This window comes from Pezoporus occidentalis, unplaced genomic scaffold (assembly GCF_034315485.1).
Source record: "Pezoporus occidentalis ecotype Australia unplaced genomic scaffold, CSIRO_AGI_Poc_V1 ctg4, whole genome shotgun sequence".
NCBI lineage: Eukaryota > Metazoa > Chordata > Aves > Psittaciformes > Psittacidae > Pezoporus > Pezoporus occidentalis.
The window spans coordinates 8447574-8519662 of record NW_026915724.1 but is presented as its reverse complement, the minus strand read 5'-3'; the positions used below and the strand labels follow the sequence as shown (position 1 = coordinate 8519662).

Sequence of the window (72089 nt, the reverse complement as noted above, 5' to 3'; positions counted from 1 at the left end):
TTTGAATCCCTAGAATTGCAACCCACTGCATCCATGTTTTGGTTTCTCTATGAAAGTCAGAACGCAATGTTTCAACAGTACCCAGGTTCATACCGATGTTACAGCTGAAGCTGAGACACAGGCAGCCCAAGCTCCTTTCTCTGATCCTTTGACACCAATGACAGATTAACATCCAAAACTGGAAACAACAGAATAACATCTTCAAGGGACATATAGCCATCCTGGGATTTTTCAAGAGCAGCACTGTGTGAGGGTTACAAAAGCCTCCTCCCACAAGCATCCTCCATAAATCTTTTTATGAGTCTAGTTATGAAGCTATAAAGATGATCTATGGTTGTTCCCTAATTGTTAGTATATTGAACTATTCTGTCTAGCAATACGAAAGTGAAACAATTTCTAAGACTGACATAACATAGGTGCCAGAAGAGCTATGGGTTTCTTCTTCACTCCACTGGAAACAGAAAGAGGATATGATGGTCCAATTGCATTTCAGGAGCCATGGGCACAAAGCAACAGGGGGTCACAGTCACACAGGCAATTTTGTCCAAGCAAGAGCAATTCAGCAGCTGCCTCCTGCATCCTCTTTCCAAGTGGCTGCCCAGCCCTCACCTGAAACATTTCCCTATTCTTTGTCAGGTGAGTTGTTGTGTTGCCTTAGAGAGCTTAAACAGCTCTGCACAGGGTCAGGTGAGTGCTCGAGGCAGCAAGAAGGGCAGGGCAGCAGCAGCAGCAGATTGGACCGGTCTGCTGCAGCAGAGCAGTGCCTAATGCCAAGGCTAGGATAAGGGATAGAGGGAAGGAGATGTAGCAAGTGAAAGGAAAAGGAGAGGTCTGAAGCCATCCTTTCTTCTAAGCATAGGTAGGAGTTGACCTGAAGCCTTTGGGGCTTTTTAGAGTATTTCTGAGGGCATTTTCCTGAAGATTTTCTCTGTTACACCTGCCTCATAGAAATGGAGAAAGAATAAACAAAGCAAATACCTCAATGAAAGTTAGCCTCTTAAGTGCAGGGATAAGCCACATTTTCCTTTGTAAGCCTGTACCTGAACTGGAGCTATTCTGGTGGGGACATATGTTCTGCATAACACAAAAAGGAACTCTTTAAGCTTAATCTCACATGTTTATGAAATTTTGGGAGGAAGGGATTGCTAAAGCTCACTAGTCCAACATCCTAGGAGGTTGCTCAATCACAACTGCCACCAGCTCTAGTTATTGCTCATGGCCTTGTCTAGACAGATCTTGAAACCTTTCAAGTCTTGAGACTCCACAACCTCTCCCAACACACACTAACCTCATAGTGAAGAAGTTTTTGTGAATGCCCTTTGTTGCACCATCTGCCATTGCCAAGAGTGTAACCCTGATATCTTTGTAGCTATGTCTCAAGCTGCCATAAAACTGCTTCTCAGCCTTCCCTTCTCCATGCCAAATGAGCCCACCCTGCTCCTCAAAATTCCCTGGTACATTTTGTACTGCAGGACCCTGACCTTCTTAGCAGTCTCCTGCTGGAGACTGTCCAGTGTCTCCACAGCTCTCTTGCAGGAATGTGGGGGCCTATCCCAGGCAAAGTGTTTGGGTATGGTCTCACTGTCACCAAGGGCAGTAATGATTTCTCTTGATCTACTGGCCATGATACACTGGGCATGTGCTTTGCCTTTTTTTTGCAATGAGACACTGCTACTGCCTCTTAATATGGTGTCCACTACTAGCTTACTTTCCTATTAAAAGGGTCACTCCTTCACCTCACAAGAAAAAAAAAAAGGGCTGGAACATCATTTTTGTGGCACTACTCTTTAGCACTTAACTGAGACAGTGTGATGCCTTAGCACTCTCAGAAAGAGTAAATTGCAACAGTAAAAATGTAGGTAAAGCTTAACCTCATTGCCAGGACACAGCAATGAACTTAGCAAGATCAGCACAGGTAAAAATTCATGCTCATTTTTAAAGTTGCCATTACACTGTGCTCTAATTTCTAAATTTAATTCAAAATTTTCTACATCAAAATGCAGGCAGGCAAGAACCCATCTCTTTCTGAGCACACAGCCCATGCCAGTCCCAGACACCAAGCATATGCCTGCAAAGAGGAAGAGATGATAATTCCTTGCGATTTAGCTCTTTCAGTACAAAGTGGAGGACATGCTGTACTTCTAGATGAATGCACTCCTGCCTCTGCTTCTACTCTCTATAGCACAGGGGTAAGGAACTGAGACTGTTCAAGTTCACCTACCATCAGCCCAGTGCTTCCCCACCTAATCCTCTCCCAGCAAAACTTCCTGCTTGCTTGGATGCAGGCATGGATCATGAACTTAGAATAAAAGAGAAGAAGCGGCAATTTGGAAAGGTTTTGATTTTTACCTCAGATGTAAATCATGTAATGCCTCGCAACAAGACAGAAATTGAAAACAGGATTTGTCTTCAAATTTACTTTCACCATCATAGAAATTATTCCATGGACTTGTTCTCTTTTTATGTGCAAAGTATTTGCAATCCCCAAGGACTGTAAGAGAAAATAGAAAAGCAGCATTATTTCCGACAGCTTTATTGACAAAAATGCTCAGAAATATACCCACTCTACTATCCACACAAAGAAGGGAAACTCAAAATTCACTCTTACCAAAACCACAGTCATAGCTCTCAGACAAAATCTGGAACTTTATGATTTAGTGTTCCTTTAAATTCCCATCCTGAATTGTCTTTTGAGAGACTCCTGTGGGCATTTACTCTGGAAGGGTTTTCAAAGGGCTCAAGTATCTGCAGTTCTCAATAAAGACTCACAAAGCCTTCCACTATAGCAATCAGCTGAATGTCACAGTCTAGATTTATATCAGACCCTATCATAAAATACTCTGGGGAGTCTCCAAGACATGAAAAAATCCTGAGACAAAACTACACATACAGCAGAGGTTTCCAATTAGGTGAACAAGGAGGAAATAGGGTCTGAGCCCAACTTATGTCCTTATGTGGAGGATGACCTGAATTTCCACCTAATCCAATACAGTTACGGTCTTTGGCTAGTGCTTAAGTTTTGCTTATTATTTTTTAGGGAAAATAGTTGTACTGAGGTAGTAGGAAATGGATATAATCCATCATCTAAAGTGCCTCAGATATTGCATCCGCTCCTGAATTAAGTGCACCATAACGGTGACATAGAAGCTGAAGTCTCTCTGTCCTTACTGTCTGGCAGAAGAAGATCAACCAACACCAAGACACGAATTCTCTAAATTTTTAATTATTTATTGGCCATTTAAAGGATTACTGCCACTTAAACCAAGAAGCAGACAATTGCATTGACCTCAGGTAGTCCTTTGCCATTTTTATTCCACACATCTTGAAGTCAGAGACATTAAGAAAAGGCACAGAGTACGATATTTGTAATATTGTTCAGATCTTTGCCTTTGAAATAGTAAAGCAAGCCCCCAGCCCCTTGGCAACTGAAAAAGGGAAGACATGGAAATAGTCTGTTATTGTCAAGAATTTTAATATTTAATACAGTGAAATATGTTTTCCATGAAGAGAACATTTCTGGAGTTGCTGTGAAGACCACACTGCTGATCCTGGAAATCTTTCTTTTATATTGTTTGTCCCATTTTTCTTATAGGGTCAATCACAAACTAGGGCAGGGCTTACAAATATGCCCTCCAACACTGAAAACACCCTTGAAACATTAATTGTTCATTATTATTTCAAGCAAACTCTCTTTGTTTTGTCTATTATATATTCACAACATGATGCTGAAATATTGAAGCATATAAGAATGAACTTTGTGTTTTAAATGTCTGCGTTAACGGTTGTCAGTTCAAGTTAAAAATTCCCAGACTGAACCAAAACCTAAGTAACTTGGCCATGCAATTTTTCCACTTTAGCTTAAAAGTCAGTTTTATGAAATACTGCTGATAGACATTTTCTTCTTCACTGTGAATGTGTCATCATCATGATATGAGATTTGCAGTCTAAATATTTGAGTCATCTATGATAGAGTGACTACATCGGTGGACAAAAAAAGGGCTGTGGATGTTATCTACCTGGACTTATGGAATGCATTTGATATGGTCTCCAACAACATCTTGGAAATAGATTGATTTCATGGATGGACTGTTTGGCAAATGATGAATTGGTTGGATGGTCACATCCAGAGGGTAGTCATCAGTAGCTCAATGGGAGGAAGGTCAGTGATGAGCGGTGTCCCTCAGGGGGTCCATACAAGGACCAGTAAAGTTTAATATCTTCATCAATGACATAGTGGGATTGAGTGTACCCTCAGCAAGTTTGCAGATGACACGAAGCTGAGCTGTGTGGTTGACATACCTGAGGGATGGGATGTCATCCAAAGGGATCTGAAGAAGGGTGAGTAGGTCCATGTGAACCTCATGAGCTTCAACAAGGCCAATAGTGAACCTCATGAGCTTCAACAAGTCCTGCACCTGGGTCTGAGCAACCCCCCCTATATTGATACAGGCTAGGGCTAAAGGAATTGAAAGCAGCTGTGCACAGAAGGACTTGGTGTGGTAGCAGATTGAAAACTGGATTATTCATGTACTTTTTCCCCCTCAACTGCAATTTTAATAAGAAGTCTGAGTCTCAGCTGGGGAGTTTCAAGAATAGGTAGGAATGGTTCTTATTTTCCTTTTCAAGTGACTCAGCAGATGGGGACCGAGGAAAATTGTTCCTTTCTTTCCAACAGAAATGATGCCAAATGGGAAGCAGCAGCAGGCATCATCTCACCAGGCTTCTCACTGGGGAGAAAATTTCTGTAGACCTTTATTTGCCCTAATGCAGTTTCTGCAGGTAAAAGTGTCAGACAAGGAAACAGAAACCCAGAGAGTGCTACTCTCAGTAAGGATTTTTCTCTGCTGACTCCAATTAGCCCACAGAATGATGAACCGTCACCCCCAGCGCTCCCCTGCAGTTAGAAGACAGACACACAGAGAAGCTCAGATTAGTCCTGTTTCAGTCAGCACTGCAGAAAACGCCTGTGATGAACATGGACCAAGAACAATGCAGTGATTCAAAGGCTTCCAACCAAAAAAAAAAAAGCATTATTTTTTTCTTTTTATTATTTTCTTTAATATTAGCTTTCTTTTTTTAATTCCCTTTCATCTCCCAAAGTAGCTAAGGAACTTAGTTTTCATATTAAGTATTGTACTTATATATGTAGCTATATATAATTAACAGGAGTTACTTGCACACACAACTGACAACTCTGAAATTAGCATCGCATTAGGAGACAGATGTAAACCCATGAAAGTCCCAATCTGTTTTCTTCACTGTCAGCTCTCTCTTTAAAATTAGCATGCCTATTTTCTTCCAGCTCTTTTATCTGGTGGTGTTGTTAGACCTTCTGGTATCTGTACCATACCTCTGGCAGGCAAGGACCCATTTATGCTAGCTTCCACCATGGTAGTGCAATCTCTGCAGTTGGAGAGTGAAGTCTGGGTTGTAGCAAATGGATGTTCTTCAAAAGTCCCCTCTTTCATCTTGCCTCAGTGAGAGTCTTGACTAAGTGAGAGTCTGCAGAGTCAAAGAGCAGCACGCACTGCTTTGTCTGTGCAGCTGAAGCGTGGGGACATGGACCTTTTCCACAGGCAGGAAGGTGACAGTCCTAAAAGGCTACATGATGTGAATAAAAGGCAATGCAAAGAAAGCAGTAATATTATATTTTGATGTTGTTAATGCCTTACCGGAAGACAATTGTGGAGAGAAGCACCACAAGCTTTCTGGAAAAGGCTGAAAGAGAAAATGACGTTTTTTCTTTTCCTCCATGTGAGAAATGAACACAGAGCACAAAATGCCAGTGACAGACGTACCAAAAACCCCTCAAACAGCTTTTTCATCTGTTAAACTAAACTGATAAAAATTGTCTGTTGGGGAACACCTAGATTTTAAGAAAAAAGGGGAGGGGCCTTTATAGAGGGTTATCAAGTCATGCTTATGGTAGGTGAGAATGAAGATATTATTTCCATGAGACTGTAATGTAATCGTTGTCGAGCTGAGGGAAGTGGAGGAGTCACTCTTCTAATAGTATCAGACATGAGCAATTAAAGAGGCAGGTGGAGAGGTTATGTACCCAAGAGCACACAAGACTTAGATGTACAGTTGTCACAACTGACCTTGTTTTAACCACTTACAGAAGCAAAACTTCTTAGGAAATGAGAATGAACATTAGACATCTTCATGGGAATTTCACACTGCGACTTTCAAGCTCTAGTTACAGATGTCTGTGAATGCGTGGGATAAGTTTTAAGGATCCTGAAAAGAGCTACTTAACAGAAAGTATATTACCAGTACCTTAAAAGCACTGTACAAATTGTGCATTCGTACTGCAATATTAAATCAAATTAAAAATACAAGAGAAAATGTGCATTAGAAATAGCAAGTAGCTGTCAAAGTGTACCACAGCAATTCAGTACAGTCCTCTGGATCTGACTCTAGAATGTTGTGGGTGCCCGCCTGAGTAAAAACATGACACAACTGAGAAAGGTCAAAAGGATTAAATGGGCATGCAAATTCAAAAGATTTCTGGCTCTGCAAGGCATCCATGAAAGACAGAGCCCTCTACTGGCCTCTGTTGTGGCGCCCCCCCCCCCCCCCCCCCAAGTCCTTCAGTATTAGAGATCCAAGTGTCAGTGCTGAAAGCTATTTTAGCATATGCATTTTCTTAGCCTAAAGATATTAGGAAGGAGTGTAGTTTCGGTTCCAAAAGCCAACCTTACACCTGCACAAAACTATTTTGTAAAGAAGATCAGGATCGTACCAGAATAGCAAGCAGACCTGCGTCAGTACAGTCCTATAGTCCTGCAAATACAGACACCAGACCCACACAGCCTGGTTGGAGCTAAGATGACAGGAGTGCAAACTTGATGCATTCTGAACTGTACAGTAAATATATCCCTTTGGAAGAAAAATTGTTAGTTTTAAAATGTAAAAGCCAAACCTGTGTAGTTTCATGTCAGTCAATTGCCCTAACAGAATTACTCTAGATTAGCACAATGTTTATTGTGCTTTTCCTTTCAATCATACCGCTTAATTTGGCAGAAGTCCTGTAATTTGGAGTAATTTTACTAAAGATGTGTGACAAGTAAAGGGTCACCAAGTCTAGGCCCACAGCAGAGCTAATGGGCACTCACTCTAGTTCACCTGACCCAACTGCAAAGCACTGCCACAGCCCCCCCTCCCAGCTGCCTGACAAGCGCTTTCACCACTTCTGTACCCACTAGTGGTGCCAGGTTAAACTTTCATCCTCTGCAGTAGGAGTACAGAGTCTGGGGATGAGAAATTGTCCTCTTTTGGCAGAAACTCCTAGAATGCTTTTAAGCACTAGAGTTAAAAAGACCAAGTTAAAAACAGTACTGTGCAGTTACCCCAAAAGACAAAGTTTAATTATGGTAGCACTACAAGCGAACAGACATTTGGAGTCAAGAACCATGAGGCAGGATGCCTGTGCGCCAACAGATGAGAAGGCTACTAAGGACAGTCATTATTGCACAAAGAAAGAAACATACAAATGGTTCTTCGACATACATGATTTGAACTGAACTGACAGAGGTTTTAATGATTTTAGCTTGCATTTATGAATAGCATATGGACAACATGACCATCTGAAAGATGGAAAAGAAAACAAGAACATATCAAACGGTGTATGTGACGAACTGATTCAACAAACAAAAGGGAGACACAAATTTGGTTTATGCTGTTGAGGGAACAACTAGACCCATGCTATGCTTTCCTCAGACAAGCCTGCCACCTGGGCTGTCCAGGTTGCCACAGAGTGTTATTACAGGCAGTTGGGGAAATGTTATGTCACCAATAAATGCAAATGTCCATTTTCACGCACACACACTTCGCAAAATAGGAAGAATTCCTGCTCCTCTGGGTTGTTCCTACCCCAGAATGCTCTTCAGAGCATTATAACAGACACTTCTTGCTCCCAGTTACTGCCAAATACTCCACACTGATTGCCTGGTTAGATCACATACAATCAACAAGGGTTTTTAAATCATCCATGTAAGGCTCCTGTGGCATATATTGCCTGTGTCAATATAAGCTGAATATACTGTCCAGGATGATCCTGGATCCATAGCTCAACAGTCTGTACTATAGCATAATCACCATGTTTCTGGCCTAAGCAAACCAGCTCCATCTCAAACAATTTCCCAGGCACAGTTCAGTAGTCTGCACAATCCCAGGTCACCTAATGAGCAGTCTACATGCAGCGACTCTGTCCTGGAGTCTGAAGGTACTTAGTAGTATGTTCAATCAGTGTTAGTGCCAAAGTGCAACTTTAGACATGCTGAAGCATAGGTTTGTGAATAATGACTGGACTGTGCTGGCAGAGAGGCTGCCTGAGAATTCTGGTTCATAGCTGGGGAAAGATGGGAATCAGCAAAGCATCTGAAGGCCAGCATTGCCAGGATGACACACAATTCTGTTGCGCATCCAGTCTTGCTTATGCTGATAGAGGTGACAACAACCATATTTGAAGCTGCACCCAAAAGCAGCCCAAAATGTCATATTGATGTGGGACATTAAAGCATTTGTCAACTTATTCCAAGGTTTCACTTAAGAAGAGTGGCACACTATTAGAAAAAGAGCAAGTAATGGTAGATTTACTACTGTAGTACTACCATTCTCATGGAAGCAAGCCCCTCTTGCAGAATGAAGTAACATAATTAAGGAAGAGTCCTGGAGACAGTATTAGAAGGACAACTTCTTCAGATCCAAGGAACAGTACTATATAGGAGATCTCTAAGCACTCAGTTTCCATCACACAAGTCCACCAACTTTCACAATAGAACACACATATGAAAACAAAACCAGTGAAGATCTTCACTTTTACCATGAACTTGGCTGGACCTGTCAATAACAATACACCTTCAGACAGAAGGTCATGCACACACAATGGATGCAGTGCAGCTGCTGAGATGCGTTACAAGAAACAGTAAAGTCTTTGGTGCACAAAGAAACACTAAATACCCATCAGATAGACAAGACATAGGAAAACACCCTCACAGACCAGTATTTTCAGAGAGTTTATTTATAGAATTGTTATTTCAATTTGGCACACAATTGGAAAATGCTAATACAATTTGGTGGGACAACAAGAAAAGAAAGCCAGTGTTGCTGGTCCTTTGGGGAGAAAAAAAGAACTGTGAATTACAAGTAAGGAACAACTGGGGTTGAAAAGAGTATTATCTGAAAGTGGGTTCTCTGAGCTGTAAGCCATAAAAAAGCCTGAAAGTCTTCAAACTTTGAGACACTGGTATGATGTTTCCAAGCTCTCCAGTAACATAGACTGAAGCCACCAGAGGCGAGTTTAACACAACACACATTGTTTGCTCTATTGGCATGAAGCAGAGCTCTTCAGAGCTTAACTTAATTTACTGTTTGCGTTTTATCTGGCTTGCTTCTGCTCACATTGCATGCAGTGGGAATGCTACTACTGACCTCAACAAAATCAGGCCTTTCACAGAGGGCCAATGGAGCTTCATTCGTAAGCAACAGAGCTCTGCACCCAGAGGAACAGAAATACTGAATGCTTTTAAGATTACACAGAGCAGCTGTTTTCTTCTCTTACTTTTTCAGACAGTTTAAGTTCTCTTTAGCCCACTGTCAGCTTTTCTACATGTTCAGTATGACCAGCCATATGAACATCTTTCCAAGTTGCCTTTATTTTGTTGGCATCTATCACACTTCTGGTAGGATCAGCACCGTAGGCCTTGGTCCCAAACCATAACAGCTTTGGGATAAACTGGGTAGCTTACTGCTGTGGTCCTTTCACTCTGGGACAGCCTCTACCTGCAATCTCACATTTTTCTTGTCCACATGGACTAACAAAGAGGAAAGCATTGTGAAACCACAGAGATGAGGAACAGCAATGAAGGGAAAATGGCTAATTACTGGCTCCAGAGGAAATATTATGAGCACTTCTGAGCCTCTCTCAGAAGAACTGAAAGAGCTGGTATGGCATCTGAAAACCATGAAGTATAAGGCTTCAACAGCTTCTCGATACAACCTGAGAGGCATGACTTGCATCTGGGGTGAGAAGACACTGGCAGTGGGCTAGCACTTCATACTAGCTACGATACAGAAGGTGTGGTTCAAAAGTAAAGCAACCTTTTCAACCCTCAGAGTTGGCTACCACAGTCTCGTCTCAGCAAGTTATATTACAATGAAGTTGATATCATGCATTTTTTTATCACTGAGGACTGCAGGTCAGAAGGCAGACTATGAACGTTATTTTGGCAAAGCGTAATCTGTAATGGTTTGTGGGGAAGGGCCTAAATCTCTACAACAAAACACTGAAAAAAGGCTCAGTGTGAGTGTCCCGACAGAAAACCATCCATTCAGGCACTCCTTGGTTAGAGGCAGCAACCCCTGCCCTCATCCTGTTTGGGCTTAAAATCCCACAAGCCTTTATATGTGGTCCATTAAATCTTACCTGTATGGTCGCCTAACCCCAGAAGGACGAAAGAAGTGAAACTATCAATGTAATTTAAAAAAAAATAAAAAATAAAAAAATAAAAAAAAATTTGAGAAACAAAAATAATGTTCTTTGTTACAATTTTTGCAGCACAGCCATCTGCTGCTTTCCTCTCCACTTCCCTAGCTTACTTTAGAAAACAGTTCCACAAAGCAGTTGGGCACAACTGGGGAGCCTATAGCTTAGAAAAGCAGTTTTGCCATCAGAGAAACTACAATTGGAATGACATCCACAATACAATGAAACAGGAAGCCTCTGCTGGCATAACACAGAGGAGGCCCAGCACAACATTCAGTCACTTCTCATTGCGCTGCTCTTGGGGGATGCAGACTCCCTGCTTTACACTGTTAAGCCGACAGTATACAGTATTGTACAGCAGTTGTACAACTCCAGCAGATAACAGGATGCTACAAAGATTTTGGGATACATTTGCTTATAAACAAAAAGCAGATATGAGCTATAGTGCTGACTCCCTTCCATGCCCTTGATCTCCAACCACTGGCCATTAGAAAAAATAAATCTCTTCTCGCAGCTGAAATCTGTCTACTCTAATGACCATGCTGTAAAAGCAAATACATGAAACAACACCTCTAGATGACTTTGCAGCTTCACCTATTGGTTAATTCACCATCTGATTAAGCCGTCTCTGCTAAATATTTTCATAATATTAAGTGCTCTGCAGATCAGAACAAACAGCTCTTATATAAGTCCACCTGTAAAAGTCTGGCAAAAAGGCTAATCTTGAAACTAGGCAAGTACAATATTCAACCCTTTTACTTCTGTATCCATTTATTTAGAAAATATTCACTCAAGTTAGGACTCTCAGTACAGTATGAGGTATGATCTATCCTACCATCCACTCTTTTTAGCAGAATGAAACAGAGAAAACACATACGGCTTTAGAATAATTTCACCTGCAATTACCTTAACCATAATAGCCACTCAAAAAATTCACCATTGGAAAACCAATGCTAAAACAATATATTCTCTTAGTTCCCTTGTTTGGAGCTACTAAGATACCATGAATTCTTTTAATTGAAATTTGTAGAAAAGGCATACTTTCATAGGACCCACCTCCTCCATGCAACTGTTTTAATTAGCATCCCTAAAAATCATATTAGAGTTTTATGTGGAAAATGCTAAAATGTAAAGTACAGTGTTCTAGTCCAGCAGTGAGACATGAGTATGGTATGATTTCCCACCACTCTGGGCATAAGCTTAAGTCACATCCATGCAGCTAGGACCAAACAAATACTTAAGCCAGAGTAACAAAGTTTTAGAATGGAGTGTAAACATAGTCAAAGAAGTAAGACATACTGAGTGTTAACACTACACAAACAAGTATTGAAGTGCACTAGCACATGTGCACTAAGTACTTTTGAACAACTGCTGGTCTGCATCAAGAGTTGCATTTATTGTAAAATGACATCAGAAACCGATATTCACCAGGTTCTTACCTATTTTCACACCAAGCAACTCCTCTATTGAAATAGACTGGGAAACCCCAAGCACCACCTTAGGCCTCAGCTGTGGGAAAGCTGTACAAGCTCAGGCTGTCCTAGAAGTAATTAACTGGGCACCTCACTCTCACTTTTCTTTCATGTCACAAAAAACAGTATTGGGCCAGTAAGGGTCCCCATGAAAGGTACTAAACACTGATCCATTGCAACAAGCCAATTAAGGATACAAATGGGTCTAACCAAGCACACATCTTCCCAATGGAAGACCAGGTATTTTTGCCAGCATAGGGGAGGAAAGAAAGGAGGACTGAAGCTCTTCCCTGGACCTTCTCTTCCTAAGGAAGAATAATTCATGCAAATACTTGTTTACTGTTCTATACTTTCAACTAAGAGGTTGAAGTAAACCCTCACACAACATGTAACATCTTATTTTTCATTTCTCATATAGAAGCTAAGTCTGATCACAGCTTATGCAAGGATGTGATAGAATCGTACCTGAAAAAAAAGCACATTTTCACAAGGTAAGCTAACATATGATTTCAACCTGAATCTAAAACCACAATGTGCCACAGAGTTTGTTTTAATTGCCTATTTAAGTATTGTGCATTCAACCTCTGTGACACAATTAGGTTTTAATACTAGGCTAACTATGGCTATTTCTCATGTTTAAATTTTAATCAGTGTTCTTTAACTAATAAACAGAAAAGCTGCTCCATATTTATTTTTTTTTTATTATTTTTATTAGGCTTTAAGTCATTTAAATCAGCCTGAAGGAAAAAGAGCTGCAGTCTTCTTGTAAAATATTACTAAAGCCTGGATTTATTATTCTTTACTGAGGTTTGGAAGCTCAACAAGTTCTTCAAAATAGATCAGACCCTTTTTAAAAAGGGCTTGTTCAGTTATTTGTCACAGCATATAGTAATTTAAAAACTGGAAGTTCCTTTGTGTATTATCTACATGCATAAAAGCTATTTTCAAACAGCAGCAATAGTGTCAATTTTGGAAAAAGAGTTCTCTAAAAAAACTACCCGTACCAGAAGGCTAGTAGGACTAAGCTGCAGTCTACTTTGCCAGTAAGTTTACAAAATAAAAGTCTGTATCTGTTGTCATGCAATATCTGAGGAGGCTGTCTTTTGGAAATATGAGTATTAGCTAGAAGTTAAAAAACGCATCTAACATGCTCCACTACCAATATAAGGAGAAAAACCTCTTCTTAATCAGAACAGCAGTATGATAAAAAGAAGTTCAAATGAAAGTAATGCAAGGATTTGGTTTAAACAGCCTAAGCTTATACTGAATAAACTTTGAACAGTTTATTCAGTATAATAATCTATATTAATGAAGAATTTTAGCTTTCAAAGCGAGATGGGAAGCTTACCTACTGATAATTCAAATAACAGGTAAATTTTTAACCTTCTGAAACCCTTCAAAGTGATGCAGAGAACAATACAGATGGCTACATTTTTGCAGATAGAAGTCCATGTGTTTTTGAGGTGCAACAAACTCATTTGATATCAAAGGGCCCACGTTCTGTTCTGTATATACTGGATGGACAAAGAACATTTTTTAGTAATGTTTTGCAGACCCTGCTGTACTTTAAGCACATGTTCTTCAAAGACTTGCTTGAACAGATTCACATTCAAATTGTCTCTCTCTATATAAAGTATCACAAACCGAGTAACTGCAAGCTGCTTGGGATGGCTCAAGAGTTTTTTGCAGAAAAGAGTGCACCTTAACCTAAAAAGAAAGTTATTTTGGGGGTTGTAGAAAAACTGCTGGGTTTTATGTTATGTTGTAAACAAAACTAACCAATCAACTTACTATTTCTGTTAAACTCGTTTCATATGACTCTGTCCAGTGGAAAAACAGAAACAAAAAAAAACACCCCAGGTACTGAAGGAAGAGGCAGCTTCTATAGGCACAAACACCAAATGATGAACAAGTCCTGCATTAAAGTCCAGCATGCATCTTCAACACTCTAAGCAGAAATCAAGAACCAGAAGTAACTGTTAAAAATTATACACAGAAATGCTGCCTTCTTTAAAAAAAGGTATATGGAAATAAATACACTGATTAATAAACCACTGATATTCACAACCCATCTCAACTAAACTAGTTTACATCTACAGGAAAAAGTCAAAACAGTACAGAACATGTGGGGTTTTTTCTCTCTCTTAAAAAGGAGTGCCACACTGTCAAATATAAACTGTTGCTGCATATAAATGTGTCAACCTTCTTGTGCTTTCCATTCAGGGGATACAGAACACAGAATCATGTTTCCTGCTAAACTGTCCACAGTTATCAGATGCCTATATAAATCAACCTCTCCCTACCTAATTCATTATGCAGTTGCTACAACTACAGTAACAAGATGTAAAAGGTTCCAAGAAATTCCTGTGAGAACTACTTATGAATAATTTTGGATTTTTCTTTAGTTCACCTACATTCACCAATATATACTGTAAATGCACCTTCAGTGTAAGAACTGCATGAAAACAGTCTGAAAAAAATAAAACATGGAAACTGAGATGTGAGGCAGTCAGTCCCCTTCCTACTTCTGATTATCATTCTTTTTTAAATACCACCACTGAAAAAACCCAATGCATGATATAGTCCCCAAACCCCCACCAAACTGCTTTGCTGTGCATCTTTCCCAGCAGGTTTTCCACACCTGCTTCTTCAGACAGAGCATTTGGAGGTTACAAAAGCATGACTTGTACTTCTCCATCAGTCATGTTTATTTGTGTGATGTTTTTTCCAGATCTGGAAGTTTTTCAATTAGTGCTTTATGGTTCATGTTGATACTGGCTATAAGTCCTCCCTCATTGCCATCTGAGCCAGTGTAACTAATTTCTTCACCAGATAGGGTAGTCATATGGCCACCCAATGCTCTCAACACTGCATTTCCAGCACATATGTCCCACTTCTTAATGTAGGTGACATGGATATACACATCAGCTTCTTCTTGATTCTTTTCAGCCACATCAAGGAGGGCCAACACTTTATAGCCTAGAAGAAAGGGGAAGAGGTTAAAAGAAGTTAACCCAAGTTTTCCTGTTCTCCACAAAGGGCAAATGTAATAATATGCATACACAACATTTAGGAAAGTGATGTCATTGTATCATTTATATAATGTACTTTATCTGCCCTTTGACCTGTAGAGAAAGTTTGAAAAAGTAACACTCCCTCCCAACCCACAATTCCACTGCAACCCAATTAAAACCTTGGGTACTGGAGACAAATTATTTTTAGACAGCCTTTACCAATATGCTACATTGACTTGCCTAGAGATGCACTGAAAGACCACCAGAAACTCAAATACAGTTTTGCTCTTATGTTCACTTAGTTTTCAACCTCTGTATTATGCTAGTCTACCTTTTCGTTCCTGGCTTTTTATTAACAATGTAAGGAAGATGCATATACCACTCTTTAACAAAGCAACTCAGCCCAGGGTATTCTCTTTTATCATACATTACACAGTACACACTCATTGGTCAAAATGGTATTCTTCTATGGATTTTTTTCAATTTTTCAACTGTTCAACCAATATTCTTGTTTTATTAAGCTGCTCCTTTTTTATATTCTTATACAGAGTCAAGCCCCAGAGAAGATCAGCTATAATCACTTTCACTTTGTTGTAAGAAAACAAGTTTAGATCAATCATCAAGAACCTGTGCAAGATCTTCTTTACTAAACAATCTGTAGGGGAGCCCTAGCTTTCCATATTAAAGACACAGAAGATACATTTCCATAAAATTTGAATTTTTCATGGCTTTTCTGAGACTTTAGAACAGTTACTGCTTCATATTAGTGCATCGTATATTTGCATTCTGTCAATAACATGCACAAGTATCTTGTGTAGGGTCACAAAAAGTATGCTAAAACCTGTTTGGACTGAGTACGAGGCAGATAAAAATGGACTTTAATGCCATTAGTTTTCTCTTTTGACATAAATGCAAGAAATAGTACCAAACTTTAATGGCTTTTTCTTAAAAAAAATCCCAAGACATTTGTTACTACTATTTAACTAACAACCATCAGATTCTCTTCTATGATTCTGTATGTGGTTACACAACCCTTTTTCCTCCACAGAGTCATTGGTGATTTCAGTGAACACACATCAATGTGCTCAGTAAGAGGACCTCAGTAACACTGCTGGTCCAGGCTTAGATACACTAATATTAACTTGTGAACAGTCTAAAACCTGAACCAAATTTGCATGTAAGCTTCTATAGGCAAGAAAATAACCTGTGTCCCTATTGCCACGTGCTTGCTTATAGAGATGTGAAGAACAAAATATAAGAGGAAAAGAGGAGATTCCACAGTTATTTCCTTTTTTTTCCTAATAACGCTATCCCACTAAATCATTCAGAAGCAGTAAAATAGATAGGATGCTCAAGGAACCAAACCTGCTCCACCAGCTGGGATTATCACAGTTTTATTTCCAAATGTCTGTCGTGCAACCTGCTCAACTTTTCCTGCATGGGAGCGGGATACAATAATCCTTGGGGTTTTCTCATTGTAGGAAGAACGAGCTTTTATATTTGACCCACCATCCACCATTGCCCAGGCTACAAGAGAAAAAAAAACAAAACTGTTGAGATTTGCAAAAGGCAATCTCTCTTAAGTGTAAAGATAAAAGGATACTTATCTGAGAAAATGGAACTGATGCCTCTAATTTCTCTCCCTACTGTACAAGAGAAAGTTAGGGCTGACAGAAGGAAGGGTTACATGCCCACATATGCACACAAACAGAAGAGAAAGCAAAACAGCCCCATATACACGCCTTTCTGCATATGGCATTATCCCATACCAGACTATTCATGTGTGCTACTTCCAAAATATAGAGTAAGGGCAAAGAATCCCAAATAGTACTACTGAGAACTTGCAATTGGAAAGCCATAAAAGTTAAAAGGATGGCTCTGAGTCTGAAACAGACCCAGAATTTCCACAAACAAACTTTTTACAAGAAAAAGAAGCCCCACTACCCATCAAAGCAGATAGCAAAATGTTACTGAGGCATTTTACTCAGAAAGGTAGTAATGCTAAGCAAGGAAATAGCTCAGGAGGATAGTAATACTAAGGAAAACATTAGATGGTGCGTTTTGGAGGACTGGATTTAGAATACATAACCCCCTACTTGTTTCATTATGAGGTTCAAAGCCAAGCTTGGTAGGTGATATCCCCTAACCATTAATTTGATGTTTACGTAGCAGACTAACCAGAAATTTCATCTCAGTAGAGGGCCAGATTTCACGACAACAGACTGAGATATGTGTAATAACAATTCTGACTGCTCTTTATTTCTTTGTATTTGTTTGGTACTATTAGGAACAATCCTATTCACAACACACTGGCATTTCCAGCTTGAGAAATGAATACTCATTACACAGAATGACAGAATTCACTGTATCTCATCTGATGCCATGTCTGAATATTTCATGCTTTATTATTCCTGAAGGAGATAAATTCTCAAAATTACAGTGCTAAAAAAAAAAACAGAACAACACATTCCTTCATATAGATACTGATAGCAGAAAAATATCTTCCACAGCATAGATTCTTAGAGCATACTGGAATACAGCACATACTTAAACAACTGGAAATCAAGTTCATATTTAAAGGCAGTAAAATCTTTCACACAAAACATTGAGCATTTGGGGGGGGGGGGGAGAATGTGACACAACCCAAAAAACAAACAAAAAAAAACCAACAAAACCACCCAAACCAAACAAAAACAAAACAAAACCCACCCAAACCAAACCTCAAACAAACAAAAACCCCAAAAACCCCCACCAAAAAAAAAAAAACAAACATTTATTCAGACTTTATTTCTGTGCCAGAGCTACTGAATAACTTCACAACTCTAGAGGTCAGTATTGCCTAAGGGAAAACAAGAACAGAAGTTCTTCCAAATAGAGCAAGATGCAACTACTAAAACTACTTTGAAGCTTTGAGAAGTACATACACATTGCCAAACTTGCCATGCCCACGGACACATCATTAATACTAAAGAATTATTAGTTCACAGTTGTGGCATTAAAAGCATGTCAGATAATCGATAAGGTTATGCTAGACAGCCTTGCCTGTTACATACAAGTAGCTGCCACTAAGATCTTTAATCAATCTTTGTTATTCACATTAAATAAAAACCAGCTCCTGGGTATAATGGCATGGTTGCAAGTTCTGCTGAATAAGCAAAATACTCTTCTGCTAAAGACTAACAGCATACATAAGACTGGTCAGTATGTGTAGGTTTCATTTTCTTTGGGTTGCTAGAAGCACTTTGATTGAACGGATCTTAATTCTTAAACATATTTTCAGTTAATTTAAAGTGCATCGTTTTTATGCTGAGGCAGCATTTTGCTTTGTGGTTTTATAGCACATAACACAGCTGCAGCTCTAATTCTGAGGTCTGCAGCAGCACTCTTTTGCCCCAGGTACTATTTTCTCATTCATACCTACAGATGTTCTCTCAGACATCATTTAAATTTTTAATTTAACTAATTTAAATTAACATTCTAATTAACAGTATGACTGAAGATGCTGGAAAGATGTGAAGGCATATAAGTACCTGTATATGCCGAGAATGGCTTGTGTATCACTCCTATTACTGGTTTACCATTTACAGCCACGCAAACCATTGTCGTGACATACTGTCGGAGATTCTCTGTGGGCAAAACAAGAAAGTGAGCGATTTTACAGCAGGAACACAGAAAGAACACAGACTTAACATTACAGACATTTTGGTTTTGGAAGGCAAGTCTACATTCTGCCTCTTACAATTATGTAACTCTGTTGTATCTTCAAACAACTCTTGCAGTTTTCAAAACACTTCAAAGACTTTTTCAGCTTTCCAGCAATTTTTTCCTGTTCCGTAGATGTAACCTATACTACTACGAGATCTAATGCTAACAACTCTGTCTTATGTAGTATGTGTTTTCATGGAAAACTGTGTCCCTATATTCTCCCTTATCTGCCCCACCTCCTATCCTTTACTGGTTCAAAGCTAATAATTCAAATACCAAAGACCATTCCCCAGAAAGGGTGATTGTATCAATGGAATATTTGGAGAAAAAAGGAAAAAAAAAAGAAAATCCCCATTTTTTAGATTGCTCTTCCGTACTTATCATCAAGAATTTTACTTGGATCTTAAAACATTTGAGAAAAGGGGAAGATTTAATTATGCATGCTTTTTTAAAAAACTATAACATTTTTGTTTAATATCAAGTCGAATAGAATACGTACAGAGTATTCCCTTTAACTAAACAAGCAAAACACATTCCAAAAAATTTAGCATTGCCACAGTAATAACTGAAATACAGAAGCTTATAATTCCAGCAGAATCCATAAATGACAGTTATTTATTTTAGCAACTACTTAGTTGCAAGTTGCAAGGAATACGAAAGTAATTTTAGAGTTGGACTACACAAAAGTAAACCATGCAGTCTGATACGTATAGAGGTTTCATTATGCAATTTGAACAATAAATCACACTGCTTTGACATAATACACTTTAGCAAGAGATGTTGTTTTAAACATTTACGATTTTGACTCCAGTATAAAAGGCAGACATCAGAATTACACACATGATTTGTCAGCAAGAATCAGCTACCTGTGTATTCTTGTGTAGCATCTAATGGATCGATCCAGACAGTAACACTTTCTGCTGGAACCTCTTTAGGCTGTATTTTTTGTTTTATGTCTTCAGGAATACTGCGATTCCAAGAGACTGTCTCCTTATCAGCTGTATCAACACGTTCTTCAGAGTTTATCTATGATAAAATAACAAACGTAGTTGCATTAACTTATTAGATACAGTCACTGTGGGATTCAGGAAAGTTAGTTTTGCTCCCACCTTCTCTTTCTCCCTTCAACTCCAGCTCAAAGTATATGAATTAGTAACTTTTCAGCAACTCACAAGCTATTACCATCATGTAACAAGCAACAGAAAAGCACAATCCAGAATTTGATTGTGAACCATACAGCAGCTGGACACTTTCTTTGGCTGCAGTTTTTCCTCCTGAACATTCTTGCAATGTGAACTGCAATTTTTTTAGAAACAAAATTTACATGCAGCTGCTTCAAAGACTACAAACAGAACATTTTGGAGAATCATGCGGTACATATAGATACAACAGCAGTCTAATTACTCCATTCATGCATATCAGTAGATGCAGATTGAAATGCACAGGTATTTTATGAATATCAAGCTTATCCTGGACAAACTCAGACATAAAAAGGAATCCTACAGAGGACAGAAGCAAGGACAGGTAGCCTGGGAGGAATACAGAGAAACTGCCTAAGCAGCCAGGGATCAGGTTAGGAAAGCTAAAGCCCTGACAGAACTAAATCTGGACAAGGACGCCAAAGACAACAAAAGAAGTTTCTATAGGCTCGTGAGTGATAATAAGAAGAATAGGGAAAATGTGGGCCTTCTTCTGAAGGAAATGGAAGACCTAGTTACCTGGGATAGGGAGAAGGCTGAGGTACTCAGTGACCTTTTTTGCCTTGGTCTTCACTGGCTAGAGCTCCAGCCACACTGCCCACGTCACAGAAGGCAAAGGCAGGGGCCAGCAGAATGAAGAACTGCCTGCTGTAGGAGAAGACCAGGCTTGAGACCATCTAAGGGAGGTGCACAAGTCCATGCAATCTGATGGAACTGCTCCACAGGTCCCGAGGGAACTGGCAGATGAAGTTGCCAAGAAATTATCCACCATATTTGAGAAGTCGTGAAAGTCCGGTGAAGTTCCCACTGACTAGAAAGGAGGAAACATAACCCCCATTTTTAAAAAGGTAAAAAAGAAAACCCTATGGAACAACAGGCCAGTCAGTCTCACCTCAGTGCCTGGTCAGACCATGGAGCACATCCTCCTGGAAACTATGGAAAGTCATGGAAAATAAGGTGGTGCAGTCAATATGCTGGAGGGAAGGGATACCACCCAGAGGGATCTTGACAGGCTTGAGAGGTGGACCCATGCAAACCTCATAAGGTTCAAGAAAGCCAAGTGCAAGGTCCCTGGATCAGGGCAATCCCAAGCACAAATACAGGCTGGGTGGAGACTGGACTGAAAGCAGCCCTGAGGAGGAGGACTTGGAGGCATTGGTTGTTGAGAAGCTCAACATCACCCAGCAATATGTGTCTGCAGCCTGGAAAGCCAATCGTACCCTGGGCTGCATCAAAAGGATTGTGACCAGCAGGTCGAAGGATGTGATCCTGCCCCTCTATTCTGCTCATGTGAGAACCCCTACGGACTACTGCATTCAGCTCAGGGCCCCTGTCATAAGAAGGATGGGGACCTGTTGGAGCAAGTCAAAAGGAAGACTATGAAGATGATCAGAGGACTGCAGCACCCCTCCCATAAAGGAAGGCTGAAGAAGAAAAGACTCTAGGAAGACCTTAGAGCAGCCTTCCAGTATCTAAAGGGGCTTTACAGGAAAGCAGGAGGGGGACTTTTTATAAATGCATGTAGTGAACTTATAGGGGGAATGGTTTTAAACTGAAAGAGGGTAGAAAATTCATCCCATTTACTTTTAGCACCTCAGTTACATAAGGAGACTAGTATTTATATGCTCCTTCTACTGCTAATAAAATGGAAATCATTGCTACTGTGCCTTTCAAGTGTCAGCCTGTGTGAACCCTTCAGAAATGCCTAACTCCCCTAATTACTTAATAGGACAAAGATGTTTATGGCTTAGATACATGGGTTGAATGTCTTGAGTGTAGCCAAACTGGACTTTTAGGACATTTCAGAATATTAGGACCACAAGGTTTTTTATTCTTTCTATTTTTAAAGGTGGCTTCCTCTAATATAATTCTAAAGAGATGCCAAACTGACTAGCTCTAATGTCCAGTCAAGGCAAAATAGTAGCCACATGTGTGATGCAATGTGTCTACAACCCTAGAACCACTGATTTATCTTTATTTGCTACAGGTGGAGTCAAGACTGCGAGGTCAGATGCAGATACCTGCTAAGTCAAATAAATCCCCTCTGACTAAAACAATCTGTTATTACAGATGCTGCAGGCAAGTGACATTGAAAGACAATGAAAATAAAGAAACAATCAGAGTACATTTGAATGTTACAAACTTTGTATCAGCATGATTTTTACATCATTCACATCATGACAAGAGACATCACACACCTTGGCTGTAACAGATTATTAGCAGAGGGTTAAGAGCCATCTTCTCCAAGAGAATTCAAAAAAAAAAAAAGCAGAACTGCAGCGACTCCAGCCATACATCACAGCTGTCTTCTCATGTAAAAGCAGTATTTGAAGCATTGTATACCAAACACAGAGACCTTGAAGTTGCCGTGACATTTACAAATTAAACATCTGTCACTATACAATAAACCTGATGATTGTGTTTTCCCCTCAGGAAAACAGTCCTGCAAAGTCAAGATGCCTAGTCTCACAGACTTGGCAGCCCCAACAGAGCCCTCAGGCAGTTTAAGTTCCACTACAGCACATTATGCACCACCATTAAAAAAAAAAATTTTCCTCAACAGAAGGAAGAGACTTCCAAAAAGTTAAAGAGTTGGAACCAATCCTCAAAAGGAAGAATATCTTGTTAAACCTGTTGTTACAGTACACTGAAATTAAAAGACTGCAGCTATCTGAAAGGTATTGTTTTCAGAGAATGACCTACTAGCTCAAAATTTTGTAGTGGTGGCCATGATGCTTCAGCATTTATAATGCTTGTAGAAAGTCTCTCTCAACAGTCACGATGAGCCTGACAGAATAAAACAGAAGAGAAAAAGAGGAGTGGGGGGAGAGGAGAAGATAACAGCAACGAGGTTGCAGAACTATCTGAGGAAAATTCAGAAAAGCCCCACAACTGGGTCACTTGTTCTTCCTTCATTTATACGGCCATTTACTCTGTAGCCTTCACTAAATACTCCAAAAATTACAGTCCCAGTAGAAATTCACAGACATTTCACCACAATGCAGTTATTTTTTTTATTTTTTTTTTGTCAAGAAGCTACAGTATAGATTTTGCAAGCCAGAGTTGCCAGAGAGAGGACCACCAACCCTTAACACTGGGAACTTCTTTTTTGCCCTCCTGTTTTATTTTTAAGGCATGAAAATACACCTGGAAAACATGACTGTGTCAGTATGATGCTCCCTTCCGACTTGTTATTCTCATTTGCTAGAAGTCTCCAGAGGTCATGACCTTTCCTGAAATGATATGTAGTTTATCGTGTCCCTTAACCTTCACTTAGAAATTAGAAGTGGTGATGGTAGAAAGACAGTCACAACACCAAATGTTTCAAACAAGACATTCTGAGTCTATTAAACTGCAACATTAGTGTGAATAAAGTTTGCACGCTTGCTATCACATACATAACTTCGCATACTCCTAAGAGTCAGATTTAGATTGAAATCCATCACGCCAGAATTGAGACAGCAAGCAGAAGACATAAATAGGTATTTGAGTTAGCTGTAAACTGTAAAAGCAAATCTTGGGAAGGTCTGCAAGCTGCCCACCAACACCAAGCTTAACTACATTTCAGGAGTCTTTTTTTTAATGCTTGAAGGGAAAGCCCTCCTCACAAAGAACTGCATCAAACCCAGATTTAATAAAGCACACAGAAATTGTTAAACAGAATGCTGCTGAAAGGTCAACAAAAACAATTATTTCATAAATGAGGGAGTTTGCATCTCACCAGCACAAAGCTTTCTCAAAACAAGCCTCGGAGGTGCAGGAATCTCATCATGGAAGAGGGATGCTGCTCACAGGCCCCACAACAGAGATCCAATGGCAACATCTGGCAACAATGATGCGCCTTTTGAAACACCCAGGCATTCCCAGCCTCCAGAAACCCGTCACACAGAAAACATTCTCCTCCAGTGTTCTGCTGATGGGAATACCGATCTACTCAGGGACATGGGAAGCAACCTGCGTACTATAAATCCATGTGGATAAATGCATTGCTCTAAACTAACAGCCAACAGTCCTGACCACGTAAAGACTACAGGGAACCTCACAGTGGCTCTTTGTCCTATGTTGAACTACTCCCTACCGGTACTTCCCGATATCTTCGTGGCAGCTCATCACCCAACAAACCTTGATTACTAGCTAGCTGTCCATGGTGAGATGGACAAACTCAGGCTTTTTGCTGGTTTGAAAGAGTAGGACACAGCTGTACCTTTGCCTTTGAATTCACCCATTAAAGATAAATTTAACTGAAAACATGTAAGCTAAAAAAAAAAAAACAAACACCAAAACTAAACAAAAAGCCATCAAACTAGAGGTTTCTGTTCAAAAACATCTCTTTAATAAACATTTGCACATGAAAATGCAATGCTTTTCTTAGAGTGCTTGGTGATATGTGGATTTTATTTAAATTTATTACTACCCATCCTTCTCCATATTCTTATCCAGCCCAATACTCATTCTGTATTTTAATATGCAAATAATCCAATATCTTGAAAAAAACATGAGACAGCACAGCTCTTTATTCCCAAGAGTGTCAATATCCACATTTGATAATTAAAGTCCTCTCAAATCCAAATCTCAGTGCTGTCTTATTAGAATAGAAAACAAAACAAGAACAAAATACTATCCCGCCTGTAATACAAAAAAGAAACACTAATTAAGCTACTCAAGGTAAAAACCAAAACAAACCTCATAGTTTAGTTAACAATAAAAGGTAATATTCACTAGTCAGAATATAAGTATACTCCCGGCATTACAATTCAGGAACAGAGACTGGTGCAGGTTGCCTGGAGAGGCGGTAGATGCCTCATCACTGGAAACATTCAAGGTCAGGCTGGATGGGGCTCTTAACAGACTGATCTAGTTGAAGATATCCCTTCTCATTGCAGGCAGGCTGGACTACATGAACTTTAGGAGTCCCTTCCAACCCAAACTATTCCATGATTCTATGATTCAATGATAAGTCTATTGATTTGGATGGGACCATGAAAATGAAAACTCTGGAGGCCAAGACAAACCAGCATGTACAGGGGAATATTAGTAAAACATTAATAGATGTTTGACTTAGTTTTTCTGTTTAGTTAGGGCACTAATTCTGCATGACATACACAGCCCCTTCACCAGTGATTCACAATGTAAACATTACCCATATCTGAGATTCAAACTTCACCATTTGTATTCACACATCACGAGATGGACGAAAGATTGGAGGGCCAGAAATAAATAAGCAAATGCAAACATTTACAAACCATAAACCAACAATGGTTATGATATCTTCTTACAGGATTACTGGGAGATGTTCCCTGCAAACAGCAGAAAATATTTTATCACTGTATGCACCCTCTGGACTAATGTCCAGAACAGCCGGTAAGAAGATACCCACAACTACGCACCTTGAAAGGAGAGGTGACCTACCAGGGGGTTACATGCAACTATAATTTATTTACTGTTATTTGGCTGTGCTTCAGAGATGTCACAACTCAAGGGACAGCAAAAGCCTTTGGGCTTTCTTCCACTTACAGACCAGGCCTCACACCTTGTACCTCCAACCAATGTCACTGCCCTGCTCTGAAGAGTGACATGTCCTACACTACAAGTCAGACTGTTTTACTTCCACTTGGTCAGCTTCTCTGTTTTTTCCCCTCAAATGTGCCAGAGGTGAAGGCTGTCTTATCTTCTCAGAGTATCTGTATGCACAAAGTTGTATAAAGGGATCAGATGCCAAACCCTCTGAATGTAAACACCCCCTCAAGAAGTCAGGATGTATAAATATGCACAAAAGGAGTGCACTCTCCAGGAGAGCAAGAAGAGGTCAAAGCACTGTATTTCCAATAACCAAGAAAAGTATCTAACTTAAACAGGACTCCAGAATCTGCTATACAAGGACAGACTTCCATTCACACCAAGACTTGGCTCACCTGCTGTCAGGACCACTCATGATCCCTCCCTTCCAATTTTGAATTTGGGGTAGAGAGTAGCAGTTTTTACAATGAACAAAAGCTGCTTCCTGAATACTTACACTACTTGACACTGAAAAGAATGCAAACTTGGAAATCAAAGTATCACTTCCTTTAAGTTTAAACACCTTTAAGCTTTAAACAATTTGAATAGTAGCCTTGCCAGCATAGTAAAAAACTCTATTTTTATTCAATACACTGGCATTTTTAAAGACAGCTGCTTCCTTTTGGAAAGGTTCTTTTCCTCCTTAGATTACTACAACACATTAGAAATTAAAAATGAGCTTTTACAAAGCCTTTCAAAAAGGTTCCTCTTGCTAGGGGGTACAATTTACAAAGAGTTTTAGCAGTGTAAATTTTGCTATCAAAGGACAGAGAGGACCTTATTCAAACCACATGGTTCTCTAAATAAATAGCTTGTTAAAAGGTAATCAAGTTTAACAAAAATATAAAGTATATTTGTATATAAATGTGTAACGTACAAAAATATACTAACGTGAAATAATAAAATGTATAAAAACCACTGGTCTCATCATTCATTTGAAATGAAAAAAAAACCCAAATACTTCTATAATAATGCCACAATACAGGTAAAGGACACATGCATTTTTCAAGACACGGAAGTCCTGACAGAAGTTTCCATCTATTAACTACATCTTTATTTAATTTAATGACAAGAAGTGATCACTTCATGCAGGAACAAGATCATAGGGTATGCAAAGAAAAATATGGACAAGCCTAAATGTCAAAAAGCTCAACTCGTGCTTATCAAAACTTGTTATGTGGCTTTGGCCAGCAGGAAGCAGAGTTAAACAGGTTTTCATAAATAGTAAAGATGTATCAGATGACAACTCTGCTTCTACTGGCCTAGAATGAATAGAGCAAAAAAATGCAAGAGGGAATCAGCACGGATCACAGAATTCAGTTTCCACCAGTAATCTGTAGATACAACTACTTTAAGCCCAGCAAAAGAAATAGTCACTCACTCATTAGCTCACACAAGTTGTTTCCCCAGATGGCAAAATTCTCCATTTCAGTTCTATGCAAATGCAAGTCTAGCAAAGAGAAAAGGATGACTAGCTTGTCATGAGAGCTGCAACACTACCTTTCAGTTTAAGAAAACATCCAAATAAAACCAGATTAGGAGCCTACCAATACAATATATAACACTGAGAAAACTTCCAGCGTGAATTTAACTGACAGATGAAACACCCCCAGTACCCACAAAAGCCAAACAAACTACTTGTATTTCCATCTGATAATCACAGAACTCATTAACATAAAGTTACAGGCTTTGATTTCTTTTCATGTAGAGAAAACCAGCATAAGCCGTCTAACATCAATTAGAACCCATGCTGAGAGATGCACCTCCAGACAACACCTACTACTGAGATATCAGATTAACATTCACGCTTCTTACTTTAAACTTGTTGGCAGCTGCCAAGATCATCTGGGTCAGAAAGATGTTAATTTTGTTAAAAACTTAAAACCTGAAGATGCCATTCTCACAACACAAAGAGACAAACAAATTACTGAACTTACTCAGCAAGGCACTGAAATCCTTCCAAAGTTTAAGTAGCATTTTGTTTTTTAAACCTACTTCTTTAACAAATCTATCTGTCCCAAAGAATCTGTATCAGATGCAGAGCTCACCATCTCAGATGAAATTCCAGTATGATAGTTGGCACTGTGGTCAGAAGTCTGTAAATGGCATGTTTAAACCTAGAAAGTACGTCAGGTACTTCACAAAAATGGAGTGCTTGGAGACATTAATCTTCAAAAAGTGGAATTAATTTAGAAGGAAATCTCATTAAAAGTAAAACCGTCATGTTCTTCAATTTCCATTTCAAACACTGATGCCTGATTCCAGCATTATCATGCTCAAACTTGAGATGAGCTATTTATCATCTGTCTTAAGTGGGAAGGAGATAGAACATTCAGATTCAGACCAGTGGCAAGACTAATAAAAAGAAGCCAGAAGACTGGGACAGAGGAAGATTTGATATACATCACAGTCACAATAACAAAACAAACAAACCTCAAAACAATCAAAAAAAGAAAAACCACACAAAATACCCCAGAAGGGACAAAGGTTATTTCTCTATTCAGTATTTAGAATAGAAAGCAAGACACATAGGTGGTGCAACAACGGAACATAAATTAATGAACTAGGTAAGTTCAAGATCCCTTCCAACCCAAACCATTGTACAATTCTAATGCACTGGTCAAAAATAAGCCCAAACTTGAAAAGTGAGAGTATAGGGCAGCATTTATTCTGTCAAATAAGACAGAAGGCTTCACCCCACGAAAAGAACACTAGGACAGTGCACAAGCAAAGTAGCAGAATTTTGTGGGGGGTTTAAATTTCACCAATTTAAAATTAATGGGTTTTTTTCATAGTCAGAAGAAAGAGAGAATGTGGCTAAAGTACTAGTTTAAGGGTCACAACTTCCTCTGTTAATCACTCCTGCCTTTATAAGCAAGAACAGGTGCTCCTTCAGATGTGCTGGAACAGGCTGCTGATAGAGCCACAATGTGAAGTAAACTAGGGCATTCCTAAATAACCTTTATTTTACATTTTTACCTTGCATATATTCAAATATCAAGCTCCTGACACTGATCCCTGGACAGGCAGCGCTAAAAGAATGGAAGACCCTAATGCATAGTGCTGAGAACCTCTTTTACCAGGTACTGCTGCTGAGACACAGGTATCATGAATCATCTCTTTAAACAGAGAAGCTCCTCTCTGCAAAACATTACAGTGTTTCTGGCCAGTCTCTAATTTAATTTGGGAACACTGCCTCCCCAGTTTCCTCTTCCACTGAAGCATCTTCCTAATCCCAGGGAGATTCCCATCCCAGTCCTTATCGCACCATCACTGTGTTAGCACAAGGAATAAACAGCAGAACCAACCAGGAACGCAGCAAAGTAACACAGAAAAGATAAAGAATTTAAAAAATGAAAAGGAGCAGAGGGGATAATTATAGCTGGATCAGAAGTTTAATCCATTCTCAGCATGACAAATAGATAAGGACAACACATAGGTAGTGCAGAAGAAGTAAACACCTCAAAGCCTGTAACTGCAGTTCAGGACGTTATCAAGGGAAACTACTGCATGTATTTTAACATTAAATGTATTTTAAACAACTACACTTCATAGAAAATGAATGCAAATAAGCACTGCTGGATGCTGACTGTGATCAGAGAGACAACACCGGGTAATACCCAAGGTAGAAATAACTGAATTGCCCCTTCCTCCATTATCTTTCTCATACCTATTTCTGAGGGATATAACAATAATACCCAATAGCACTCAATTTTACCACACAGTGATAAAACAGAATTGATCCATTCCTCTTTGGTTTTACCAAAGCTGGTAAAGAAGTCTTGAACTGATGCAAATGCATCTATTTATATCAAGTAGAGCAGGTGACGTAAGCAGTGGAGTTCCTCTGTAGAGTCAGTACCTTTATGTAAAAGAACAACACATTCTCTATGCTCTTTGTTGTGGTGGGTTGTTTTTTTAACTCTTCCTGCCCTCAGATCTTAAAGAGTTTTTGTATAAATCACTACTATCAGGACTGTAAGACTTTTTCCAGGTTTATGTCAGCTTTTGCAAGTGAAAAGCGTAAGTCTTCCATCTTTTCTTAATAATCACACCTTACAGGAAAATCTGCTTCAGACAGACGATTTGCATGCTTTCCCAATTTTATGTCCAGCAGCACAATACAGGGAAAGCAAGGCTGCTCACTGACTTCAGCTTATTTCAGTCAAATGATTTCTCCCCCTGGTTATTTTTAAACATTGGAACGCCATGGCTATTCTTAGAGGTTCATAGAATGGTTTGCAGTGGAAAGGACCATATAGCTCATCTAGTTCCAACTCCCCTGCCATGAGCAGGGACACCTTCCACTGCACCAGGTTGCTCAAAGCTCCATTTCTTTTACATTATAGACATATTTGGCAATTTGGTTGTTTGGGTGTTGTTTTTTTTTTTGTGCCAGTTTTGTTGTTTTTTTTCCTAGCTCCAATATTTGGCAGTAATTTAAATCTTGAGGTACCCCTATTAGGCCAAGGACTCCATGATGAGAGTAAATCAGCATTTTACGTAAGTTTACTCATAGAATTCTTTCAGTTTTTTCAACAGCTTTGTTAGCAGGACCTTCTCTAGCAGGAGGAGGGGTTTTATTCCACTTCAGCAATGTTTTTTGTTCTGGAGCATCACTCTGTACAAGGGGATAAGGCTGCAGGTAAAAAGTACAATGCTTCTTACAAGATGCAGCTTCATATTGTCTCACATGAAAGGTATCTCAGGAAATCCTCTGTAATCCTCCTATTCAACCCAAAAAATGCAGCAAGTCTGTTCTATAGAACAGTCACAGTTTTAGGTGTGTTGTGCTGAAGGCACACATGAAGGATTTGCAGATTAAGATGAGACCTTGTCTTTACACCTCAGGAAGATACAGTGCTACACGCATACAGTGTAAAGAAAAAAAACCCCACATTATTTTGTTTTGGACAAATGTTTACAAACACCTCTTCACTGTATAGACTTTAAGAGGCAGAACGTCTCATCAGTACATACAGCTTAGTGCATATTTTTTAAATGTTGCATGAGATAACCTGTTATTATCCAGATCATGTACTCAGAATACCAAATATCCCAGAGCTGGTACGTCAGACTGAGTAACTAGATCAGTTGAAAGATTTGTCAAGCAAACTCTTCCCAGTCACCCTCAGTGCTCAAGCTCACTGACAGGAGAGGGATGAAAAAAGAAAAAACACATCTGATTTTTTTCCCCCAGTTCCACAGATGTGCACACACATTTTTGTCCTCGCACTATGTTGGAGAACACACCTGCGCTTCAGAAAGTACTATCTAGTTTTAAAGACCAGCAGCAAAAGTTAACTGCAAAGAAAATAAAAAAAGGAGTACCAAAGCTTTTTAAAAGTAGATTTCCAAAGTCAACAGCTTCTGAGAAGAACATACGCCAAGTCACTGCTATGCATCCCAGGCACCCCAGCAGAGTTTACGCACATAGCCAGACATCGAACAGGCACTACAGTTCACTGAGCAATTCAAGTCCAGACCAAAGCCCCAGCCTCCTCTAGAATAGACAACACTCGTATCTAACAAAGTCCCTCCACCTGCAGAAGGGAAGAAACTGTACAGGTTCCAGGCAGCAATACAGGCATGCTGCAACACCAAGGTCTGTGAAGACACTGAACAAGAGAACGGGGGCAATGCTTTTTCTTCCTTTAACGCAGGGCCTGCTAAGGGGGTTTGCTATTAACTGCTAATCCAGCAATCTTCAGGAAATAACTTCACAATCTTTCTGTAGAGGAAGATTAATCAAGTTTACTGCAAATATTGAAAAATTTACTGTTTTCTTTAGATATTATATTACATTTTAAACTCTCCAAAAAACAAAGCACCAAAAACCTACATACCACCCTGATGAACTTCTAAAACTACCACTGAAAATTCATTGAGCAGTAACTAGACTTATCCAAAAAGTAAACTTAACTACAATACCTGTCCAGGAAAGGCATACAATTGTCACCTTTTGAATCCAAAACTAGGGTTTACTATCAGTTTTAAATGACAATAAAAACCTAGACTTCAACATCAAGAGACTGCAAAGAAGTTCCCATTCACTAAAGCAAAAGTGATAGCAACGTCAACAAAACCCCCAAAGCCTCAAAGTATAACTCTGGTTTGGGTGTGACCTTAGGTGTTAGGCTCAGATTTCATAAGCTCATGAGGGCAGGGAGAGGTATGCACCTATGAAAGAAAAGCAAATTTATTTTGCCCACGTAGGCAGCGACAGTGACACAGCTGTTGGTTTACCTGCTGGCCCAAAGCCACAAGAGCTAAGACCTCAGGTAATGTAACACTATGTTCCTAAACCACAAATTTCCAATCCTTTCTCCCTGTAACTTAAAAGTGCGAATAACAACTGGCAGGAAGGATAATTACAAAAATAACAGTATTCCTAATTACATAGGACATAAACACCATAAACACGTGCAGAATAGGCACTATGAAGTGGCCTTTATCCTTAACCATAGAGCACTTAATCTGCAAGTTAGACTCAGGGTTTTTCACTCCTCATGTCCATACCACTTCAAATATACTGCTTCATATGACACAGCTTTGCTTACACATGATCCATGTGCTTCCCCTGCAACCCAGCACCCACGGCAACATGTATGAAGTGGCACTGCCACTGAACCTGCGACAGGGGAAGAAAAAATGCAAAACCAGGGCAGCGTTTCCCGTCGGCAATTACAAAACCGAGAGGCGACACGTGTCTCCCCGCAAAGGGCTGAGCCCTCATGCCGTTACTATTAAGCAGCCTACCCCTGGGGCTCTACACCGCGGGCTGAGTGGAGCCCACCTCCGGGCCCGCAGCCTCCCACCTGAGGAAAGGGACCCCGGCACCCACCTGCACGGCGGGGAAGGCGCTCTTCAGCAGATAGAACATCTTGCGGTTGGACAGCAGGTCACCGCTCGTCAGCTGCTCCTCGGCCCCCTCCCGCGTCTTCCCCTTGGCCTTGGCCTTGAGGTCGTTGCCATCACGGACCCGCTTCACCTCCTCCCCACCCCTGACAGCAGCCAGGACGGACACGGCCAGCAGCTCCCGCAGGTCCACGGCACCAGAGCCGTGGGGGGTCTCGGGCTCGCCGGCCGCCGACTCGCTCAGCATAAAGAAGGCGAAGCGGCCGGCCAAGAAGCCGGAGTAGAGGTGGTAGAGAACACCCAGCCCCAGCAGGCAGAACACAGCCATGCCGAGCGGCGAGAGACGGATCCCCATGGGGGCCATAGCCGCGGGGCAGGGGGGGAAGAGTGGAGCAGGCAGCGGTGCCGGGCGCTCACCACAGACCCATAACGCCGCCGGGGCGCTCCACCCTCTGCTGCTGCCGCTACACTGGGGGCAAGACCAGCCCGGCTCCACACTCCTCAACGGGCCGGCGAGCAGGCAGCACTGTCTGTATCCGGGTCAGGCGGGGCGGGGCTCGCCGCTCGCACTGAGCATGTCCCACTGCCCGCTGCGCGGGATTTGAGGTCCCGTGTCGCTCTGCGGCTGTGTCGGTGGGACGCTCCTGCCGTTTCCGATCGCGGGCACGTCTGACGGCGCACAGGCACCCGCTGTTTCTGGCGGAAAGCGTGATTTCGGGTGGCTTCATTTCCTAGGCTGCAGGTGTGCTCCAGCCTGCCGTCTGCGAGGGCTGCTCGGAATGATGGCTCGACAGGCCGGGAAGGCGCTTTCAGGCGGAAATCGCAATTCGCAGTAATTGCTGCTTAATTTCTGAGATTTGCGGTTCTGAGTATCTCTTGTTTTTTTCATACTCGTTAGGTAACTTTGGAGCCCTTGGCTCCCTTGTGCTTCCGGAAGGTGAATTCCTTTCATTCAAGAAACTGAAGCATATCCTAACCATTTCCTTAACCAAGTGATGTGCTAAAGGCCCACGTGTTAATTTATACTTTCTCTTTGGTTCTCAGCTGGTGTGGGAGAGTGTGAAACTGCATGTCTGTGACCAGGATGGACGTCTGAGGTGAAAATCAGCAGTCTGATTTTTTTCCTCTTCTCTAATTCCCTCTGGGAGTTTTGAGTAAGTTATATCAGAAACAAACAGAAAGCATGTTTTGGATTGATCGTGTGTTCTTTTACTCAAGTAATACTCTTGTCTCTTGATATACAGGTTATAGAAACAGACCTTGTTAGTGGCTCTGGGGATAACTCATTACTAGGAATCATGCAGTATAACACTTTTGTTGGGATCTTGTGGCTTCTTTGGGTTATTTTTTTAAGTAATCGCAAATGTGTAAACTAGGAAAGACCAAAATTAAGATTGGCCTTGCAAACTGAAATTGCAGTACCATTTCCTCTACTTACATTTTAAACATGAGTACATACCAAGTGTCCCTCTGAAGTGTCTGCAGGGACAGAAAATGAAAGGGCTGTAGAAAGAGAAAGCATACAGTTTGAAATGGGATTTAGAAGAGTTTGATTTTACTCTTAGTTTTAGTGGGATTTAACTTTACATGCTAGTAGACAACAACTAGAATGCTTCCCATTCTTATGATTTAAAGGTTTTTTTTCTATACAGTTGCTTCTCTGGCAGAAAGGGGGCTTGAAAAGATACACTGGTCACTTTGATTTCACGAGTCAGCTTTTCATACAGTAAGGGTAAGAAACTGTGCTGCAGCACAGGGTTGGTGTTGGACAACGAGTAAACTTGTGTCTGTAATGAGCAATGAGTGCAAGATTAAATTAAAAAATGCTGGGCAAAGTAGTCAGCAGCTCTGCTGCCTGCTGCTGTCAATCACAGTTTATGTGTGTTCAGTAAACAGGAATTTTAAACTACTGGTGGAGGAGGAAACCCAGGAGAAGGAAGAAAACCTGCAACTTTCTGAGCTGGTTTCCTACTTAATGGAAAGAAGGTGAAGTATTAGGATTTTTGTCCTACTGAGGCTTGCAAAGACCTTACAGAGGCATAGAAAAATTGTGCATTTATTACTTGCTGATAACATTTCTGTGCCTGCAGTGAATATAAAGAGTAAATATTGACAGTAATGTAGACTGTGAAGAGAACAGTGGTCAGAGGGCTCTTTATTTCAGTGATACCGTATGTACCATCTATGCCAGCTTTCAGAATAAACAGTGTTTGTTACTGAATGCAGTCACATAACCAATAGACAATATGGTGGCATCCCTTTTCTCCGTAACAATCTTGTTCTGTAATTACCAATATAATTTTTAAAGGACTCATTCTGGCACCTGACATGCTGTTTTTCCAAGATTCCTAGGTCAGGTTCCTCATGTTCATCAAAGGTGCTGTTGATTTTAGTTGGGCTCCAAAGCACTGTGGAAATCTTTGCAAAGTGCTCCTGGCATATGGCATAAAAGGAGTTTAGGCTAGGGTTTTTTTATGGCTTCAAAACGTAAGATGGGTTTGCAGAGACCATAACATAGGCACAAAATGAAATAAACTTTGAAAAAAAGAGAAAGAAAAATTTGTCTGCTTATTCTTTGCAAAAGGAGCTGCATGACATGAAGAGTAAAGTAAAAATCTAATGGAAATGTTCCTTTTGAAAATATAAAACTATTATTTTGGACATTTTAGTCAATTATGGGTCAAATAATTTGATAGATTTGGAAAATTAGAGTTTTGCCTGAGTCAAACCAAGTTTTAAAACAGATTTGTGTTTTTGACAGGAAAATTACATCTGTTTGTAATATTGAAATGATCCTTGGCTGAGTGAAGAAAAAAGTGCTCCAACCTGGATTGAAGCTGAGGATGCAGATCTGATCTTACATATATCTCTGTTGGATCTGAGTCAGCTTTATGTGAAGGCAGCCCTGACCTTGAGGGCCCAAACAACAGGCTGATTTGATGAAAGTAATGCGTCCCTTTAACTTCCCGCAGAAAGAGTTGCTGTGGAAAGTCTTGGCAGAGCTTCTCAAGTGGGTTGCAGTGTGCTGGGAGTGAAATGCATAGCTTTGTTAGGTTCATGTAGCAGAGGCTGTGCATGACAGAGAGGCAATGTGTTGGTGCAGTCTGATTCCTCGCTTGACCTTGCCAAAAGTGATGCTTGTGCTGTTCAGCACAACATTATCATAGAGTACTTTGGGTTGGAGGGGATCTTCATAGGTCATTAGTCCAAGTCCTCTACAGTGAGCAGGAACATCTTCAATTAGATCAGGTTGCCCAGAATCACATCCAGCCTGGTCTACATTCATGAGATGAATGGTGGTGACTTTGGCGGAAAGGTTGTACTTTGAGTTTGGGAGATTGACGAAGGGGTCACTAGCTGGCAAGGAAAAAGCATAAACAGAGATGTTCTGAGCACTGGGTGGGGATCTCTGGGGAGCACAATGGGGAAGGCTGTATAGGTACTGGTAACCTCTGACCACAGTCAGGGGAGTCAGCAGTGGAGAGAGGTATTGCCATACACAAAACCCCTGTTTGTGCTGTGGCTGTGTGGGGTGCATGCCAGAGCACAGAGAGTTTGGTGTGTGACTTGTAGAGTCTGTGGCAAGAATGAATAAATTAGTGCTTGTCCAGACTCACATTTTTTTGTTGACAGTACATAACACCACAGCTGCTTTGTCAGCATCAGTGCTGATTCATGGAAAAGCAGCTAATGCCTGCATCTTCCATAGCTCCAGCCATGTGAGCAGGTTAACAGGGGCTGGTGGCAGCATCAGATGTGCTTTGTTGCTGGTTGTTTCTCTATGACTCCTGCTTAACCCTGATGGTTTACGGAGCCACTCATGGGCAGTCTCCCTGAGTGTTTGGTTTTTGTGTCTGCAGCTGCAGTGTGCTGGAAGAGACAGGGAGTCCCTCAGGGTCATAGCAGAGTTTGATCTGCGGTGCGTGGAAAAGATCTGTTGTGTCTGTGCTTCTGAGAGGCCAGGAAGGAGCAGATGGTTTTTGGATGGGACCAAAGTACCTGAGGGGAACCTGTTGGGCGAGTGTCAGCACCAGCTGCAGCCACTTCCCTTGCTTGCCAGTGCTGGGAAGGTAGTCCATGGGGTAGCCTATACTTCCTTTCTTTTCTCACTGTATTTCCTGTTCTTGCCTGGTAGTTTTGCTCATAACACTACCTTACCCAACCTTTTTTGAATCAGCAGTCCCAGTTATAGTTAGATCTTTCTTATATCCTGTATCCTGGCTGGCTCTGCAGAGCTGAGAGTCCAGGGTTTGATGTGCAGAGACTGGTGAGGCTGCACCTCAAATACTGTGTTCGGTTCTGCACCCCTCACTACCAGAGAGACACTGAGGTGCTGGAGCGGGTCAGGAGAAGGGCAGTGAAGCTGTTGAAGGATCTGGAGCACAAATCTGATGAGGAGCAGCTGAAGGAAGTGGGGCTGTTTAGTCTGGAGAACAGAGGGCTCAGAGGAGACCTTATCACTCTCTACAACTGCCTGAAAGCAGGTTGAAGTGAGGTGGGGTTGGTCCCTTCTCCCAAGTAACAAGCAATAGGACAAGAGGTAACAGCCTCAAGCTGCACCAGGGGAGGTTTAGATTGGATATCAGGAAGAATTTCTTCACAGATGGGGTGTTCAGGCGTTGGAACAGGCTGCCCAGGAAAGTGGTGGAATTGCCATCCCTGGAAGTGTTCAAAAACCATGTAGATAAGACCCTTAGTGACATGATTTAGTGGCAGACTTGGCAGTCCTGAGTAACAGTTGGACTTGATGATCTTAAAGATCTTTTCCAACCTACTAGATTCTATGATTCTATGAAAATGTCAGCTAGTAGGACCCATGCCGAAGTATATGCAGAACAGGTTAAATGAGACAGTTGTTGCTAAAAGCATGGGACCAGCTGCAGGATGGGTCTGAAACATGGTGAAGACAACAGGCCTGAGCACTGCTGAAGGTGAGGCATCCTGGTTATTGTGTCAGATCACTCTGTTGGTTAAATGCCTATGCCTGTCTGCATCCCCAGAAGAGAACTACTATGTTAGGAAAGGTCCTAGAGAGTGAATTTCCTATCTGGTCTTGATCCTGGATCTGTCTTGAGGTCCTGTAGGAACTGAAGAATCCCTAGGTTCCTGTAGTCCAGCTTTTCTCAAAAGTTTCCTCCTAATTGCTGTGCGCTCCTTGGCTATTGGTATTCCCTCTTAGTGGGGAAGAAATGGATCCAAATCCAAAACTGGGAAGGGCCCATAATCTGCAGTGCATGTGGGAATTATGTCTGTATTCCTCACCAGGAAAGGATCCAGCTCCTGAAGCTTGCATCAGGGCGCTGCCAAAACTAGAGCTGTCACAGGCATTCATGGTCCTCTGGTATATGTGCTGTTCAGAGCCTGCCCTCTGCATTGCTCCAGGTCCACTTAGTGCTGATACTGAGATGTTCAGTCATCAGTGATGCAGCAAAGCTCCTCACAGTCTGATTGCCAGGAGAGATTGCTTTGCCCTCCTGCCTGCTCACTCCCATGAGCATCTCACTGCACAGAGCTGCATCCAGGGAATGCTGCTTATGGCAAGTCTGGCTCTCTGCTCAGCCTTGGTTCTGGCTTAGTGGCAATGCCAAGATTACTAGATACAATAACTGATTCAGGAAAAAGCCTAAAGGAAGGCAGAAAAGCCGCATCCAAGAGGGGGCATTCAAGGTGAAACACAGATGTAAAGTGGCAAGAAGAATGAGCATGGTTTGAGCCTCTGTTTGACAAAGAGCAACTGCAGCCAGGTGCCACGAGCTCAGGAGTCAAGGAGTGGGAAGGGAATGAGAAGGGGCCTGAACGGACCTGTGGGTGGTCTGGGAAATTCTGGTGTAGGCACCTACTGTTTGATCTGATACAAAGCTGTTTTGCCAGAATGTTTGGAACAAATTTTAACAGGCATGGTATGTATAAATTAGATCAGTACTCATCTGACTGCAAAAGCTCTAACATTCTCTTTCCAGACCTGTTGGCATCTTATTGGTACAGTCAAACCTGGGTGAGGATAATAGGAAAGAGTAGCATTTTACTACCTTGTTAAGTCACAAATTTGTTAATAAGCCAGTTAGGTACAGAGCTTAACAGTGATTCTGCAAATAGATTATTATATCTCCAGAGAAATAAAAAAGTCTTAAGAAGTCAAGTGTAGAAATATATTCTGAATAAGTAAGAAATTAAGAAGTTTAGAAGGGAAAAGGCTGAATTTATGTGGAACCCTTAGGGGATTAGAAGAGCAAGCTTGTCTGTAAAAGCTTATGTGATACATAAAAAAAGGCGCTGTAGATACAGCCTGTGGTATGCATAAGACTGTAACCACAGGAAACATGAGGAGAGATTTTTCTTTTAAATACTTGATCTTGGTGCAAAAAGCTTAAGTACTCTTAACTGTTTTGGGTTTGGATGCTGTACAGAGAAATCCTTTTGTTTGAATTGTAAACAGCCTGAGAATTAAATGTGATTTCACTGGTAACTGAACTCCAAGGCTGTGGAAGAATCTGAACCACAGCACACTGGTATTTCAGCTTAGGAAATATCCAGCACTCAGCACAGGTGAAGTGCATTGAAGCTGTACAGAGCAGCCTGGGAGAATGTTACAAAAATCAGGCAAAGCGGAAAAATCTGCTGGTCACAGTAAGGAAACTGCTGTGACAGTTATGGAACAGTGGGGAAGACACTGAACTGCAGGAATATTGAGGAAGTTTGTGGCAGGTGTTAAACACAACCCACATTTTGATCAAATAAATTACTTAGCTTAGTGTGGAGTAAAGTTTAGGAATCCAAGATAAAGAGATGATACTAAATGACCTGGTAGTCATTTCTTGTCTTAAATGCAAAATCTTCAAGTCCGTAAAGTGAATAAAAATGCTATCAAAATAGAACAGCATTTACATATGAATTGGAAATACCCGTTACAGTGAAATACCCATTCAATTTATAAAGGAATAGATCACTGTATTAGTACAAGGCTGTAAAATAACCCATTTCACAGCTTTGTGGACAGTCCTTTAAAACCCTATTATATATCGCCTGAGAGGTTTAATTGCTGATGGATTCTAACAGGCTCTTCCAGAAAGGGTTGTGGTGGTAAAATCTTCTGGGCTAGCCAGAACTTCATTTGAACACCATGCTGGTTTATAGAGGCACCTCTCAGAGCTGTCATGTTTATTCACAGATTTCCTGTCCACCCAAAACAGCATAGCATATTCTCTTGCTTCCAGCACTTCAGAAAGCTTCAGAAATTACACTGAATGATATCAGTCACTCAATAGTTCAGTGGCAGTCACAGCTGAAGGGGGGTTTTGCTCCTCAGCTTCCACCCAGTACTGCTCATTTCTGGTCCTACACTCTTCTTCCCCCAGTTATACCAGCACAGATATTCACAGACCAATCCTGCAAACTGGGACAGTGAACTGAGCTGGAGTTAAAGCAGTTTTTTGTCCCAGAGTGGTGCTGCCCACCTGAGTTCTTTTAATTTGGGTCAAGCCCAAACCTGTCTGCTTTCCCCACAGTAAGCTGTCCATGGACATGGAGATCAATTTTACACTGCTCTTTTGGATGGCAGAATTGATTTTTTTCCCAGTTGAAGTTGCTGTGTCCTGAGGAATTGCATGCTGTGATATGGACTGCACGTGAGGGTCAAGAACACTTTAAGACTCTGAAGCATTGTCTCTTAAGTCTTGTGTTGTGAAACTGCCTGGTGTGCTTCCTATTGCAGCTCCAGCATAACTTTGTGGAAGAGTGCAAATACCCTTAATAAAAGTGCCTGTGCTCTTTGAACATCTGAAGATGGTTACCTCAAAAGGGAAGTAATAAAACCCAAGTCTTTCCACAGTTAATCCATTTGAATAAAGCAGTCTTGAAGTCTAGGCTAGTTTCAGCACTCTTGGCCTCAGCCCTTAAAATTAACATCTGGCTTCAGGATACTCATGCTTTGCAGTTGATGAGGAACAACTGAGTAGCAAGTGCCTACATGTATACATATATATACATGTATGTATATAATGATATAATATTGTTATATACGTTCTTAGTCAAAAGCTGAGGACAAGTGTCTGTCCTGTATACATCAGTTAAAATTAATTTCTTAAGTAATGTACAATTCAGAGGGTCCACTAGTGCAAGATCTAAGTGTTGCATGAGGCCATATGAAGGGACAACAGTTAATACACCATCTACTACTTCTAAGGTTTATTTTTTTATTCTGTAGACTGTTCTTAACTGAGTAATAAACTTGATAGTCTTGGCTTTTATGAGAAGGTAATTATGTGTAGGAATGTTAAAATGAGCCTGGGCAAAATTGCTTTGCTTGGCTGCTGTATACGAGTCTGTGCTCACCTTGAATTTCTCTATGCCTAGAGATAATAGACAGCCAGCTGGAACTGAGATTTGATGAAAAATACACACTATATTTCCTTTGGCTCCTTTGAATATCTCATAGTTTCTATCTTTACACTGCTGGTGCTACTCTGCCAGTTGGAAAGTAGCATCAGGGTGCTTGCGAACAAAGCTTTATGTGAGAAGATCTTGATTTTAAGAAGGGATTGCCTTCCCATTCAAAAAGTGGATGAAGCAATATTGTCTTTCTTGTGTTCTGTGAAAATTAATGAAAGTATTTCTGAGATTATTTGGGGGAGCTGATGCTTCTACGGGTATGTAGAATATGACAAATATTTGAGATGGTTTTGTTGTTTTCACTTTCATGTAAGCAGCAGTGGCTTAAACGTAACTATTATATCAAACTGATCCAATCATTTATAGTTTGTGTACAGAAGTTTCTGTTTCATTGGTAATATTTTCAAATCTGCCCCCATTATACAGAACTTTTATTCTAAATATTGACAATGGATTAATTCCACTTCTCTAATGGTCTGGTATCACTCTCAAATTAGGTGTATTAGATTAGCACAGATATCAGCTCTGCTTTCCAGGTCTTCGCACATTGAGATTGGTTTGAGTCTGGAGCAAGTGCTGGCTCACCGTATAAGGCAATTTAGGCACAAGGAAGATTCAGGCAGGGTGAGGACTGCCAGTGTGAATTGTGTGGTGCAGCAAACAGAAGTCCCCATTCAGAAATTACTCTAGGGATGTCTGAGAAGGAGCAAGAGAGGAACTGGCATGATTGCTTCACTGACTAGTTTACTCTTTCTTAAGACAACTACTAAAGTAGGCTGGAGGTCTATCTCCTATGCTGGTTAATGCCAGGAGAAACAGAAAGGAAGATCTGTTTGCAGCCAGAAGCTGGTGCTTGTGTACCACATACTTTTCAAGGGGGAAATGCCAGTGTTTCATTTTTAACTTGCCAAGAGCAATAAGTCTGATGGCTACTCGCTAGCCTTTGCTCATCATAAAGATTTCTTTAGCATGTGAGATATTTCTGGGTTTACTTGCTCATTTGAACACATGAAGTCAATTCTTTTATAAAAATTGCACAGGGGTTTAGTGAATACTTTGCAGTAGCAAAGGTCTCTGTTCTGAGTCCATGTAGTTTGCAGTACTCCTTCATGTGGGATGGCCCCAGATCTTCCATAGTAGCCGGGATTTCCACTGCAAATGGACCACCATTATAGCAATTATGAACTGGAAATGCTGTAGGTCTAGGTATCCAGCAGCTCAGTAGCCACAGCTGTTATGTGGGTTTGGATTTTACTCTGTTTCCATGGACAGCTGATGGAGCTTTGGGTGGAAATATTTGACTGCCAACAAATGGATGTCTTTGACTCTCTTTGCAGTGCCATATCAGAAATACCCATCTATGTTCCCTGCAGAAGGTCTGCTTACACGACATGTCTCCATATCCCTGTAAATATCCATGGGTTTTGATGTGAAGATGATAAGTATGACAGAGATCCAGTTAATGCTTAAAAAAGAGGCTTTAAAGTTTCCATTCTGCTCTTCTCTGTATTCCACAGTGGGTTTCATACTCATTACAAAGAGTTGCAAGGATATATTTACAAAGGAAGAAGTGAGATTAAATGATCATGAGCTTAATCATGTTATAATTCTCTTCTTGAAACTCATGGTAATTAGTTGCTTTTGGTGTTACCCTTCAGCCACACCTGAATCTCATTACTTATCTTTTTAACTCCCCTAATCAAGACCTCACTGATTTGCCTTATTGTTAATAATATTAATAATTCTAGTTTTAGACCTGTGTCAGAAATATTTATGTTTATCTCTGACTATTTTTCTAATATGATCCTGATTAGAATACTTAATTTGCAGAATATGTTTATTAAATCATAAAGCTTTATGACTTTAATTAGGAAAATTAGGAGATTACAGGTGAGATTTAAAGACTACCCAGGAAGGCATAACTGAAAGAATAATTGCTGGTTTGTGCTTTTAAGACTTTTCTAGGTGTAAGGCTGCGCAGATGAAAAGGAGCAGTGGGAAGAGAGGAGGATGTTAACTGAAGTAGAAGAGTGTAAAGTAGCTGTGCGTGCCGTTCTCAAGTAGTTACGGGAACCTTTTGTCTCTGTAGATATCATTAGAAGGTGTGACAAGCATTTTGCTAAAACATTTCAGAAGGAGAGAGGCTAATTTTCATGTGGCTGATGTTGCTTAAGTTTCCATACAGGTTTGCTGTGGCCAGTTAGTGCATACTCAAGCAAGTCCCTAACCAGCCAGATTCTTGCATTAACATCAGAGACGTAGTGTTGTTGAAACTCGCACAAAAATATTAGGTTGTGTTAGAAACTAAGTACAACCAATTATGTGGGTCCAGACTCTAGAGGTATCTGGAAAATCTGAACAAGAGGAGATGGAGACAGTGCTGTTCATACATTGACAGTGAATCATAGACCATATTCCTGTTTGAACGTAAACCTATCAGCTTGGAATCAGTAATCTGGGTTTTTTTGCCTTTCTTGTGTACATGAGACTAGCACCATTTGCAGATACTGCTTACCTTTATCCTCACAATTTCTTTGGCAAATAGGGGCTGTAGAACTGGGCTGTCAATATATACCTTGCAGTATAACTGAATTTTTTGGATACTGATGACAAAGAGGTAGGGAAAATTTTTTTAAAGCAGTACCCTAAAGACAAGCTTATCTAGCTATGCCATTCAACTCTCACTTTCTTTTAATCCTAAACATTGACCTCTAGGAACGGACAGTTAAAATAGATCATTCTTCCATTTAACTCTAGCAGTGCCTTTCCGCTGGAATGAGCCAGCAGTGTCAGAAGGAACTAGAGCCTTATGCTTGGTTTCTAATCTTTGCTTAAGCATAAAATATGTGTGTATATGTATATATATATATGAATGCTGTCCTCCAAACAATTCAAATAGTACTTTGTCTAGTGTGACTGCAGCCCTACTGCTTACTAGTCTCCCACACAGTTTTATTTCTCTTCCACTGTAGCCTAAGTAATATATCATTTCCAAAACCTTTTAATTTCTTGCAGATGCATTTTAAGATATTAGGTTGTATTTCATCAAGTTGCAGGTTACCTTGTTACATTGGTCCCTAGTTTTAGGACATTAAAGCCCCCAGGTTGCAAACTTACCAGTCTGCCAAAGAGTTGCATGTTACCGCTGCTGTATTTCTGGTTTAATGATTGCTTACCCTATCATAGGAAAGTAATTCAGACCTTTTCTGGGCTGATTGCTCCTGGAGCTATTGCTTTGTAGTGCACAGAACTAAATAAATTGCTCTTCTGTACCCCAAAAAGCAGTGGAATAGAAGATTAAACTGGCATGTCAACATCATTGTATTAATTTTCCAGGGAGGAAACAGTGAATTTGCCTGAATCAGACTGTCTGTTGTTGCTAAGATACTGGCATGTGAACAAAAATTCATGGTCAAAAAAGCCCAAATACAACATGTGGAAGAATTCAGCCCTAGGCACCCAGTCTCTTCCCACAGGAGAAAGCTATCATCCATCAACAATCACCAGAGGGGCACATGCAGTCTTAACAAACACTTTAACATACAGGTGATGGAGCCAAACAGAGGTGAATTTGTCCAGAAAGTGCTTAAAGCAAATATCTGTGTGTAAACTTGTCACACTACATTGCCTAAGATAGATAAAACTGGTTTAGCTGATACTTCAGGGGTTTCTATGTATATGTGTATGTATTACACAGACAGTAACATACTTCCATTTGTTGTGTATGTATTACACAGACAGTAATATACTTCCATTCAGACTTGTTCACAGGACAGGCAAGTGATATTGGAGCAAGTAAGAGTCCAAAGTGGTGACTGAAAAGCCTTTATCTTGTACCATTCAGAATTCTCCAAGCTTCTTAATAATTAAAAGCTTGTAGTTGTTAGGCTACAAACAGCCCAGTTCACCAAAAAGATTCAATAATCTGTGAAGTGAGAAACCTTACAAAGCTGGCTCTTTGCAATACAAGCAAAGACAATAATGGATCTTGTTCAAGCAAACATATGATTAAACGTTTGATATGGGCAACAGTCAATACTAATGGAGTCTGCTAGTGGAAATACCCTCCAAAGCATCTGGTAAGTGAGGTGGATTGAAAACAGTGAAAACATGGGTACATTAACAATCCAGTACTGTGTTGAATGCTAAAACCCTTCACAAGCAGCAGAAGGATTAGCAAAAATAAAAGAATCACAGGCTGTGAATTAATGTAATCAGTAAAGACAGATGTTAAAATGACTGAAGAGGTAAACTGAATACTTTTTTGTTCCCATAGTTCCATAAATTTACTTCTTATGCAACATAACTGGTTCTTCGTTGTTAATGCTGTAAGAGCATTTGATTGGAAATGGAATTGCTGGAGAAATCCAATCACAGAAGTAAATCTGTGTTGAGTAACTGGAGGTCAGACCAGAAAACAAACCTAAAGAAAAAGGGACCTGTAGCAATTATTTCATAAACTATTTATACTAGCACTGTCATTAAGCCTGCTTCAAACAGTGCTGTGCACTGAAGACACTGTGCTGAACTAGACTAAATTTAACATTGCTTCCAAGAAAGGGCAGAACTTCAAATACCTTCAAAAGTTCACTGTTTTGGAAAACTACCTGTCAGAGAAGTGGAACACAGTTTCTGCATTGGAGTAGTTCTGTTAATGATTGTTGGAACATCCCAGAGGTTCACACTTTTGAGGGCAGTCTGATGCTCTGCATGAGCTCGTTCCTTAAGGTACCTTTCCTGTTCCTCTGACACTTAAGAAACTACTGGAGGGGCAATCAGAGAATTGCCCCTTGCACAGAGAAACTCTGCTGGTGGAAGCAGAAGCCTTCCCTTTTTTATTACAGCTACGCCCATTAGCAGGTACAGGCATTTGGCAAGCCTTAAAGCACGCATGGTATAGCGGCATAGCTGTTAACTGCAGAAATATGTATTTTAAATTATGTATGTTAACAGCTGGTCAGTTTACTTTCCAGCAAGGGTAAGATGTTTGTTTCTGGTAGTTGTGCCTACAGGATACAAACCACCTTCTGCTGCCTGCTTGTCTTGGATTCACTGCACTGTTACAGACAGCTGCCTCTTCAGTGTTACTCCTCTGTTTGCCTAGGTTATGAGTTGCTTTAGTGGGACATAGCCAGTTCTGTGGCTCAGATACTTCTTCACCTGTCTTACAGTAATGCACAATTTCAGTCTTACTCTGTATGCTCTGTGTCTGAGAAATATCTCCACATGTATATGTAGATATATATCTATATGTTATGAAACAATATGGCAACAAACCTCTGGTTTACAAATGCAGAATGTCATGTGGTGTTAACCAATACAGTGAATAATCAAAGAGCTCTAAACTGCAAATGTAGATGCTATGAACTTAGAAAGTGTTCTATGCTTTACTGAGCAAGTTCAAGTGTGGCTGGGTATTTCTGACTCTTTGAAAAAGTCTCCTCCTGCCAGGTACGTTTCACAGTCTGAAATCAGTCACGGGAGCTTTGTGATCATAACTGAGCTCTCTGCATTTCCCATCTGACATAATCATACTTTGGATCCTGAGCCTTTACAGGGCAGCAGTCATTTGTGAGCAGTGTAGGGATGTTCAGATTGCATCTAGGATATTAATTCAGTGAAGACTGGATAGCAATATATAGTATCAGTGAGAGATGCGATAAGCTATATCCATCAGAGAACATTATTTTTCCTGTTTTGTTATTGCTGATAATTCTACTGGTGAGGTATCATTGAAACACAGATGTTTCTCTACATGTCTCTTGCCATGGGCACCTTGCAAATTTAGGATCGCTCTAGAATGTTGCTTAGGTAATGTTGCCATCTGGACATTTTGGAAAGACTTACTCCTGAGGAAACAGGTCCTACTTGTGGAAGCTCAGCTTAGCATCCTTGATGAGGCAAAGGAGGCTCCTAGCTCAATAGCTGGCATGTCCCAGAGCTGTAAATGCAAGCTGCAGAATCAGACACATCTCAAACACACACTATGCTCAGTCCCTGGTTATGAATTTGTATGTTTTAGCCTTTTATTTTTTAAGAATCTAATGGAATTATGTTATTCCAGGGTTGAAGGTCAAGCTTTAGCCCAGTCTCTTTCTAACAGACTTGTTCTGATGGCTTCTCTGGGGCTGGCTGTTCAGCAGTTTACCAATAAAGGAGAAAATTATTCACATTAATGTCACCTGCGTTTTAGTAGTGTTTAAATCACACTTTGCATGCTGTTCAGCCCCTTGGAGCTGCTAGGTTTTTCTTGTTTTCAGAGTAAATAAAAGGAAGCATGAATAACAATTGTATTATGCACTTTTTAATGATTTTTGAAAATTATAATAGGCCTATATTCCAAGTTATCCTGGAAAAAATCTGGAACAATTTCTTTGGGGCTAATGAAATTAGTGGAATGCACAAAGTAAGTGACAACAGAATCTAACACAACAAGCTTCGAAAATATTGGAATAATTAATGACAATAAAAATGAATCAAGTGTTAAATTTCTTTCACAGTCACTAAAGCGGTATTTAAATCAACATTAGCTAAAATTAAAAAAAATAACTCTGTTCTGGATGAGCAGTTGCATTGCTTTCAAGCTGCTTCGCAGGGAGCCATTATATATGCATTCATTTGAAAGCAACTTGTTTCCACATTCTACTTCCATCTTCCTCCTTAAATTGCATTAGTTAAAATTCTCCATAAAATTAAAATGTGGTGTTAAAGTGAGGAGTAGCAGTGCTTGCTGGAATATATTTTATCCTCTGTTTTACACTGCCTTGAACCTAGAATAATTATAGCAATTAAATTACTTCAGATTTATTCCACCTTCAGTCAGAATAGAATCTGAGTTTGGAAAGTGTGATTTTGATGTCATGTAACTTTCTCATTCATATTAAGTGATGCTGATGTGTCCCAGACAGAGAAGACCTACTCAGCAAGACTATCAGTGCTGTTGTGTTGTGGAAAGTTATTTGTGTTTAATATGCCTTTGAGATGTAGCACAGTCTGTTGAAATGTTTTTTACTTTGAGATCTCCCCCAAATTGCTGGGATTCTTTGTGTGTGGTTCAGCCAAGTCTCTAATTTTTATCATTTCAAAGCAGCTGGGAAGCAGAGCACTGGGAGGAGGGTCCCACATGCCAAGAGGGAGTTGTTCAGCACAGGGCTTTGCCAGCGCTGCCACTAAATGATAGCAGATGAAAATTGTAGTGGGAGAACTGTGGGATGAGAAAAACAGCAGAAGAGCATAGTGGTGTCTGGGTAGATATTAAAAGGGGATGGAAAGAGCTGGGCTGAAAGTTGCTGTTGGGTTGAGCTGCTTGAAAGCATCATAACTAATTGCAGCTATAAGGAGTATTTTTCTTTTCTCCCTTTCACGCATCTCCCAAATTGCCTAGCACTGATTCCACAGGCCATCACTGCTTTGTAGAATGGAAGACTATTTCAGAGAGAAATAGCACTTACTTGCTTTATCCTAAAGCCAAGCATTTTATGGATAGCAAGAGACAGTCAGGAGTGAGAGCTTCATATACTACAGAGGCAGTTAAACTTATACATTTTATAATGAGGAAGGATCTTGCACTCATTTTTCCAGGAAGCATAACTGTGTATTTTTAAAAAATGCAGTGACATACCTGCATTCACAACCTCACAGCCAGATTTCAAGGCACCTCATGATGCAACTTATATTTTGGAGAGTTGTATCAAATCCCTGTACATATTTGACATTGAACCAGCTTGTGTGGGATTCATCTCACCTTTGTAATTCCCAGTAATGAGGCTCTATCTACAGTCAATGAAAGCAGAGTTAAACCTCTGGATTGAATTTGTCTGCTCATAAGAAAGTGAATTGTTCTTTCAAGCACTTGTTTTTCTCTATCTACTGTACAGGCAATCCAAAGGACAAGCCAGCTCTTGCATAACTAATTTCAATAACTGATGAAATGTATTTTGCTCTCATTATACCACATACCTAAGGAAAAATGTACGTACCTGCTGCCTTGATATCTTTTCTTCACATTATTATGCAAAAAGTATTAGAACTGTTTGTGAGGAATTCTGCATCAGCCAGAACTTTAAGGTAGAGCTCACCACTCTTCTATGAAGGGATCAACCAAAAGGTTCTCAGTCTTCACAGGCTGGGCTTTAGGACACAAAATCTAGAGTAAAAACTCTTCCATCTGCTTGGTGAAGCATGCTAAGTAAAAAGATGTGAAAATAAATTTGCCCTTCCTCAGGGGATTTTTGCAGGCTGGGTCCATTTCCTCCAGTTTTGATTTCTCTTTTCTATACCTCTAAAGAAAGAACAAAGTAATGTTCTTTGAAGAAGAGTTGATGTGCCTCCCCCTGCCCACTAGATGTGTCTGCTTGCTGGGCCTACCAGCCTGAGGTGCAGGAGGCAGGGCAGCAAACAAGCATCATTCTCATCCCAGATGAGAATAAAGGAATAAGATTTCCTGAGAGAGCTAGCACACATACCCGAGAATATTTTCCTATCAATTACACTTACTCACATTAAACATCCAGTGTATGTTTACTTGTGTCTAGTGACTTGGCACATTTCGTAACTGTGAAAAATGTCACAAATGTAACTGGCTTCAGTATAGCATCTTTGTTCCTGACTTCAGCAGAGAAACCAAGGCTGCAAGGATCTTCCTCATGAAGTCCATCCAGATTAAAACCATAGCGATCAGACAAAATTATGTAGGAAGCGTATTTATTTGACTTTTAAGAGCTTGGTGTCTGATTACAGAGTGTATGTAAATCTGTTGTACTCCATGGCCACTGAAATATGACTACTTATTTTACTACTTCCTTCTCAGGTCAATATTTTGCTTGCTTGAATTTAGGAACAACCTGCATAAGTAAAGTTCATCATAGGGAATTAAAGAAACTGAGTCCAAGACTGCCATAAATGAATGACGTCCTCATTATACTTTGTATTTAGATTTTCTGTCCTGTTGTAGGTGAAACCTCTATTTCCCTGCAGAGGGAGTTCATTGTGTGTAAACAGCTAGCTAATATTTAGCAATTAAAAACCTAATTGTCAGTAAATAGAACTCTGAAAATCTCTCCTGGGTTCAGCAGTAGCATTCATTTTTCTCCTTCTTAGTAGCTGGTGCAGTGCTGTGGTTTTGACTTCCAGCCTGGGAACAACGTTGATAACACCAGTGTTTTTAGTTGCTGCTCAGTAATGTTTACTCTGACCAAGGACTTTGTGAGCCTCATGCTCTGCCAGGGACCAGGGGAAGCCGGGAGGAAGCAGAGACAGGGCACCTGACCCAAACTAACCAAAGGGGTATTCCATACCACAGCACGTCATGCCCAGTATATAAACTGGGGGCAGTCACCCGAAAGGCCTAGATCATTGCTCAGGTTGGGCTGGGTATCGGTTGGTGAGTGGTGAGCAGTTGTATCAGTTTTATTCTCTTCCCTTGTTATTTCCCTTATCATTATTATTATTGGTGGTAGCAGTAGTGATTTGTGTTATACCTTAGTTACTGGACTGTTCTTATTTCAACCCGTGGGAGTTACATGCTTTCCATTCTCTTTCCCATCCCTCTGAGAGTGGGAGGAGGAATTGGGGGGGAGTGAGCGAACGGTTACGTGGTTTCTGGGTTGCTGGCTGGGCTTAAACCACAACAAAATCATAAACGGATATTTGAGCATTTAACTGTTAGCAGAATTCTTTTTCTGGGTAAGCATAGACTTATGTCTATATTAAATTGTGCCTGAGATCACAAATAATGTCTTGCATCATGCAGTTATTAATAACTATTACATCATAGTATTTAATGTATTTTCAGTAGTAAGTTAAAACTTCCTAATATGCATTACAGCTGATGAAATACCAACACCTACGTCATAACTAAAAAAGTCCTTGCAGATAGCTCCCAGGCTCCCCAAGACATCATGACTGCATGCGCACAGCTGGCTTGCATTACTTTTCTCCCCTTTTTGTGTCTGGTGAGGGTTCTTTTTCTCAGCTTGACCCCCAGAGTTTGGAAAGGAAGAAACTAGGTTTCATGAAGTAGAGGAGGTTTTATACCATGCTGTTCAGTAAGTATGGGTAGGTTAATCTTTATGTAGACCCTGCATTTCCCTTGTAAGTTTCTAATCTTGCTCATTGCCTTATCTCTGCAGCTGGAACCCATGCCAATGGTCTCAAAGAATCACAGAATTAGAGTTGGAAGGGACCTCTGGAGATCCTGGAGGGTCTGACAGGGGAAAACCAGGAGGCCCAGCTGCGTACATCAGGTGAAGCACAAACAGGAGCAAACAACAGCTATCTCAATATAGTTAATAGCATATAAACTCGCAAATTAGAGATGGAGAAAAAGATATTTTGAGGGAATAAAAATTGATGGGAAAGCCCCATCCCTCAACCCACGCAGTGTCTTGCTGAATGCAAAAATCATTATCAGTTTCCTCCAGGAAAAAAAACAAACCAAACCAAACCAGCAGGTTTAGACATATGTATAGCTGGCTAGAAGCTTCTGAAAAATTTCCCCCAAAAGCTTGGTTGAAACCTGCCAAAAACTTTTCTAAGCACAAGAAAGATGTAAACAAACAAAACCCAGTTTTGAGTGCAGCAGATACTTCAAATGAAAGTGCTAATTCAATCCCAAATCTGATAAACATATTGATGGAAACTGTTCAAGTAAGGCTTCTGGCGAGAATAGGCTTAGGCGACCCACCAGGGTAGTAGCTTCTGCTTGAGCTGCATTGGCCCCAGCTGCACAGTAACACATGGCAAGGAGAAGGTCTGAAGGCTCTTTACAGGGTGAAAGTGCATTTGCAAAGTAGGAAGCGTGGAGTCTTATCTGTTTTGTGCACCATGCAGCAGATTGGTCTTCCTCCTGGGTTAATAGGGCTAACACAAGTCTCAGCTTTTAACCAGAAAATGTCAAAGGCCAGAGAGCTGCATCTTGCTTCTCAGTTTTAGGCAACTACTTAATCACCATTTAATCATCTGAAGTGATTGCCAAATTTCTTATGAGGAACGAAATTAGTGATTATTTAGAGAGTTCTTCTCCCTGGATATAAAAGCAACATGCATGACTAATTGCAAAGTAATAAAAACTGGAGACTGAAACTAAACTTTATGAGAAAGCTAAAGAAAATCTTGTATTTTGGGGTTGGTGTTATTTTGGTTTGGTTTGGGTTTTTTTGACACAGTAAATCCTTGGTAAGCAAATGTAAAATAAGCTTATGTCATCCTGAATATAAACATTTACCACAGCGATATTGATTATTGTGTGTTCACCAAGCTTTCCCATTTGCACTGCATTTTTGCAGAAGAGCCCCGCACATGTTTGTTAGCTGGGCAATGCTCAGAGCTGCAGGCTTGGAATCAGTCTGAGATAGAGCTCTTCTCCTCTGATGGATGGGCTCTTGCAACTGTCTGCTTTCTGCACTGGTGTCCCACAAAATGTCAAGGCCAGGTTGCACAATAGCTTTGGTTTTGACTTCTAGCTAGTGCCTGGAGCCCAGCATGTGTGGCTATTGCCTAGACTGCACAGGCCTATGTTTCTGGTCTTGAGACAAAATGGAAACCCTGCTATAAAGGGAAATCAGAGCTGTTTTGGAGATGCAGGGATGAACAGCAATATTACTGCCATTTCTGCTGCTGTCTAGAACAGGATGTCTCAGGACCTCCCATGATGACATCCAGACAACACCGAGAAAGAAGAAATCTTGGCTTGTTTGCAAAGAAGACCAAAGCTGATTTGATCATTGAAGCAGAAAACAGATGTGGAGAGGGAGGCTGGGAGCAGTTGGAACTGTAAATGGGAGAGGCAGTTCACAGACATTTTAATGCTGTATCAGCATGGAACATTGTGGAGGCATGGGGCTCAGCCCAAGGTGACTACAAAGTGTTTACTCAGTGATTTAGCAGGTTTTCAGTCCTAGGTGCCACTCTTAATGGTACCTGTGTTAATTAGTTTAAAGCTAGCTTGGCTATGTTAACAAAAGCTCTATCTGCAGAAGCAACTGCAATGTCAATCAACCTGGAATGGAATTGGAGACCAGATAAGGCTGAGCCTGGCTGAGAAAATTGAGACTAAGAGAAGACTAAAAGGTAGGAATAAGGATGGATGAGGTAAGAAATCTAGTGCAGAGGAGAACAGACTGGAACGGTGTGATTTAGTAAATGTGCTATGCATTTACATAAATGTGCTATGCTGAGCAACAGGGAAAGCGCAAAACATGAATTAATCCCTCTGTCAGTGATTGCAGCTCATCCAAGGCACAGAGTACGCTTGTGCCCTGTGGAAGAACTGTGTATGGGCATGTAATGAGGGACAATGTCATAAAAAGTGCACAGGAAGAGGCTTCAGGAAGGCTGCACAAGGAATCTTAATCATAGCCTTTCTTGACTCTGAAGCAGAGTTGTCAACCACTCTGTCATCACAGGTTTTTCTGTGCATGAGAGAAGCTCCTGTAGATTGTCAAGTAAAAGTACACCATATGCTTTTGGATGTAAGTGAAAAAATCTGGATTAGGGAGAATTTCTACATCTTCCATAGCATAGCATGGGAAACAAGCTGTACAGGCTTTCGGTTTGTGTAACTTTTTCCTGGAAGAGTCACATATTAGTACTGGCTAGAGGCAGAATGTCAGAAAACGTAGTTTATCGAATGGGGATAATATAGGGAAATTTGCTTGCTGAATAAAATCCCCGTTGCTCTAGAAATTGAATCTTTTTTCTCTAATTTTTTGTGGTTTTTTTTTGAGGAGGTTGTGACGCAGGGTTTTTTGGGGGAGGTGTGAATTCTTTAACTTTTCACCTCCTAGAACATGTATTGTAGTAGACAAGATAGAATATGCCTTTCTGATAACTTTTTTTTAACCTGGTGAATAAAATCTGTTAATCAATAATCCAGAGAGTTCGATAGATTTATCTTTATACTTTCATTGAGGTGCTAAATGGAGGCTCCTTTCCTGATATTAACACAGATAATGCAGATAATCTATCTACTCTCTGATAATCTATTAGAGAGTACTACTATCTAATAACCTGTGTGAGAGTAAAACCTGATCTGATGTTACATGTAACATCAGAAGTGTGAAAAGGTGTGACATTCAAATGAAAAATGAGACTGTTTGAACTCCTTTTAATAGCTTGTACGGAAGTGTGGTATATATAATTAAAAATATGGATTTTGCCCCTACATTCTTAAAACTTCCATGGCAGGCAATTGTCATATAAAAGTTCTGGCCTTTATCTCCAAGTATGGTCTATGTGAAAGTTCAGCTAAATCCGTTGACCTTTGGAAGTCGATAGAACATGACAGTACAACTCATGACATCAAAACTCATTACTTTGTTAGTTTGCTTTCCAGTATTTTGTGAAAGACCCTCCTTACTGAACACTGGAAAACAGGACCAAACATAGGGCAAGACATCTCAAACAGCTGCACTGCACAGTTCCCCATTGCCACAAGAACCCATCATTTGTGAACTGCTTTTGCTCCAGCTTAAAACTCTCTTGGCCTTCATGAGGCTATGCTAGTACTTCAGGCTGATCTAGATGCTGCCAGTTATCATGGGGAATGATGGTCCTAGCAAGACAGCCTTCAGAATTCCCACACCCTGGATACCGGGGGGAAAGTCTGGAGCAAAGATGTACCCTAAGTGGTAGAGGGTCAGGTTCGATCAGGTACAACAGGATCAGACTAAACAATGCTTTAGCCTCCATATGAAAGACATGGACATACTGGGGAGTTGTGGACCGCTGGGCACACCCCATGTTTCCAGCACATCCCTGCTTGCCAGTCTTTCAACTTTTAGAATGCTATTCTGACCATATGAAATGTTCCTGTGATGTGCAAGCATGGCCCCAGATAGGAAACATGCACCTGTATTTGGGAGAAAATGCGTGTCCAGAGAAAAATACTGCTCCAAATTTTGTGGTCATTTGCACTCATTGAAGCTCTGCTTCTTCAAAGGTAACCATACACTCTGGTGAGATCATAAAAATCCCAGTTTTTAGCTCTGTGACCTGCTTCCTTAATAAAGAAGCAAAGCCCCCCTTTTTTGTTCATGTCAGTTGGCAATCCTAACGCTGGTTTGTATTAAGTAAATCCCAGGTATGCAGCAAGGATTTTTTCCAAGTAGCTTTAGACATTAAGATATTGACACTTCTTAAAAAATGTCATATTTCCCTTGAGATAATTTAGAAAGAGAAGACAAAAGAAAAAAAAAGAAAAAAAATCCAAAGCATCTAGGCCTTGTGCAGAAGTGATTTATTCTGGTGCCTTTGTGTTTTTTCTCTGCACTGCCCACTAGAGAGCAAAGCAGTCCAGGATGGCTCAGTGCGAAGGGGTGAAATCAGACCGCTCCGCCTGTTGGCTCCTGAATGCAGCACAGTCCTGCCAGCTCAGCGTTTCTGCCCAAGGGATAGTGTTTTGCCTCTAAACCTGGGTTGCCAGAAAGAGACAGTGGGGGATGCTGCTGCTCAGGTTTTGGAAATGGCTACATGATACCTACCCTGGAGCTGCCTCTCAAGCCATGCATAGGGGCCCTGTGAGTCTGGGTAAACCTGCAGTTCTCTCAGGTTATTGCATGTGTTTAGAGGGGATCAAAGCAATCCAGCAATACTGTCATCACTGCCAGCAACAGTTCTCACTTCTGTACTATGAGCAATTACTTTTATGTTGTATTTCCCATTAAAAGGGAACAAAATCACATCTGTTCCTGCCTTTACAATCCCATCAGTCCTTTCTGACCCTATTAGTGTCGGACCAGTGAGCAGCTGAGCTGTGCTCCTGGGCAACCAGGGCTGCAATAGAGCCCCAGTGCCATCATAGTAGAGTTGAGGTGTGGGAAGATGAGGTGAGAAGAGCCTGTGCCCTGCTGCTTTTGCCAGTGGATTCCATTTAGACAGGACTGAGATGGATGAAAAAAGGGTATCATGGGGCATCTACCCACCGGGTGCCAGGGCCAAGTATTTCTGCTACTCCCACACTCCAGAGCATCCCTGCATCACCCTAAGACCCACCTTCTGCAAAAGGGAAAACGTCTCTCAGAAGTCACCTTGGGTGTGAGGGCAGCACTGAATTCTGTGCTGCTGGTCCTCCATCTTGCACAGGTGAGCAGCTGGTGCAAGAGGCTTCCACCCTGGCAGGAGGCTTTGCTGCCTGTTTCATCAGCCCCAGGAGTACGTGCCCACCATCTGGCAGAGGCAAGAGCTGGCTCCATGGCCCATGGAGAGCATTGGCGAGTTCAGTTCTTCAGTGCTGGATCACATTTTACAAATTATTTGTTAGCATCCTTCAAAACAAGGGTTTCAGAATTGATTTTAGCCATGGTTTTGTTGTTTCTATAGCTTTAAAAAACAAGAGTTGAAACAACCTTTCTTGTCCAGGTCATCAAAGATATATTTGTTGATGTATTTGGTACTCTGTCTGAATTGATCGCTTCTACCTTCCTTGTAGTTGTGTCCATAGCTTGGGTCAGTCAAAGGTTTTTCTGTACAATAAATACATACAGCTGTTCCAGAGGATACGCACCAAACTGATTCAGAATTTGTTTCTAATGTGTTGGTCTCTGCAGATGTATGGACCTTGAAACATCATCTCTTCTGTGGGATCTTGGAACATGTTGAGTTGCTTTTCTGATTAGCAATGAGTGTAAACATTTGCTTGCACATGGAAGAGCTTCTATAGTCTGGCTCACTGGTTAAAGACAACAGAAATATGGAACTGCATGTGACAAGGAGGAGAAAATGCTGTAAATCATTCTCTGAGAAGCAGAACTTTGCAGCCTAGGCTTTTGTGCATTAGGACCTTACTTAACTTGCATTTTAGATTTGCTCATCATTTTAGCATTGTAAGAAGGAACAGATTCTTTCGGTACACATGATAATTTATATTTAATAAACAGCATGAAATTGTACTAAACTTATGATAATTTTTCCAGACTAATGAAAATTGAATATGAAAATATGCCTCCTAAAAAAAGTCTAAGCTGTTACAGCAATAAAACCCAATAATTGTTTCAATTGCATACATTTCTAGCTACAGCAGTTGCAGAGTTTGCTGACTACCATACTCTGACATCCAAAACACAACAGACTTACCTTGAAAACTTCATGTAAATGTAATATTTTTAATATGGCACCTCTTTAAAACAGAACCTGTTCAGTAATAGGTTTGTAAATTAAAGCATGACAACAGAAACATGTTCCTGCTTGGCAAGCTTAATAAATAAACTACTAATGAATTAACATTTGTTGCCATTTCTTCTGTCTCTTTTCCTCCTCACTCTGCCCTCCTCACTCTACCCTCCGTACAGGGTAGAGTACCTTTCAGGATCCCACATGTTTACGCAAGATACTTCTATCTGAGAGATCACTGTATGTGTTGTCCAGTTTGCAGCTAACAGCGCAACTGCACACCTCCAGGAAATTCCCTTCCTTCATGAAATTACTGCATGAACATCACTAGGCCAGGATCTGGTCCAAGTCCAGATTGTGGTATTGGTCCTGGATTCTCTTTTCCAGCAGTTTCTCTGTGTGATCATTTGCCCTGAAGCTTTACCAGGGGTGCAGGACTGGGTGAATAGCCACAAAATGGGAATGAGCAAGCGCGCAGAGGATCATGGCTACTCCTTCCCTAAAGCATGGGGAGCACGCTCTGTGTTAGTGCTAAGGAAGGAGTAATGGCATCTGTAAACCTGCCCATAAAACTTTTACTTGTAAAGTTTTGTAAATAGGTACTTACAGGGTATGCTGCAAACCTTGCCAGACTCTCTGCAGTGATTAGCCCTGAAGTGAGGAACATATATAGAGCTGTCTTGTCAAACAAGCCTTTGAGTTACCAGCTGAATTTAACTTCAGTACGTACCTCCTTGAGCTGCAGTGCAGCTCTTTTGCCCGCTTATTCCCACACAGACTCATGCACCGTTCTTCCTGTAATCCATATCCCCACCCCAGGAACTACTTTTTGCCTGCCACATACTTTTACCTGTAATGCACTTCTCCAGGAGAATTTGGAGAGGGTTATTAACATGGTGCCAACTAAAGGTGAAATGGTTTCATTAAGAGATTTTTCTGCTTGGAAAGGGTGATAATAATATTTCAGGATATCAACAAAAATTCAACTGTATGCTAAAAAGGAAATTTCAGGCTTGCATCTATCCTGCAAAAAGTGAGCAGCAACCTATAAGCAGCAGCATGGTCTTGACCATGGCTGAGCTGTGACTGCTGGGCTACCAGGGGTGTGATGCAGCCCTGGCATCTTCTTGGTGGAGGCAAGGCAAGGGGAGAAGAGGAGAAGCACCCACCACTTGCTGCTCTTTCTGACTGATTTCATTTCGTGCATATGTGAGCCAGATCAATAAAGGGCACTTTGAGGCACCTGTCCACTGGCTGCCTTGGCAAGCCCGTGACAGCTCAGCTTGATGCAGTCCCTTTCTTCAGAGTGGAAATAAACACCCTTTTCTCTGCTTTCCTGATGATCTTTCCCTCTATCAAACCCTCACCCAGTTCTCTCATGCTTTTGCATGCCAGAATCCCAGTAGTCACTGCACTGCTCTCCTAAACTCTCTTGAAAGCTAATTTCTTCTGTGATGTCTGCAAAGCAATCAGCATTGATGGGCTGCTGCTGCTGATTTGTGGGGTACTAAAGCACAGTCATCTTGGTTTGCAGCTCTGCAAGCAACTGAGTTTTCAGTTTCGTACCTTAGCTTATAAGAGATTAAAGAAAGTGAAGTTAGCTGAACCCAAGGCTTTTAAAGTGTTCTCACCGCAGCTAGAACAAAACTCATTTCTGTCTAAAGAAGAGGTTTTAGGTCATTTAAGGGATAAGAAGGGTTTGTGTTTCCTAAAATTATCTTGGTGTCTAAGAAAAAGAAATTTTAAACAAAGTATTTCAGAATGAAATAAGAAGGAATAATTCAAAATGTCAAACAAGCATTTAACCTTGTTTTGAAGTTCTGTTTCAGTTCTTGGGAGGCCAAGCCAATCTGATAAATTCAAAATAAAAGTGTACTAAATCAGTATTTCCATACACTTTTCAGTGTGAAAAAAGCACTCTATGGAAAGTTTGAGTCAGCTTGGAGTTCATTGGTGCATTTTCTGTTATCTATCATTTATCTCCTGTTTCCATTGTTATCTCTTTGAAGCAGAGCCCTCTATGCATGGTTAGATAGCAGCTAGAAAGATGGGCTGTTGTTCTGTTACTGTGGTTTGTGTGCCTACCTAAAAGAAACAAAGGGCTGAGATTTCCAACTCAGTGAGGTTAGAAATGCCCGCCTATTTCAGGTCCTGATTTTTACTCTGTGTTGAGTTTAGTTTGCTGAATTGCTACAATTCCCCATGCTGAATTTCTCCTCACTCCCAGCACCATGTGAGAGGCAGCAATTCTTCCTCCCGCCCATGTCACTGCATGAGTTTCTGAGCATCTCCAGAGAAAGCTCATGTCACAAGAGTTTTGCGCCTATGCCACCAGGGGAAGCAAGAAGCCAAGAAACACACCAGAGTACAAACAGCGTGGATTATCACTTTCACAAGGTTTGTCCAAAGGTACTACAATGGATAGTACTAATCCCAATTTACTCCTTATTACAGTAACATTATTTTCCTTCATTTATTCAGATTTCACTCCTACATCCTCTGGTTTGTCTGATTATTCTGACCCTGTATGTCTCCTTGCCCATCTGGAGGTGGATTGCCTGAGTCCCGGTTATCCTTCACTTTCTGTAGTCATTTGCAATGATGATATATGCCCCTGGGCTTTGCACAGTTTATAACGGTACAAATGTGGTAGACAAGGGTGGATTGTATTTCACATCTGTTGTCCAGATGTCTTGCAGTTCTCATTGCCTCTTCTAAGAGACTAAGGTCAGTTCTGATAAAGACATCCATAGCTTTGCTTGTAGTGCTGGTGAGGAAACCCTATCTCATTTGTCACACATGAGCTTCCCTGTCTAATTTCCATAGGCACAGTGCACCAGCAGTGAGTGTCCTTTACTTAGTGGTGGCAAAGGGCTGTTACTCACACAGGGAGATAAAGCTGTGTGTGCCTGGGACCTTGAATGGGCTGCTAACAAATTCTGTGCATGCAATAAAGTACATGTATCATCAAGCACAAATATCAAGTTTTCATAGCTTGTGGCTTAGCACACACCTCTGCCTGTACGTCTTGTGTAGAAGGCCTGACTAAAGACAAACAACCTCAGAATATGCTTAGTGCTGCAGATAATGCCCAGGGAGGCACACTATTAATGCTGTGTCTGTACCTTCCAGTTTTATCATTAGGGAAAACATTTCCAGTGGGAGACAAAGTGGGGAAAAGCTGAATTGTTGCACTTAGGGTGCCCCAGAAGGGTCTACTTTCCCTGTGTTTTGCGTATGTGATCATATGCTCGTCCAAGCAGGGACTGGAACATGACTTTCCCACTTTCAGCCAGTAGAAGTCACCCTCTCCCAATTTTTTTTTTTCCTCTGGGGACAATTAATATTTAATTGAGTGTATCCAAGGGGAGAGCCCCAAAGAAGAAATTAAGAGAAACCTATTTCCAGACAGTCTAAACTGCTCTGATGAAGGTACTTTCCTTAGAGGTGAGTAAGCCAGGTTCATGTTCTGGTTCTGAGTCACAGAGAAGGGATTTGAATAGATGAGCATGACTGGACTGGAAGAAGAGCAAAGTAACTGTAGGTGATAATATATTAAAAGGTAAATTTCAGGCGTTGTGTCAGGGTAGGTTTTCATTAACTAAAGCCTTTCTCATTAGTCAGTGACTAATGACAACTCTTCAGGAAAAAAGAAAAATAAAACTGAAAAGCAATAGTGTTGGTGGGTTAAAAAAAAGAAAGTCCCATGGCTGAAAGAACTTGTCCTTTTTTATTTCCTTTAAGGTGTGTGTGGCATCTTTGTCTAGCTTCAGAACTGAAATGTTGGAAAAATCAATGTATCGGAAACAGGAGGTAGAAAAATTTTCTTCTCCAGAACCCCTCAGGGAATATTTGAGCTCAAATTGCTTCAATCAAAAAGCAATGTATGCAATATTTAATTAAATGCAAAACCCACATTATTGGGCAAATAATGTTCCAAGTCTGATCTGGAAAGGCCAGTTATCACAATCAAAATAGAGCACTTATGTGTACAGGACTTAGAGAATGGTATTAGCTCAGGGCATTTCAAAACTGTTAATTTGATTGTTGTCAGGAAAATTGCAATAAGCATGTTTTTTAAAATGAAACAAATGTGATGGTGGTCAAAGTTTAATTAAAATTATGTACCTGCTCAGTTTTTAATGGCAAGATCCAAAATGTTATAGTTCTGTAACAGAAAAAATAGAGGAAGAAAAAAACAGAACTGATAAGCCTCAGAAAGTATAACCTAAGTAGAATGGCTTTTCTGAAGACACATTTTTAATCTCAGTTCTAGGCAGAGCATCTGTCACTCATCCTGAAGTGAATCACTGTGTCAGCACTGCAAAAGCACAAAAGCAAACCTATTGGAAGGGAGGTATTAGAAGTCATACCCACATTTCATGTTGAACAACATAGGGGCCCCTGCATTAACAGTCCTATTCCACAGAGACAGTCAACAAGAAAACTTGTTTTGGGGTTTGGGCATACAACCAAACAACAAAAGTAACTGGCAATTTTTCTTTTATTCTAGGATTTTACCATCTAATAATGAAGAGAACACAAGAATAGCCATGGTGGTCTAGACCAGAAAACCATCTAAGTTAAGTTTCTTTTTGTGCTTCACAGTGATGGTGATGGGTAGCCAGGGAGGAGGAGGAACAGGACAAGCATTTTGGGGCATTTTGAGGTGGGGGAATTTCCTGAACAATCCCTGATTTTTCTATTTAGTAACTGCTAATGGATCTCTCTTCAAAGTTGGTGTCCAAGCTCTACTTATACCCACATAAGCTTCTCACCTCCTTAGCATTCCTTGTCTAGAAGTGCCACAAGCCTGCTAATACACTTTCTTTTGATTGTTTCAAACCTGGCTTTCACTAGCTTCCTGTAAGGCCTGTAAAAATTGTACTTGGCCACTGCCTTGTGAAGGAAATTTTGGTAGTGGTGGCCACAAAAATAGGGAAGCCTGTCCCATTTGTAATATTGCCCTTTGTTTCATCAGGGACTAGTTTCCATCAGAATGGTTCTTTCACTAATACTAGGGGTTATTTCAGAATACTATATCACTTTTTGCCATTGGACTTGACCTGATTTCTTCCAAACCTCATTTGACAGAAGGAAAAGGGGCATGCTACATAATTCATTAGATACCAGCAGTGCATTAAAAATGTATTTGACAGGAACTAATCCCACCAGGAAATCAAACAACAGCTAATTTCCTCAAAGCACTCTTGATGGAACAGGCCCGTATTTAAATGTTTGAGTTTCTTTATGTTAATTGGAGGAAAAAAAAATAAGTCACCATGCTGCTTATGGTAAAAAAGCAAAATCAAAACAACAAACAAAACTACAAGAACAGCAAACCCCCCCCCCCCCCCAAAAAAAAACAACAAAAACCCCAAAACAAGTTCAGCTGAGCAGTAGGAGCTTAATGAAGCCAAACACACAGTGCTGTGCTGAAACTCAGAATGCAGGTATCTTCAGGCAGCAGCCTAAAAAATACTTAGTTTGTTGAATTATTTAGTGAATGTGGCAGATCCTGGATAAAACCTTTTCTCATATGCTCAGCTCCAGATAAATGACATGTACAGGTAACCTGTGCTTGCTGGAGAGTGCTTGCCCTCCTATAGAAAGAAACCATTCAGAGAGGCTGATGATGTGGCAGTTGCCCCGATGCTTGTGGTTAAAGGGCAAGCTTTCTAAGGACACAGGGTTTACTTTAAGTTCCCACGCTGGAATAACATTGCCTTATGTCAGGGTATTTATAGCAATTCACTGTATGCTTTGAGCAAAACTGTCAAGAGATCTCTAGAACCCATTTTAACATCAGCCCAACATAAACTATTGATTGCTAGGATGTTTAGATCTTTTCCCGTTAACTCTTAGGATTTGACAAGAAACATGCTGCTGCATAAGATCTGGAATGAAATCACATGGAAATTTTCAGAGGAAACATTTTTTTTTTTCTTTTTTCTTATTTCTTTTTGTTTTTTTGTTGTTTTTTTTTCCCCTGTTAGGAAAAGTCAGTATGGAAGAAATCAAAACATCCTGTGGAATGATGTCAGTTTGTGGATCAGCTCAGCAGAAACAAGGCAATTTTCCCAGGGAAATTTTCTCCCATCTGATGTGCTCCCCTCCAGCCTGTCAAAAAGGCAACTGCCAAGCCCTGAGCCTGACAGACAGAGCCCGGAGCCTGAGGGTTTCTTATTAGTGAAGTGGGGTGTCTTCTGTTGGTAAGAAGGGCAGGAGGTCAACAAGGGTAATGTCATCCATTTCAGATGAAGTATGAAATAGAGTTTTTTCCTATGTTTTTGGGGAGTTATCAGGGGATTTTGATCTATTAAGCTTGTTCTTTAATATGGGAAGTTTTTATGTAGGGGGAGATGGGCATTGAAGATGGAGGAGAATGGGGAAAGGATTCCTTATAGCCTGGCAATTTGAAATTCCTAATGGGTAAATGATTTCTTTGCTGTCCCAAGAGCATCTCCTGCAGTACTCTGTAGGAACAATCTTCTCAGATCGATGGCCTGCCTAGGACAATGTACATTTTCAAATCCTAAATAACTTGAAGATATTTAATTAGAAGGCATTTCCTTTTCAGCTGCCTTCATGCATCCCATCTGTACTCCTAACATTTCATCAATAAGTCCTTTTCCACTCAGTCTGAGAAGTGCATGCCTTTCCAAAGAGTTCTTTTTCCAATTAGGCAGCTAAAGGAAATTACCAAAGTAGCAAAAGTGTTTAACCCTAAGTCTAACCTGTTAATAGCAACGGTAGCTGCTGTTTATTGCAAAATGATGCAACCTCTGCTGGTTGCCTGCATAGAAAATGGCCCATCATTACTACCTATGATTAAGAAGAAATAAATTCCATAATGGGGAAAATTTAAAAAGACAGATGTGTCATGCAAAACAAAACTAAAAAATTATCAGTTTTCAGTGTTTCCTAGGCATGTCATTTACTGTCTAGCATAAATTGAAGTACAAATTTGAAGTGCAAAATGAGATTCAAATACAAAAACCATAAACTAGAATACAGTTCTAACTCTAGATAAATACCTGTATGACAATTTTAGTATATTTTAATCAGATGAAAACCACAGTAATCAAAACTACTTAGTACGAGTAACATTTGGGGGGTCTATCTTTATAACTTCATTATTAAATGAGATAATACCAAGGTATCCTTTTTTTTTAAGAGATCTATCAAGTGTTGAGGCATTTCTTTGTATGAGCAATTTTCCCATGATCAGATTTCCATTTAAATTGATAGAGTTTCCTATCAAAAGCTTATTCATTTGGAAGCAGTTCATCACTACTGAGGCTAATTATTCAGTGTAAGTTAAGAGAGCTGAATGTCTTGCCTTGTAAAAAACATGTTTCTGAGATTAAAAACACTGTTTAGCTCCCAGCCAGATGCCGCCTTTCACTTACCATTTGCAAATCTTTTATGCAGATGACATAAATGAATCAGTAAAAACAAAGAAGCACTGATTGTGGGAATTTTATTTTTTTTTTGTAATTTAACCTGTTTCCACTTCATTTTCCTCATAAAATATATATATTCTCTTCTGAAGATGAATTTCTGGGTCAGAGAACTGGTGGTTGTAACTCTGCATCATATTACTGGAGTAAGTCAGCCAAGAATGTGACCCATGTTGTTTTTCTAATGAGAAAAAAGAGATATCTGTGGATTTGAGGTGTGATGGAAAGGACAGTAAGAAGATGCTGACTTAGCCTTACTCTAGAATCAGGCTTGATAGGACATAAATTTTCAAATAAACTACATGTATTGCTGTAGTTTCACATTTTAATGTGAATTCTATCATGAAGATATAGTCGTGATTCATCTAATTGAATTACATCATGAAGATTCAAATCACATTAACCAAATTCCACCGTGGTCCCTATCCCTATTTAGTGAGTCTGGGCCTTCAGGGTCACCTTGCTAATAGACGGTATCTTGACTTATGTTTCCAGTCATGCAAATAATTAATATGTCCACTGGTACTGAAACCATTAGAAGAAAACTAATTGCCAGTTGAAGTGTTTGTGGGAACAGAGCCCAAAATGCTTAGATATGTTACTTAGTTACCTCACCTGTGTTGAATATTCAGCCTTCTTCATTTATTTTGACTTAAAACATTGAATCATTTTCAGCAATGAAAATAAGGGGTCAGAAAAATCCATGGTTTTGTTTTCTTAGTATGAATTTCTAGCTTTTAGCATGAATCTCATGTGAAACATGATCCATCAGAGTACCTGAAGCCCAGTCCTGTCATGGATCTTGCAGTACTCTATTACATCCTTGTTTCCTGGTTTCTAAGGGACACCCACAACTCTTTCTGGGCCTGAGGTACAGAGTAATTTCCCGGTATGCCAATTATGAGATTCCAAAGAGACATTTCCAAGGACAGCTCCCATAACCCTGTGATAAATGTAAAATATTTCCATCTGCAGGTGCAATAAATACCAGTTTGCAGAATCCACCACTTGTAAAATGTCCACAGAAGCACTCTATTTTTCTCTTGCATTTCAGAAGTTCGGTAGATGACTGTCTGTGACTGCCATATGATATTCTGGAACACACGGGTTTTGTTTTCTGATGAATTACAGTAGAGCAATTTGGGATCATCCATTGTCCCAGGAACCTTTCCAGTGTGCGTCAGTGCTGAGTTAAGATGCTTTATGGGTAAAACAGTATCAGAGATTCGCAGAATGGTTGGGCTTGGAAGAGACTTGTGGAGGCCAGCTAGTTCAACACTCCAATTCAAGCAGGGTCACCTAGAGCAGGTTGCCTGGGACCATGTCTGATCGTATTTTGAATACCCCCAAGAGACTCGACAACTTATTTTTGCAACCTGTGGAAGTGTTTGATCACTCTTACAGTAAAATATTGTTTTCTTGTGTGTAGTTGGAATATCGTGTGTTCTAATTTGTGTCTGTTACCTCTTGTCCTGTCAGTAGAATATTCTCACTACAGAGAATAGTCTGGCTCCCTCATCTTTATTCACTCCCATCAGGTATTTAGACACATTGATAAGATGCACCTGAGTTGTATCTTCTCTGAGCTGAGAAGTCCCAACTCATGCAGCCTATTCTTACATGAAAAAGAAGAAAATTCCAACATATCCTCTGGAAACTTTTGGAAGGTTTCCCTAAATAAGACATTAGTCTTGATCTAGTTGTCCTAATAAGCCATGCAATTTCAGTTTACTGTGCAAATGCCTGCGAGACTAAATCATTAATGGGGTTTTAATTTGGTGGTTCTCATCATGAAGCTCATCAGAGCACTGCTTTGCACATTTGGAGATTTCACGTGTGTGTCCCAGGCTGGATGCCTAATAGTTAGCACAGTGATGGCAGAGCAATGCCACAGTTGCTTTTCAAGGTATGTGTGCATTAACTTGCAGTGTGTCTTGAGTCTTATCATCTCTCAGGCTGTTTCAATGGAAAGCTATTGACAATGTTATGATGATGGCACAAGGAATGACTGTTTGAAGAACCTGCCACAGTCTTGCTCTTGGTGGGAAGGTGTTGGGAGTGAGAACTACTTAGTGTGAGATATTGCTTATTGCTAGTGCAGAAACCAAAAGGAGAAGGTGGTAACATCTATCATCTACCACTAAGGGAGGCTGAAACTGTGCATTGATTTGCCTGGTCAAAGAAAACTCTTTATCAACAGTTTCTCAACGCATTAGTCAGAAGTAACATTGTGCGACAACATTAGGTAATTTTTGATGCCTTGATTTGTGAATCATCCTTGCTGGGCAATGGATAAATCTGTGCTGCTTGGCTTTTAGAAGATTCTTGTTCAGTTCATAATTTTTGACAGCAGTTTTAAGTATTGTTTTCTCCTATAAATGATGATGTTTCTAATGAAATTGCACCACCAATGTTCAGAAAACTGCCACAATTGATGTAAATGCCTTCCCAGCTACATCCTGGTATCCCACTTCACTTGACAAATGTGCTGCTTTCCTCTTCTCTGTTTGTTTATTTTGACTCACACTTTTAAAGGCTTGGAGACTGACATTGCCTAACCTTGCATTTTGAAAAGAGATCTAAACCCTGCGATATATTATGAGCGCATCCCTAAAAATCTGACCTCTCTGAATCTGGAGGTTTGTCTTGTTTGTAGTACTTTGAAGCCTCTGCGTGCCTGTCATAATACAGTACTGATGACTGTATAGGTACCAAACTGAGAGGTGATCAGTGACTTCCAATCCTGTAGATCATTAAAGGCACCAACCTCCTTTCACCCTGGGGTGAACTCCAAGCATGGATTTCTGTCTCCTAGTTTCTCACTATGCATGTGATAAAATATTTTTCAGTACAAGGTGGCATATGTTCTACTTACTACAAGCTACACTTTCATTTGGCTGAAGAGATGCAATTCAGAGACATAAATGCTATAATTCATTAATGAATATCTGTATTTCACCTGGATAAGTAAATTAGTGTCATTCTTTCAAGCTTCCTTTAAAGAGACAAAATAGTTGACTCTTATTTTCCAGGTTGTGAACTGTGGCACAGAGAGATGATGCCCAAGCTTCTTCAGGGAAATTATTTCAGCGCAGCTGTGGATTTCATTGATTTTCCCAGCCTGTGGGAAGCAGCAAACTGCAGCTTCCCGAAGTCTAGGTTAATAATGTCCTACCAAAGACAGTCTGCTTCCTTCACCCACTGGCATTTTTCAACAGAAAAAGAAAATACTAATGAATAAAGCTGCCATAGCTCAATCCAGGAAGAAAGATTTTTTTCATCAGATAAAAGGAATGTCTCCAGTCTCTCTGTCAGGGCCTGCCAACTAATCTATGGTGGAAGAGGAATTTTTCATTTGCCAAGCTATTTTCTCACTAATCTTATTTTAAGAAAAGTAACATAATGAGGATTTATTTGGGGCACTCCATATACTGTTCTTAAAGCCAGACAAAAAAGGAAATCTGGTATTTGTTTTATTTCTACTTTAGCACTTTATCTGGCAGCTTGACATGAGAACAGACATAAGAATATAGCTCATTCATCTGTGAAAAAGACATTAATCTTAAAGAATCTCAAAACAATTTTATTCTTCAAATTATCAAACACAGTCTAATTGGTGAGGATGGGTCCTGTGCTTAAAAATATTTGGAGATGCTATTCTTGCAGCAGGGCAGGATTTTTTTTTTCCCTAGGATTTACTTTAAATGGTTTTATTTTTATTAGTTAGCTCTGTTGGCTCTTTCCCAGGTAACTTCATAAATCTTTGAAAACTCCGAATCCTCAAATGCTCTCTCGTGACAATGAATTCCGGAACAGTGACCAAGGAGAAAGCAATACAGCTTCAGTGGAATTTCAGCAAGCTACTGCCCCAGAAAAATAATAAGTGTATTATGAGTGTATCTCATGGTCTTGTAGCTAGGTATTTAGGTAAGCTTTTGAAAGTAGTGAATACACAGTGACGCGCTGGGTTACCGGGATTGCTCTGAGTGTTGTACTGTGACTCCTATAATGAATTGGATTAGATTAAGGGCTGTGTGCTCTGACATTAAATCAGAACATTCAGAAATATGTGAAATATAAGAACAGTCTTTATGAACTCAGTAAGATAACTCATGCAGTGACAAAGCTTTTTAACTTAGTATCAGAACATTTAAAGCCCAGTGACACAAGTACAGTTTTCCTCATCCCTTCCCTGATATGCACCAGAAGAAAAACATCAGATATTGACCCACTGGAATGTCCAGACAAATGCTACAGTGTTGGGAATTCATTGAAAAGCAACTTTGACATTTTGACAAATGGATAAAGTTCACTGATTGTGTTTTGCTGGTTTATCCAAAATCTTTTGCATGTTCCAAATGTCAGGTAGGTTTCTGAAACTACATGGCAAAAGAATAAGTTGTGAGCTTCAGACTCCCTCTTCATTCTATGTTTGCTTAAGGTCTTCTTCCCAGCTGATCTCAACCAGAATTACTGGTTTGTTTAGTTTCATCTGGAACTACTCCTGCGGGGTCTTTCTGTAGTTCTGTAATATAATAACAGAATTTTTAGTTGTGGTTTTTTGTTTGTTCATTTTGTTTTCTTTTCTTTTCTTACCAGATTTGTTGAGGGGATATTACCCTCGTGACATCAGGCTTTTTTCCTGATGCCCCAGCACACTGCTGACATCCCAGGTTATCCCAGTGTGTCACCTCCTTCCAGCTCCTTGTCCCCGTGCCAGGGACCACTGCCTGCCTGGGGCTGGGGAGAGGCTGTCCCACTCTGCCTCATGGTCACAGCCACCTATCTCCTCACCATCAGCCTCCCCAGCTCACAGCGACATCATAACATGCATAAAATGGAAAATATTTAGACAAATGAATGAGTAGTTGCTGTGAGTCAGCAAAGTGTGAACTCTGTCGTGGGACAGAACCTGTATTTCACCAGGGAACTGGGTGTTTGAAGTGCAAATCTCTAACCTTTGAAATGCCATCGCTTAAACAGCTTTATGTTTTCCATCAGTGTCTGGTTATCTTCTGTGGCCACTGCTCAGGAGTCCCATGACTTCTTGCAGGGAGTAGCTCATCCCCTGCTCTGGGCTTTACAGGAGCCTGCTGCAGGGTGTGAGCACACCAACAGATCTGTGGGAGCACTGGGGCTGAGTCCACCACTGTGGACAATGGGGCCATTGGAAAAGCTGTGCAGAGCTCTTGGGCTTCATCCAGAGCCTCCTGAAGTTAATGGGAGTCACTCCATAGGTCTGCCTGTCCATGCACTCCTGAGGCAATATGGGTCCCAGGTGGAAACGATTCCACTTTCATGGAGCTTGTAACAGAATCAGCTGCTTTTCTTCTGTTGTTACTACATTTTAGTGGAAAGGACTCAGAAACAAATAGCCTGTCTGGATCTTCATAGGTCTGTGACAGTACTTTCTGTAAGGCAGTGATATCCTGATCATGGACAAGAGAAATACAATGGCATTAGCTGCAATTCAGTTTCCTATACGGCAGATGGAGTTTTCTATTTTTAAATACAACAACATGCTGTCAGAGAAAAGAGAGATGGCGTAAACCCAACCAAAACACTGGAGCCAAGCACCCATGAACATGGGAAAATTGCCTTCTGGATCCAAGCATTGGAGAGCTCTGGCAGGCCCACCTATCGCAGAAGCAGATGTAAGTAATTAATAATTGACTCAAGCTAGCTGCCCCAGCCTGGATAAAATGCTTGAAGATTAATCACAAGGTTCTGAATCACTTTGTTATTTTTTTACCTGAACTTCTGTGAGATTTCTGCCACATGTGAGATGAATATCAGGACTGTGATATGCAAAGAAAATACATGAGGCAATTTCACTACCCCTATGAAGTGTTTGGTGATGGGGCTAGTAATAATTAGGTGTCGAAAGAACACAGCAAGAAGTCTGTACACAAAAAAAGTCTAGTCTTGGACAGATTAATAGGGGGAAAATCAAGAGGTAAATAATTGTCTTATGCTCCAGTATGTGAATCAATAATCATGCTACTAATTGGTCCCAGGCAGCTTCATACAGGCTCAAACCTCTCAGTGCATGATTCAGGTCTATCTCATTTCCCTCTAGGTTTCAATCAGACAAGTATTATCAGAAGCCACATGAAACAGTGTGGTTAGCTAGTAGACAGCTGTTCATCCATGGCTGAATGTCAATGTGCATGAAAAAAAAATATCACACATCCTTCACTCATGTATGCTAGTGTAGATCCTCTGAAATCACTCCAACTGCAATGAACTTACAACAGCCAAGTATTTAGCCTATAAAGCACATTGGCATCATTTAGATGCAAAGTGCTGCTTAAAGATAATTCATTACTGATACATTGCAGTGCTCCTGGCCAATTAGTTAGTGATAGATATCTCTAAAAGTAAATTATTATCATAGAATATACAGTATTCATTTTCTGTGTATGTCTTAAAAATACAGAGAGAGCTAGTTAAAATTAAACTATAACCATGGCTTGCTCTGTTGTCCTGGGAATTTTGCATCAGTTCAAGATGACTTCTCTTCCTTTTTAAGCTTTACAGTCTCCATAAATGTTACAGATCCATCAGATGAATTTTTCATTGTATTGACTGTTGACAATTACTAGCAAAATCTTGCAATTAAGTGCATGTCTGCAAATACAATATCTAATGACCCCCTAAACTCCAGACAGGAGAAGGGCAATGTGTTTCAGAGTATTATTCTTACTAACATCTCTCCTTATTTACTTACTTTTATTAACGGTTGTTGAGGTATCTGTCCTCAGGTGCCAATAATTTTTCATGTTTAATAAGATTCCATTAAAACCTCTGTTGGTAGGGCTGCAAGATAAAGCACTTGATAGTCTGTAGCATCAAAAGTAAGTTTGCCTGTACAATCAAAGCTTTGCACTTTGCATTTGAGAGGCCGAAATGGTCCTCCAAATAATGGCATAGTCACGCACTAGTTTCCTCTCAGAGCACCTAGTCTTATCAAGAAGGACAAAGATGATTGTGCTTAGTGACCAACTGGTACCCAACAGTCATTTTTATCCCCCTTGTTGAATAGCCAGTTGCACAGCTCTCAAGCATGTGCAGACCAGGGAAAATCTGGGAAATATAGGGAAAATAGTGAGAGAGTTGTATGGGGAGTACCATTTCATGTGTATGCTAGGGCCCATGGTAAGCAGAATATGCCCCTGCAGCATTTCAGCCAGGACTAACCCTCCACCATCTGTGGTAGTGCTGAGGCAAAAATGCTGGTCTACCAGTTTCACTTAGTCCACACTCTTCAGTGCACTGTCTGAGCTAACTGATGCCCTAGAGAAACATCCCTTAGCCCTTATACACAGAAGCCTGTGACAACCCTTATATTTGTGGACAGGCCTCCATTTCATGTCCTCAGACTGCTAATCTAAGCGTTGTTGGAGCGCCCAGCCCCTAAACAGAGGGGGAAGAGAAGGGGAGATGCGAGCTTTTGGGTAGTGCTGGGGCTGCAGCTGTTTGTGCTCTCTTCCTTCCACTTCTCGTAGGCTGGCAAACAATTGCAGGCTGCATGGAAAGAGTTTGAGGGCTGCAAGTATAATATATGACACAATTTGGAAATCCCATAACTGTAGTGCCATGTATGTGTATTTAGTGGTAAATGAAGTCTGCAACGGTAAAATAACACCATCCTGTATTTCAAAGTTGCCAAGGGGTTCTGTTGCTCTCTTTTGAGTCAATGCATGATAATCCTCACCACAGATGGCTGCAAGTTTAAACCATTTATTTGTACTCCACTCAGGAGATATTTAAATCTGGTTTCAGACACTCTGACCCTGATGATCGAAACTCTGATTCTAAGTATTATGAAGTGTAGG

General features: G+C 40.5%; 1 protein-coding gene and 1 long non-coding RNA gene across 2 annotated transcripts; one reads left to right on the top strand and one right to left on the bottom strand.

Moving 5' to 3' along the window:
- Window positions 1–14645: 14645 nt before the first annotated feature.
- On the bottom strand, window positions 14646–32844 carry BPNT2 (3'(2'), 5'-bisphosphate nucleotidase 2). Its single transcript, XM_062633337.1, has 5 exons — window positions 32280–32844; window positions 19547–19706; window positions 18506–18601; window positions 16341–16502; window positions 14646–14940 (listed from the first exon to the last, which is right to left on the bottom strand). Exons 1-5 carry the CDS (start codon window positions 32655–32657, stop codon window positions 14669–14671), a joined length of 1068 nt encoding a protein of 355 aa, XP_062489321.1. The 5' UTR covers window positions 32658–32844; the 3' UTR covers window positions 14646–14668.
- Window positions 32845–33767: 923 nt separating this feature from the next.
- LOC134171277 (uncharacterized) lies at window positions 33768–36876 on the top strand. Its single transcript, XR_009967572.1, has 2 exons — window positions 33768–34025; window positions 35055–36876. It is a non-coding gene; the product is annotated as an uncharacterized LOC134171277 (long non-coding RNA).
- The last annotated feature ends 35213 nt before the right edge of the window (window positions 36877–72089 follow it).

Excerpts from the sequence above, each read along its gene's own strand:
- BPNT2 (XM_062633337.1), bottom strand. The coding sequence starts at position 32,657 with ATGGCCCCCATGGGGATCCGTCTCTCGCCGCTCGGCATGGCTGTGTTC. Across the intron at positions 19,707-32,279 it reads GCGCCTTCCCCGCCGTGCAG|ATAAACTCTGAAGAACGTGT; the intron begins GTGGGTGCCGGG and ends ATTTTATCATAG. Across the intron at positions 18,602-19,546 it reads TGCTACACAAGAATACACAG|AGAATCTCCGACAGTATGTC; the intron begins GTAGCTGATTCT and ends TTTTGCCCACAG.